Source organism: Pseudonaja textilis, chromosome 1 (genome assembly GCF_049901715.1).
Source record: "Pseudonaja textilis isolate UNSWEBS1 chromosome 1, rPseTex1.2, whole genome shotgun sequence".
Lineage (NCBI taxonomy): Eukaryota > Metazoa > Chordata > Lepidosauria > Squamata > Elapidae > Pseudonaja > Pseudonaja textilis.
This window is the reverse complement of record NC_141990.1, coordinates 54269008-54341096: the sequence shown is the minus strand read 5'-3', so window position 1 is coordinate 54341096 and position 72089 is coordinate 54269008.

The window sequence follows — 72089 nt, the reverse complement described above, 5'->3', positions numbered from 1 at the left end:
GAAACTAGCTTGACCCCTTCCTCCCTGTGGCAGCCCCTCAAATATTGGAAGACCACTATCATGTCTCCCCTGGTCCTTCTCTTCACTAGACTAACCATGCCCAGTTCCTGTAACTGTTCTTCATATATTTTAATCTCCAGTCCCCTAATCATCCTGGTTGCTCTTCGCTATACTTTTTCTAGTCTCAACATCTTTTTCATAGTGTGGTGACCAAAACTGGATGCAGTACTCTAGGCGTGGTCTTATTATATGAATGGAACTTTCTCAAAATCAGAGATAACAGATTGATTCCAAACCATTTCATGTTGATATGCAATGGTATTTTACTCATAAAAAATATTAGGCATATCTATTATCTATATTTAATGCAAATATACATATTCAAATATCCATATGTATATTTAAATAACTAAATCTGGAAAAGCGAGATACTTGGATTAGAATACAGAATTCTCAAAGGAAGTGTAATGGGAAATCTATGAATGTTTTTTCCATATTTGTGTTTAGATTACTGCTATGGTTAGAGTTACTTTTGTGCTGAGAGAAGAAAATGTTACTATAGCCTGACAATAGAAATAGTACTGATCTAATGGAATTGGTGCTCTTTCCTCTACCTTAAAGGTTGATAGAGGAAGCTTGAACTTCTTAAATGAGAATTAAAGTGAAATAATACAGATACTCATGTCAGCCTGCATTATATTTCATAATATGTATTGTTTCACACCTAAGTAAACATTAGTTTTGCTTTGCTCTAAAAACATGGAAGAAAAATAAGGGAAGATGAGACACCCTTATATCAGGATGGAGAGGTGGTCAGAAACTGTTGATGGATTTGCAGGGGGTACACAAAAAGCAACAAAAATACTCATCCTTAATTGTATTCTGAATCTTGAGATACATGCTATATGACAGGGAGATTTTTGCACTAGTTTTCTAGGATTGTTCTAGAGAGGAAAAGTACATTTCATTATCTAAAATATTTCACAAGTTTGTCAAATATGTAAATGAGTGAGCTAACTTTTTTGTTTTAAAATTTACAATGTAGTACAAAAATGGGACTGAGCCAAATACATTTTAATAGATTTCTTTATCCCATAATGGGATTCTATCATTAGCCAGAATAAAATATTAACATAGTTATTGGATTATATCACAACTCTCCCTATTTGATAAAGACTTCAACCTCTTACATCTTTTTTTCATGCAAGTTCTAAACACACATCTGCTTTCTTTGGTCAGATTACATTAACAGCTCCTGCAGTCTTGCTGGTCATAGCCTCCCATATTGACATGAGAATGAGATATAGCCAGAAGCTTGAAATGGTGGCTTAATAACCAACATAATGAATATTTTTTATACTTTCTATGAATGACTGAGATACCAAATATAGCCACCAAGATTTTACTTGGTTAAGGCAGGATGCCTGCAATGCTCTCTCTGACCTGTTTAATTTCTAGAAACTGAAAAAATTCAGCCTATTAAAACCAATAATACTGAATGCTCTGAAGCATTATGTTTGCCAATGGAAACAAATTATAATGGCTGTAGGATACTGTACTTGTATATTTTATGCCTTTTGTGTGTTTAATACCATTTATTAGTGGCATTAAACCTTAAGGCTAAGAAATATATGCAAAAAAGATAATGAACTCATAAGATGTTTCTTCTCACAAGATGCAAAAGGAATACAAGCTGTTTCCTTTCTGCAGAAAAGTTGTATTACTCCAAGAAAGAGGAAAAGGATGAGATTTCTATTTCTATCTAAAATCCAGCTGTTCTGGCAGCAACAATAAAATTGTGCAACAATAAAATTCTCTTGACTGGGAAATTTTCCAGCGTATTTAAATTGTCTATTTTCACTGCACTGTTTCTGATTTGCTTAAAGGATATCTTCTCTGACTCCAGCTGTGGGAAAGTTAAATACATAGAAGCATTTCTCCTGAAAGTGTTGTAAACGTTCCTGAAATGAATACCATAAATACCTAAATAACACAGAAAAAGCTCTTATCTTTACCTAGATAGCCACCTGCAAACTGGCTGCAAATAGAAATTATAGACATGAAAATTATGATACCTTGATATTTTGTTTACAGGCTGAAAAAGAGGTTAGAGGAAAGAGCTAGAAGGATCAGAAGCAGGGGTTGGCTTCAAAAAAATTAGCAACCAGTTCTCTGCCCAGCTGCTGGGTGGGTGTGGCCATGGTGTGCGTGGCCTACTCAGCCTGCTGCACCACCCTGGCCTGGGTGCTAAAATGGGCCGTGGTGGGCATTTTTGCCCTCCCCAGACTCTGGAGGCTATCCTCAAGCCTCTGGGAGAGGAAAAACAGCCTTCCTGGGCTCCGGAGGCTCTCCGGAGGCCAGAAATGGGCCCTTTTCGGCCTTCCAGAACTTCTGGAAGGTCAGTTTTTCACCCTCCCCAAGCCTCCACCTCACCTGGAATCCAAAATGGGCTGTGTGGGGACTCCTGAGGGGTGGGGTAGGTGGGGCCAGCCGGGGATGGAGTTTGTCGGTTTGCCATACTGGCCATAAAATTAGATACCAGTTCTCCTGGTTCGCCTGGTAAACTAGTAGCAGCCCACCCCTGATCAGAAGATATCTCTTAGATATACTGGAATTTCATCCATAACATACTTTTCCCCGGGTTTTGGTTGCATCCCACAAAAGAGAAAAGGTGGCCTTAGTTGGATATCCAATACTTTATTCATTTTTTTTCACATGACTAGACATGTCCCTTACTTTTTAGTGGTTGTCCTCTATTTTAAAGATGACGAGAGAATCATCATCCATTTAAAAGCATTCTCGGTTTGAATGACCTGCCAAAACTAACTTCAGGATAAAGAACAATTAAAAATAAGAAACTTAAAATTTCTTTAAATTTATAACACAGAGATGCTAACATATGCACAGACTACCCAGTCACAATACAGTAGTACTCAGTAAATGTTAATTTTTCTATTAAATATGCAACTACAGTTGTATAATGATGATGATGATACAACTATAAGTTATTCTTGTTCTTTTTTATATTAAATTATAAATGGCTACCTTTTCTTTCACCCATTGCACAGCTAAAGGTATTTTCAATGTTACCCTATAAAGATGTTGGCTTTATGGTATTCTGACAGGTAGAGGATTCTTTCTTACCAGCTACTATCTTTGGGAGGGGCATCTTACTGGCAAGATGTTAGGGGATACTCCTTTGAGCTCTTAAGATAATATTACCAAAATTTCAAGAGCCTTATTTTTTTAAAAAAAATCCCAACTCTATCACAAATTCAAGGCTATATATAAGGATAAGGCTTCTCTCTGTATTAAGTTGTTGTGCAGGTGGCAATGTGGAAGCTTATTCACATAAGTTATTCCCTCCACCCCACCATAATGATGATGATGATGCAACTATATGTTACACTTCTGAACCACATTTTTTTCAGAGCCTAAGCATATAGTTATAGGCAGCATTCAGTCAACCAGAAATCAAGAAATAACCTAATTTGTGGCAAAGGCCATTTTCTATACTTCCATTTTGTGATAATATTATTAAAAAATAGGGCTACAGAATGCTTTGAAAGGGTGTGTTGATTCAATGAAGCTTTAGCCAAATCACTCTACTGAAGCAGATTTATGTTGCTTATCTAGAGTAGTTGGCCAAAGTGTTTTTTCATCTCATTAAACTTTCTGCCTATCAGAGCTAATTTGGAGTGGTAAGGAACATTTGCTCTTCATTTACTATTCCAGTTATCATATTTTTTTAATATAAATTTTATTTGGGTTTTCACAAAAACATAATACAAATAAAACATCTTTTTTGAGAATAACATGATCCCGGGTTATCACTTCTTCATACAGACTCAGTTATCATATTTTAATGTATCCAGATATGAGACTCAACTGAACTTGCTTAACTTGCTTAATAAAATGAGATACCTATGTGTTAGCCTTGTCAACACAACTAGGCGAGCTCTTAGCACTCCCAATAGGACTCATACTTGAACAATCCACTACCACTTGGGTAAAACCTTAATTTGACATTCTGCATGAGAGTGGTGTATTTAAGTCTTCACAATGAATAAATGATTTAGTGTTTTTAAACTAAGGGTGAAACAAGGCTATGAAGCCACTTGTTCTTTCCTCTCCTACATAGCCAATCTGTCTTTGCAGCACCTATTTTCAACAAACCAGCCTGCTTCTGCTAATTAACTATTATAGAACAAGCCAAGGATTAATATCCTATAGAGTTTAGATTTTCATTCCATTATGATTTTATTGGGAGAAGGAGGAGGATGAAGATGAGAGCAGTTTAATGTTTCCTCAGTATAGCCTATGAATGATTTTTTTTTTTGAAATTGAGAATCAAAGCAGCTCAATGGAGTTTGCTCTCTCAAATCCAGTTTGCATTACACCATTTTTGAATCATACATCTTCAAATAAAATCTATCTTCATTGACAATCTATTAAACATATTAATTAGTTAATTAGTATGCTGTCATGGTTAACTCTTATAATATAGGGGAAAGTTAAAGACAGATCATAATCTGGCTTGTAGCCAGATGTCCAGTAAATGGCAGGCATAATAATTTCTATAGAGAATTTAGTATAATTGAGTGTAATACTCAGTTACTTATTTCTTCTGCTCAAAGTATACTGGAGCAATAACTGATAGAGTAGACAAAACTATCAGGGAATAGCTGGTATTAAAAGATACAATTAAAAACATGCATATTGTTTTTATAAGTTTCATAAATAACATTTGTAACCATTTTCACAACATATTATCCCCTCCATAATTATAAATATGTGCCATATTCACCTGAGTTGTAAGTCTTTAAAAGGAAGAAGTTTTAAATATAAACCATGTTTGCCTTCATGAAAATCCCTGTGAACTGAAAAGAGAAAATCCTATCCCAATTCCCACACCACAATATTTGTTTCTAATTTCCAAAGATTCTTGAGAATATTCTTTGTGAGTATTCAAAAACTTATCACCAACCCATTATGTAATTGTTAATAATTTACTATGCAACTGTCATCTCTTGCATACATCAATCTAGCTTAGAAAGATCTTACAGTGTGTAGCAAAGCCTTATGATCAACTTCTATGACATTGTTCTGGCAAGTGGTTACTCTCACTGCTCTTTAGACTATAATTATGCATCTTCTAGGCTTTCCCCCAGTTATCTATTTAACATTTATTCTGTCAATTCTAATTTGTATACTGCCATGAAATAAAATAATACAATTTGTTACATGGCATGATATTGGAATTGGAGGCCATTATATACCTGCTGAGGGGATAATTTGAATAATTTGAAAGATATAAAAACTCTAAACAAATTTATTTAAATATCTAAAACCTATACTTAAAATAAATGAATATAAAGTAATAAAGTTCTTTAAAGTTTTTGTAATTCACTTTGCTGCAAAAAAGAAAATGAAGCTTATTCCTCATAAGATATTTATTAAATGAAATATCATACCAAATATATAATGAGATATATTATAGTGAACTTTGTTTTCAGAAAGAAGCACAACGGAAATCTTTCAATAAAACGGGAAAATATAGAAAAAGTTTAGTGTCATGCTCAGATATAGTCTTTACAGGTGTTAATACTATGTAGTATGGCAGCATATGATGGAACAATTTTTCAATCAATTTCAGGAAGAAAAACTCATCAGTGAGGAGGAGGAGTATAATTTATAAACCGTGTGTGTTATCAGATTCACAAGGACTCTAGAAGCTCACAACAATCAAATAAAAATAAAATCAATACAACATAAAAGTGATGGCAACTGTAAGTGAGGAGATTCACTCTTCTTCACCAAACAAATACGTGTACACACACCCCAGGAAAAAAATTAAGACAGAATGGCTGTGTAAAAAGAAAACATTGGTGTGTAATGGTAATAGTACATAGTATAGCGGGAATAGTAATAATATAAGAGCAATAGTAATAAAGTATACAGGTAATTGTAAGATTCATAACATAAAGTTCATTGTAATTATCATAGTAACAGAACAGAAAATAGGAAAGAGGTAATAGGAAGCCCTCATATATATTTGTAAATGTTAACTCCTCATTTTCAGTCTGGGTCTACCTAATTAGGAATGCTTTTAAAAAAGTCTATAACAGACAGGTTGAACGCTACCCATTCTTCCTGATCCAGGCTCAAAACAGAGAAACACATAATTATTTCATCAGAACATAAGCCTTTCCTACCAAGCATCTATTCTTTATACATTTTCCTAGACATCTCATCATACATTCTAGTTTAACGCACACTTTTAACCATCATTTTAAAATTCCTTTTAAATTCAATTTGAAGTTCTTTCTGTTAGAAAATAAAGCATTTTCAAGGAAGATGCATTTCAGAAACGACAGCCTTTATTTTCAAACAATACAATAGTGGGCAAATCAGGAAAAAATGATTCATGAGAAAGAATAAAAATGTACCAATTTTTTTTCCTGGTTATGTAACCCCAGGATTAATATCTTCAATACTATAAACAGTACTGAGGGCTATTCCAATTTCTTCCTTTATCCTATCACGCGTGTGTGTTTGTGTGTGTGCAGGTGAGTGTTACTATCTCAGAAACACACCTGCTCTTGAAGGATATTTTGTTCAAAAATTCTGTTTGGCAGTCTTAAGAATAGACTTTGTTATCAGTTGCTAACCACTTGTTTTGAAAGTTAGATTAAATTAGAACTTAATCCCATAGTCATATTTGCTTTCCCATTTCTGTTTAATGCTTCTAATCTATGTGTGTTAGGCAAAGAATCATATTTCTCCTTCCCCATCTCATTCAAAAAATTAGATGACAACTAGTCTAATTCCAGAATACATCATTTTGAAATCAATGCATTTTGCTTGCTGATGTCTGAGAAAGCACATTATTGAATATTTTATAATAGCCATTTCCAGTCTGGTAACCTACACATATATCGAAACTATAATTCTCAGAATTCCCAGCAGCATAATCAATGGTTGGGAATTCTGAGACTTATAATCTAATACATTTGGAAACTTCTGCTCTGAGATTTAATTATTATGTCTTTATGTATTAATGAGAAAGGTATACAGAGGTTTTGAATAAAAATGAAATATAAGCATCTCTTTGGGGGGGGGAATCTTTTTTACAGAAAGATATACAAGGTGAACTTCAAGATACCTCAATAGATACAGAAACTCTTCATTTACAAGATAGCAATCAGTCAATGGAAAATTATTAGGGCACAACTAACATGTTAAGAAGATGATCTTACTGTACTCCCTCCCAATCTATAATTCTATTTCTAAACCTTTTCCTTCCCTGCTTTCAGATCTCCTCCTGAAACCCATACTTCTATAAGGCAATAAAGAAATCACTCAATCATCTTTTAAAGAATAATGACTGAATAGCTCTCCACAAAACAACAACAAGATTTAGTGCATGCAGAAAACTAGTTTAACAGCAAGACAGGTTTAGTGCAGCCCTCTTCTCAATCAAAATGAATAAAATGTATGTAGAATGTCAATGAGTACATAAAATATGTTTGCACATCTGTGGTCTGAAGGGCACAGTCCACAGCCCCCCATACATTTTCACAGAAAAAAAAACTGGCTAAGAGAAACTGCAGCAGTATAGTGTTTATCCATTTAAAGTGTATCATTTGGGAAGACACAATGTAGGCATCATTCTTGTTTGACATAAATAAAGGAAATAGAGTCTTGAAAAGAGGGCTCTGAAAATTTTGATCTGAACATGTATTGACCTAAGTCATTTTGCTTAATAACAGTTATTAAGTATATTAAAAATAACTGGTTTCACCCAGCCCATTTAACCATAAACCATATAATCTCCAAACAGCAATGGCTGGGTACAATACTGTACCTAAGCTAAAAAAGGCAAATCACATTTGACTTAGTAGCATATACAAACATAGGAACTTTTGGTCTGGTCAGACAGAAAGTCAAAGCTTATGTATTCAGAATTTTGCTTTCCCGCTCAATACTGTATTTGTAATAAAATTAAGTCTAATACTATCAAAAATATTATTCTTAAAATGTGTACCTTATGAATGGTCATACAGTTGTGGTCATCATAGTTGTGTCCACATTTCATGCCAAAATCATGAAGAAATAACTCTGGAGAATAAAATATTTCTAAATGTTCCAAATTAATCTGACAGGTTTGGGGAACCTTGTTCTAATTTGAAGTAAAACTTTCACACTTCACAAACTTCAGACCACCTGAAGAAGATGGAAAAATCAGGGCTATCAAACATCTTCACTCCTAACTCTAAGCTAATTGTGCCCTGTTTAAACAACAATCTCAATTTATAAACCATAACTAACTAAACCCTTGCCTTGATGTTATGTCTGAATCTAGACTCCAGGGTTATCTTAAACTTGTTTTCATGTGTTTCCCAAGCTGCCTGCCAGCAAATGAAGATGGAATGAGAAAGCATATAGAAAATGAAACACAGCTAAATTGTTTTCACCAGCACATTTCCTGAACTAGTTTTCCAGGCTCAATCCACCTGACCACAGGAGGCAGAGACAGAATGTCTGTCTTTACACTGCTGCTATAGCAGAAGTAGAATTAAAGGGACTACAACAGATGTAATATCATCTCAGCATGTCTGTACATTCAAAGCACTATTTTATCTCTGTAGGGTACCCTGACTTTTGCACACTCAGAGCCACCAATAAATGTTTACATTAATCTTTCCACTCAGAGGAGAAAATCATCTTGAAAATGTTTTAGAAAGTCCACAGTTTTCTGCTGATTTACTGCAGAAAATGGCTGCCAAGCAGTGTGATTCATCACTGTCAGATCCACATCCAAGGACGACACAGAAAAATCCAACTGAGTTCAAGTCTTCTACCTAGTAGACAGAATCTTGACAAACTAAATCCACTAGCTATATCCTGAGAGACTAGAGTGTGGCTACTTTGAACCTCACCCATCCAGCTCTGGATTGCACAGACAACTCTGTTGCCAAGACTCCTCTCCACTGCTTCCCTATGTGCATCATAAACATAGCTAATAGGGGAGAAGGGGGTAAAAAGAACACGTATATGAAAGCTACAGCTTATGAACTTATAACTGATGTCATGATAAATAATAATAGCATTTGACTGATGATATCACTGCATTTTCTTGCCTGCCAGCTTTCTACTGTTGAGTCAGCATTAAGCCCCGGACAAGTTCCTGCAGATTTCTTTGCAAGATTTCAGAAGTGGTTTGCCATTGCCTCCTTCCTAGGTTTAGAGTGACTGGCCCAAGGTCACTGGGCTAGCTTTGTGCCTAAGGTAAGAATAGAAACTCTCCCTGATTCTAGCCCAGTGCCTTCCAAACTCTCTTCTATCCTTCCTTTCTCTATAAGATGAGTCAATTCTGCAATTGCACTAGTAAAGAAAAGTCCCTGGGATATTTTCCTTTATGATTTCCATATTGGCTACTCATCTAATACTGAAAGCATTTTGGTTTTTTTAAAAAAATAATGCTTATAAACCAGCTGGTTATACTGTTAATTCGTTTTCAAACTAGTTGGACAAGACTGAATATAGTTCCCTCATAAGCACTGCAGGAAAGGGATTCTGGAACTGCTCTATTTTTGACAAGTAGTTAATATGATAAATAGGAAGTAAATCTGGGAAACATATTTCTTCTGCAGTCTACCAACAACTGATACATTGACTGCATTACTAGCCAGTTTTTAGTTAAATATTAATTGGAAGATAAAATTATAAGGGGGGCTTTATTAGTGGCTAAATTTCTGTCAATGCTTATTAAAATGAAGAACAAACTTCTTGACAGAAAAATGGTTTCACAGCATGGGTTGTATTGTATTTATGTCTATATTATTAGTTCTTGAGGCCATACAATATATTTACTTTGCTCTTAGCTCTGATCTATTGATTATAATAAAATCTGCAGCATGTATGAACAGATTTCAAATAAGACAATAATGGTACGTAATGCAAAATTAACAAGCCTTGTAGGAGAATGCTTGGGTGTGTGAGAGGGTTGCCTTCTGGGATGGAGCTTTGTATATAATTCCCAGAATTTCTAGTGAGAACAGAATCAGGATTAGATTGGTTGTGTAGATGGGAAAGGTGAGAATAGGTAACTGTAGAGATGGGTGATGGTGATAGTCGTGGGTCTTTCCTGACCTAGAGATGGTGTGAGCTTAGAGGAGGAGAGGGTAATGTGATTGTTGGCAATGGGTGGTATGGTGAGTAGCCAAGAATAAACCCCACTCAGGGAAGGGGGAAATCAGTGTCTCTGGCTAATTCCTCTTTGCAGACCACAAATTTCTTCCCCATGTCCAGGGTTCTAGATTCTTGCAGTTAGTTTCCCATCATAAGGCTACTATCTTGATTTTTCTTGGCAGAGCATAATAAATCAGAGAAACAACCTTTTTCTCTGACATTCTCTAAAATGCATCCCAAGGAAACTTGATCCTAAACTTTTGTACTAAAAACATTGAGTGAAGGCAAAACATTCCCACTCTGAGTAACTTTCCAGAAAAACTGGTTGTGGAATTTTCAGGAAATCTTTTAAGAGATTGTAGTGATGCTTGACAGATGAGAGGAAAGGAGAAAAAGTACACTTAGCAATAGCACTTAGAATTATATACAACTTTACAGCACTCCCTGAACAGTTTACAAATGTCAGCATATTGCCCCCAATGATCTGGGTCCTCATTTTACCAACCTCAGAAGGATGGAAGGCTGAGTCAACCTTGAGTCAGTCAAGATCAAACTCCTGGCTATGGGCAGTTAGTCAGCAATATGGCATTCTAACCACTGCATCACCATGGCTCCCTTCCATAAGTGTGCCTTCAAATTTTGGTGTTGTTTTTAATCTATTCACAGCATATGTGGAGCTTTTCTGGTACTGTCTTGTCATCCAATTCATTGTTGACTTTTTGGCTGACAGTTGGACTTCCACATCAACGATGGGGCATAGTTGTTGAATCAAAACCTCCAAATATTTATTTATCCCATGACATCATTCCAATTGCAGAGAATTTACCTATTCTTCTTGCATCAAGACAAGAGTAGCAAAATACTTCCTACATCAATAAATATCAGAGCAGACTGAACAGGGAAACAAAATCATTATGTGCAACAAGTGCCATGAAGCTACTACACCATAAGGATTCCACCTTCCTGATTATGTTAAACCAATCAATCATAATACCCAAAATTACTGTTAGAGCAACTAGAAGGAACCAACCATAAGTCACTCTAATGAATAAAAGGCTTAATGGTTTGGCAAAATTTCAGAAAAATACTTTGCTCAATAAATAAATAAAACTTTCAATAATTTAAATCATATTTCTGCCAATATAATATCAGTGGCTGGGTTCCAGGCAATATTGATGAAATGTATTAAAAATCATATTACATAGTTATATTCCAATACTTTCATCTCCTAACTGATTCACAAAAGGATAGCTCCTATATTCTGTATTGACTTTCAAACAGGTTCTGGTTAGATCTAGTAAAGTTAAACAAAATTAACAACAGTAAGAAAAAAAAATCAGATTTTTATATTCCTTAAACCTCTCCATCTTTTAAAAATTCACTTACTGAAAATTCAGAACTGTTCCTTAACTTCCTTCTCACAAAGAAAAGCAGGTATTACTGTACGTCTCAAAAATGTCACCTACTTTCTGCTTAAAATAGGACTACAGTATCCAAGGGGTTGTGTTACATTCCTCTGGTCATCTCAGCAGACTGCTTTTCTCACAGTTGCAGAACAAAAAGATGTAGTATAACAAGTACAGGAAGAGTTGCATCCTTTTAAATATAATGGGCAAAGGAAGAGAAATGTTGGAGAAAATCATGGGCCAGCAGAGTTCTAGCCTTTTCTTGGGCACAAAGTCAGAATTATCCTAGGAGAGAGGCAATGGCAAAAAAAAAAAAAACACCTTCAAAAAATCTTGTCAAGAAAACTGCAAAGACTACTCTGAGACACTGCCAAGAATCCAGATTGACTCAAATGTGTCATGCACACGCACATGCAATGCAGTATCACTGCACAAGATCAGTTGTCTTCCATGAGAGTAGATGTAGGAAGTTCATTTGGGGATGAAATAGGGTTTATTCTTTGACTTATTATTAGACATTCTTTTGCTCTACAGCACGCCAGTATAATACAAACCAGACTCTGCACTGCTAGTAGTGACTTCTTAAAATTCTCTCAAGTACTGCAGCATTAACAAATTGTTCAGCTGGCGGACTGCTTCTAACATGGCTGCTGCTAGGTGTTTCTTTTGACACTCTTACCTTTACTTTTGATTAAGTCTCTGCATTAGCATTATCCAATAAGCAGTGCAGCCAAACAGTAGTTAGGCAGCTGTAAATTAAATATGCTTAATGCACAGGTATAAATAAAATGCCAGTAGCTCCAGGAAACCACATTATACCGAATTTAATTTTTAGTCAAAGTCAGTGTTCTGTTTTCTAAGGGCTCAACTGGGAATCTGGCATCCCGCACGTTTGCCACTTATATTCACTCATATTAGCTTAGGGAGTATTACTAATAAAGATGATTGCTCTGCTAGCAATAGCCTAAGAATTCATAGTCTTGTCATTATACTACTGAGTCTGTCATCATTTAACAACAAGAGGATAATGCTAGTTCAACACAGAGTAATCTCACAACTGTGATTTTCAAATCATCTTCAGAACGTTAGGTGTTTTTTTAAAAAAATGAAGTGGGAAGGTACAGCATAGTAAGAACAGTAACATTAATAATATAAATAGCAATAGCACTTAGACTTAAATACTGCTTCACAATGCTTTACAGCCCTCTCTGAGCAGCCTACAAAGTCAGCATATTACCTCCAACAATCTGGGTTCTCATTTTACCAACCTTGGAAAGATGGAAGATTGAGTCAATCCTGAACTGGTAAGAATCAAACTGCCAAATTGCTGGCAATTAGCAATCAGCAGAATTTGCCTGCAGTACTGCATTCTAACCACTGTGCCACCACAGCTCTTTGGGATATTATAGGCATTCCTGTAATACCTTAAATAGGAAATGTATGCAAAAACATTAATAATCTACAGCACAAATTTCACATTCAGTTTTACATTATACAGTATACTTTACATTATAGTATAAAAAACATTTTCAGTACAATATTATTTACACTTCAAGTTAGTTTCTCTCAGGTTTCTTTGGGGATTCTGGCAGTATTCCAAATTCTAAGAGTGGTAATAATAGGCAGTAGAATCAGAGATGAATTGGGTCGGTGGTGGGATTCAAAAAAATTTACTACCAGTTCTAGGGTGTGGTTTGGTGGGTGTGGGAAAGGGGAAGGATACTGTAAAATCTCCAGGCAGAGGTGGTTTTTGCCAGTTCTCCAAAATACTCAAAATTTCCGCTACCGGTTCTCCAGAACTGGTCAGAACCTGCTGAATACCACCTCTGAATTGAATTCTTTCTATTGAACTTTCATTTCTTCACTTTATCTGCTGAGAGGAACATAAGCAGAATTGCAATATTTAATGGTATAGGGTTTCCTGCTTGAAACATGGTTAAATATCCTTCTCTAGCCTTGGAAACATCTGGTTCCCTCTATCTAGTCTCATCACTTCCAACTTTGGCAGGATCACTTGTCTGAGTCCAATCCTCTTTCTGTGATTTCTGGATTCCTTGCTTGGAAATCAAGATCTATTTTTTTATTTTATTCCCTTTTTATCATCTCCCCTTACCTATTCTGCAGTGCATACTGTTGTCTATAGTTCACCCCCTCAATCTGCACAGGCAAAACAACTAAACTGAAATATTTATCCCGATTCAAAATAAGGGCAGTTTTGATGCAAATTAAGCTGGCATTCTGGAAGCATACATTGTTGGGGAAGAAAAGGCAAACTACAAAAAGTGAGTAAGCCTCGATTCCCACAGGCATTTGATCATGTAATATTTATTTGTAAGTAAATGATGTTCAGAATTGTAATTACAATAACTACAAAACCAATAACTACAAAAACTTTACATTGTTTTTCTTAAAAGTTGTCCAAGTTTCCAATTGTTTCGTACTAGCAGGCTTGAAGACCTGCATTCCTATTGGTCCGGAAAAGCCGGGCCATGAATGGTCGTTATGGGACACTCTCATTGGCTCATATAGAGCTTGCCGCGATTGGCTAACACCAAGCGCAGCAAGTTCAAAAACCTGTCATTGGCTGCCTAGCCGCGGCCAGCTCTATAAAAAGAGCAGCCGCGGCTAGGGTTTTGGTCTCAGTATCTGGTTGCTTAATAAAAAGCTGTTGTTCACTACTACGAGTCTCATCTTTCCTTGGGACCCACCGCCCAGACTTAACACCAATGGCTTTCTATATCACTTAACAGTCTACCCTACATTATTTCTATATCTATCAATAAAGCAAGCTGTTCTTTCTAAATGAACATTTCATGATTTTATATTGGCTTGAAAGTTTTCAGATTAGCTTGGAGGAATACAATACAGTGTGTTCATTTTTCAGGACAAGCAACTGAGATAGTTCATAAGAGAGCTTCCTTAATAAAAGAATTGGCTGGGCTCATTTTCTTTTCTTTCAAACCAAATTGAGAAAAACCTCAAGACTATTTCTCCAACTGGAGCTTAATTTTAAACAATAATGAGTAAATAGCTTTCATTTGATCTAGGCTGCAGTGCCAGGAGCTTATATCTCTACACAGATCTTGGCAGAGACCTTTGTTTGACTTATTGACTGTGAGGAAAAGACCCCTTTTAGCATTTACAAAGGCTGCTACAGCAGATTAAGTTTAGATCAATGATGTTCTTGATTATCTAGTTTCATTCTGCTTGTCCCTTTTTAGGTTTTCTGACTGCTAACCAGAAAATTAAGATAATTTACAATGTGTCAACTGTACTCCTTACATGTTCTTGAGTCTCAACTTTGAGTATCCCTTATTGAACTGTTACCTTTCCCTTCTTTAAAATTTCTCTCTACCCTAGAGACACCTAGAGAGATGCCTAGATACAAGAACTCAGAACCTTTCACTGACACCACCCCACATATTCTATGATAATTGTTTATGAAGACATGAAAAATCAATATCTCATGCTTCTCGTTAGCTCCAGGGATTATAGAATCTAGCAACCATTGGCATTCAGCTGGCCCCGCAGTTTTCTTCTGGGTACAATTCAAAATGCTGGTTATCACTTTTAAAATGCTACATGACATGGGCCTTAGCTATTTCCAGGATCACCTCTCCATAAAAATATCTCTCCATAGGATCTGGCAGGCACTTTCTTTCCCTGAAATCCTGTCACCCAGAGGCACTTCAGAAACATGCCTTTTCCGTGGATGGCCTTACATTGTAAAACACCTTCCCCAGCCATTCAGTTTTCTGGAAGGCAGATGATCAGAGTTGGAAGGGATCTAATAGGTCATCTAGTCCAACTCCCCACCCAAGCGGGAGACCCTACACCATTTCTGACAAATGGCAGTCCAATCTCTTCTTGAAGGTCTCCAGTGATGAAAAAATTAAGACCTGGCTTTTTTTTTTAATCAATGAATTGGAATAGGATTTCCTATATTGATAGGATACTATTGAATGAATGCAACTGGAGCCCACTGTGGGGCATCTTAAGGGGACAGTTAAGGTGCAGGTGCATTGTTTTACCATTTTTATGATTGTTTGATAGCCACTGGTTTCACGGTTGTTATGTGCTTCCCAGAATTGCTTAAGAGGGGCAGCCATATAACTTTCAAACAAACAAACAAATAAATATGCTTGAGAATGCTGCAGATCATGGACATTTAAAACTCCTGAATCCAAGGCCATTCATTAATATAACAAAGTTACAACCCCAAGACATACAGTATATGTTATAGAGGAGGGGTCGCCAACCTTTTGGACCTCAGGGACCACTAAACTCATAATTTTAGATCCCAGGGACCATTAACCTGTTCTCTGGGCATGGCCTAACTTGTGGGTGTGGCTTGGTGGTCATGTGACTGGCTGGGCATGGCTTGTATGTAAATATTATAAATATTTATATAAATATTAATTTTTTTATAAAAAAGAACAACTTTTACCCCAAATCAGGCAAAGCAGGCAGATTGAGTTGCTCACAGAATCACAGATTCATTCAGAGATCTATCTATTTGCCATTGGCTAGCTCAGTCTGTCACATAAAATTTGCTAGCAAGCAAGCTCACAAAATTAACTCACAACACACCATGCGTGTAAATATTGAATTTTTTATTTAGAAAAAGAGCAACTTTTACCCAAAATCAGGCAAAGCAGGCAGATTGAGTTGCTCACAGAATCATTTAGTGATCTATCTATGTGCCATCGGCTAGCTCAGTCTCTCAAATTTGCTTGCAAGCCGACCTTCAGTGGAGGTTCGGCTGTGCTGAGCCAAAGATCTAAAGACCAGCTAGAAAGCAAGAAATCCAACCATTTCCTGCTTCCTAGGTAATCTAAATCTCCCGGCACAGCAGAACAGATAACGGTTGGAAAAAGGAAAAACAGCAGTTTAGCCGGCAAATTTATCAGGTAAGGAGTGAGTGGGTGGGGAGGGTTCCTGCGGGCCATGTGGGCCGTGCAGCCTTGTGTTTCTGCACAGCCTGGATTAATTGCTTTGTGGGGGTGCTCTGGGGGTGAGATTTCTCTGCAGCACACCAAAAAATTTTCACAGCCCACCAGTGGGCCGCAGCCCACCAGTTGGCATCCGCTGTTATACAGTAGGCCTTATGTGGCCACTGACATTTTTTAAAAAGTTAACAAATATAGTACCGAAAATTCACTACTAAGAAGGATTTATTGTCTAGCTTTTCACAATGATGCCTCAAAAGAAATTCTGCCAAGCATCTTCAACACTTCCTGCTCTCACCTCCACATCCATTGCTGCCACCACAATGCCCCACTAGCCACTAAACAGCTGATTGATACTGCTGCTATTCTTTTATGGCCTGTAATTATGGCCTGTAATTTTAATGATTCTACTAATGTGGTCCTTTCCCCTCCATCAATTGTGTAGGATGTAAAAAGGAAGGTGGTTTAATGATTGGCTACTGTGGCTAAATTCATTCACTTTCATATGAGAATATGAAACAGACAAACAAAGGCAAAAATATTCAAGGGCCATCAGTTTGCTAGTATAAGTATGTAAGATGCATACAGAACAACTAAAATCTGCTTCTCAAAATGATAGGCTTAATGGTTCAAAGTTATTCTGGAAATCTACACTGAAAATTGGTTTTAAAGAACATGTCACAGCTTCCATCCATCATTTTATGTGATTTCTTTTTAAAGAAAAAACTTTCATCCGTAGGTGTGATTTTTTTTTTCCTGAATAAGGCATAGACCATGCAATGTCCAACTGGTTTTCCATACTAAGACACCTAGTAATCCAACATGCATTTTAGATATGTCACTGTTCACTGAAAATTTCAATCTTTACCACATATAATTAACATACGACTTCACATACTTCATGTCAGTAACTATAATGGGGCAAATGTGAGTTAATAAGTTAATAATATGAGTAGTATCCTTTTTCCAAAGAAGGAATTATTTATGTTTTGTTGAAAGGTAGAATTATCTGATTTAACTTATTTGACAAAGTCAATTTTATTTGCACATAGTACTATCCTCATATATAACTAAATTACTATTTGTTAATGCGTGACTCATGGTGTTCTTGATTACCTAACAGAAACCCCATTTGATTTTCTTTCAAATTACTAATAAGATACTGCTAGAAAAATTATTTTAAGCCAAGCTCTCTTCTCTCTCCTTTGCTTTTAATGTTTCAATCTGCAGTAAAGTTTGGAGCTCTATAAAAAGAACATTGAAAGACATGATGTACAGTTCTACATACAGTATTTGAACAACTCTACAAATGAATATAATCTTTTATTGCCTTGTTAGTGTTACCTTCATTAATCTTCTATTATGGACTGCACATCTGTTGCTCTTGTATATTTACAAAAAAACCTTCAATTTTGTATTGGGAAATTTCCAATATGGGCTCTTGTTTCTGCTACAAACTCATTAGTAACCTCATGCAAGTTATTTCAGTGTTGGAATACTGCATTTCCCAGTTATTACAACTTCACAACTTCCAAGAGGTTTGTGTATTTGTGAGGACCTTGTATCTGCAATGGGGTGTTCCATCTTCTCCATACAGATGCTGTTAGTGGGAGAAAAATGGTATGGAGCTCAATGTATGGTTCCATATTCTTTAATTTGGTCCTGACATTCCGTTATTATACTTTTCCCCTCTTGTACACTGTCTGATGGATTGTGCAGTCAACATGTGGAATTATCTTTTTATTACTGCTCTGTTACCAAGATACAGCATGTATTCAACCAGTCAACAGTACCATTGCAATAATCATTGCATTTATGCTTAGATGATCTCCTGCTATCTCCCTCTGCACAAATCAGCACTAATAATATCAGCTGTGATAACAATATGAAAACTGGATAGTTTTTACCTCCCTCTGCTGACAGATGCATTATTTATGAGTGTTCCTCCAATGTATTCTCTAGTCTTAAAAGTAGTTTTAGAAACATCTATCAAATGCATTATTCTATTTTTATTATTCCTCACCAGGAAAGATAGTCCTTGTGAACATTTTTCACCTTGTAAAATCAACTTATTTTAATACACAGTTTTCTTATATATTTCTTAAACTTACAGCAAAAGCAAATAAAATTACAAAACAAAAGGATAAGTAATTTTCCCTAACATACTAATCCCACTATCAAAATTTGCAGAAGTGGCTTATTAATACATGAAGTATATAGATATCATGCAGATACAGAAGTCCTCTGCAGGAAGTCTAAAATTAGCATTTCTGTATATGCTGATACACATTGTGAGCGAGTTGAATTGCAAGCAAGTTGAAATCTACGTAATTGATAAAATATTCAGGCTATATTCCAGATTGTACACAGCTTTTTTCTTTGCTAGAATAGACCTAAATTTGTTGCTTTTCTGTGTGACTGTTATAGAAAATACAGTATATGACTATTTCTGTGCAGCTTCAGTTTTCAGTAGGCCTGGTGCAGGAAATCTTTCTATACTGAGGGAAGGGAACAATCAAGTTGACTATGCTAGAAACGAAGGTTTATTTTGATGGTGATTATTTAAATGTAGAAATAGTCAACAGAAATGTGTAATAGTAGCAAGTGTAATGATAATGGATACTTTTTTTATATATTATTTAAAAAATAAGGGAGAAAGTGAATGCATTTGTCAGCTGGTGCTCCATTCAAAATCCAAGAAAGAAATACTTAGACTCCATTAATCAGAGAAAAGATATCTTTTACTGGAAATCAAGTGGTAGCAACAAAAGAATTCTGAATCTGAGAAAATGGGTGCGTAAATCACATATACAAAGTAATGACAACGTTCCCACCCCCAATAGTTCAATTGTCTCATCCAATTAAAAGTTGTGTATCATCATGTGGGCATCTCCAAGTGGTGATGAGGCTTCTGTCAGTTGACCTTGACATAGTTTGATAAAGGGTTGCAGCTGTGCATAGCATAGGATAGAAACCTAAGCAAGAATGTACCCCCCCCCCCCAGTTTATACAGTTCTGGTTTGTAATACCTCCAGCTCACTTCCCATAACCATTCCCCCCTCCTCCCCCCGTTACTTATGACAGCCGAAAGATGCAAAGCAAAGGGAGAAAATCTTGAAGGCTGACAGCATTTTTCTTTTACCATCAATAGTCAGGTTTTACCTTTCTATGCAGTTAAGCATTTCCACTCAAGCTAGTTCAGTAGGCATCACACAGTGAAACTAGATTGATTAGCTACATAATTCAAAGCCAATGAAGCATAAGAAGTTCAAAAATAGCCTAAACAATGCTAAGAAAATGAGATGTGGGTGTAATTATATAAAATGGGCATTATAGGTATTTTTCCAGCTGGAAATTATGGAAATTTTAAGATGCTTTCATATTCAGGAGAAATGGAGAATTTCTTAGTGTCTAAGAAACCTTTATTGTTCTCTGTTATTCCACATGAATCTATCAGATTTATTTACTGTGTCTTATATGTTTTTGCACATTGATACTTGTCTTCCTTTCTTGTAAATAAAATGATTTCAAAAATAAACCAAAACTTATTAATATTCTAAACACAAAACAGTTTGTATCTCCTTTTAGTAGATTTTGTTTGCTTATAAAGTAAAGCTTTGCCTACACTTTCACATATGGTAAAAAATAACTCAAATGAATAATTAGTAAAATGCATGCATCAAATATCTAGAAGAGAAATTACTAGATTAGTATTAACCAGGAGGAAGAACAAACAGGCTTCAGGACAGGATGTCCTCCCTTGGCTATTATGCCACAACACTCAGCTGAGAAAGATATTGTCAAATCCTGCTGTTCATGATTAACTATTTATCTTATGATGACCTGTGTTTGGCTCATTTTCACCTGAAAAGCTGTGGAATAAGCTTAAAAACCAGGGGTGGAATTCAAATTTCTTAACAACCAGCTCTGTGGGTGTAGCCTAATTTGTGGCTTGGTGGTCATGTGACTGGGTGGGCGTGGCTTGGGTGTAAATATTATAAATATTTATGTAAATATTGAATTTTTTTATTTTAAAAAGAGCAACTTTTACCCAAAATCAGGCAAAGCAGGCAGGCAGATTGAGTTGCTCATAGAATCACAGATTCACTTAGAGATCTATGATTCTTCAATATGCTACCTGAGTCTGCACAGAAAAATAGAAGCTTCAGTCCTAAAAGACTCAGCTCTGCTTTTAGATTAGCTAGAAAGCAAGAAATCCTGCTTTCTAGCTAATCTAAATATCCCTGCACAGCAGAACAGCTCATGGTCATGGGTAAAAAAGGAAAAATAGAAAGTTACCAAATGCAGACAAGTTTGATGGTACACATGCCAGGTAAGGAGTGAGTGGGCAGGGAGGGGAGGGGTGGGGCGGGGCCAGCCAGTGGCATGATTTGTCGGTTGTCCAAACTGGGCAGAATCATAACAACCGGTTCTGTAGAACTGGTCAGACCAGGTAGAATCCCAGCCCTGCTAAAAACCCTTCTACTGACAATCTATTATTATTTCTCCTTAGACACTGTGAAGACTCACAGGCAAAAGTGTTATAGGTCACCTCACAAAAGAAATCAAAGGGCAGTACTCAGGGCAATGTATACTGGTATGGATCCTTCCACTTTTCAATTATTATATACATTCATTGATTCCATACCTAAGCAAGACTGCTCACCACCAGTCCTTCAACAAGGCTTGCAAACAGACATTTGTCAGTGTTACACTATGCTCATGACATAACATTATTGACCCTGATACTAGTGGGTAGGAGAAGAGCTTTATGTTCTTTTGCTTATAGTGTAAAGAAAAGATCTTGAAGATGAACTAACATATGAACAAGATCCTTAAATTCTCCAAATGATCTAACATGATGTATGAGTGGCCATAAAACTGAACACTTAAACATTTTACAACAGCTAGATATGGTTTTCCAGATGACACAGAAATTGAATGCCCACCTGAATTATATATCTAAATCATTTTACTTGATTTCAAAATGTATTTCAAATATTAATAAAATGGTCAAATCCATTTATCAAATACTTCAGATTACTACTCAGATACTATTTATTTTACATGGCCATTCTTCCTGTGAGTGTCACTCTGGGCAGATGTCATGTTAAATATATATATATATATATATTAAGAAATGATAAAAACCTACAGTGATCCCTGCGGGTAAACCCAGCAAAACAAACAACAAAACCTCTCAAGAATTTGCCAAGGAAATTTAAATTTCAAATAAAAATTGGGAATGTACATAAGGGATGATTTGATTTTCAAATTGCAACTGATTTTAAACCACTTTAACCATTAAACATTGGTTAAACTAAACTTATCTTTAACTTTCTTTAACATCCATAATCTAATATTTATCCATAGTAAATAGAGAATCTGAAGATCCCTTAGGGAACTGCAGCTTGAAGATTCTCTGAGGGAAACCATGCTTGTGAAATGTACAGATCCAGATTAACTGAGTTGGAAGGGACCTTGTCCCTCATGTGGTCCAACCCCCACCCAAGCAGACCCTACCCCATTTCTAACAGATGGTAGTCCAGTCTCTTCTTGAAATCACTGGTTTTATCCAGTGATAAAACCAATATAGAGGTGATTTGTAAAATTGACAACCTCCTCATTTTCCAATAAATTGAAATGATGTTAAGTAGCTATGCCTTAACAGACCCAAGGTAGAAACATAACTATTCTGGATATGAATTAGCAAACCAATATTCTATCTTGCATTATTTTAATTTATTCTTTAATGATATAGCTAAAGATTCAATTGTTTACAAACAGAATACATAATCAAATAATAATGTACAAATATTAATTATGACAATAAACACTGATTGTTTCTTCATGTGCCTATCCATTTACATAGACTTCTGTAAAGCCTTTGATTCAGTGGTACACAACAAACTACTCCTAAAACTAAAATCTTATGGCATCTCCAGACACCTGCATAACTGGATAGATGCATTCCTGTCAAACAGGCAACAAATGGTCAAAATTGGGAACACACTATCAAATCCTGTACCTGTCAACAGTGGTGTCCCCCAAGGCAGCATTCTAGGACCAACTCTATACTTTACATAAATGACCTCTGTGATCATATTAAGAGCAACTGTGTTCTTTTCTTTTTCTTTTTATTCTAGAAAAAAACATTTATTTGACATACATTTAAAACAGACAAATCAACACACACACACACACACACACACACACACACATATATATACATTTTACAGCGTATATTGAGCAATGGTTAATTTTTTTTTCTTTATCTTTCTCATCGACGTGATCTGCTTTGTTATAATAACTCCTTTGTTCTTTTAATGTTTTAATTTCTCTATATAGTTTATAATTAAAAGTCTTCTGTCATTTCCACAACTTATCCAAATATCAGATATTACCTTTTCTTTAACCAATCATACCAAATGTTCCATATTTCATAATAAGCACTATCTTTATTTTTTAACAATTTGGTTAGGCTATCCATCTCAGCACATTCATGTATTTTTTTAATTACCATATCTTCTGAAGGAATGAAAGATTAATACTGATATTTTTTCTCCATGTTTAAATCTATCATATTGAGCAGAAAGGTTTCGGGTTCAAGTTTTAAATTTTGTTATATTTAAAATCCAATTTCTAATATTTCTCAAAACTTCTGAGCACATGGGCAAGTCCACCACATGTGAAAATATGTTCCTTGTACGTAGTTACATTTCCAACAGTTGGGTGGTAGGTTGGGGAACATCTTAGCCAGTCTCGCGGGAGGTAGGTGCCAGCAATGAACCATTTTATATAAGTTTTCTTTATACGAGACTGACATGGTTAATTTGTAATTTGTTTGCCAGATGTGTTCCCACTTTTCCCATTTTTCGTCCTCTAATCTCTTGATTTTGCCTAATTTGTACTAAGAGAGTCTCTTCTACCAATATATACAATAGAGGAGCTAGGAGCAGCCTTGTCTTACTCCCTTATTTATCTTTATGGTATCTGTATTTTCCCCATTTTTAAATATTTTTTTTGTTTGCATGTTATAAATTGTCTTAATAAATCCTATAAAATTTTCACCAAATTTCATACCTATCAATTGTTTAATAAGGAAGTTCCAATTCAGGTTGTCAAAAGCCTTCTGGGCGTCTAAAAATATCAATGCCATTGCCTTGGTTGAAATATTACTTCATAATATCCTAATATATCAATAATGGTTCTTGTATTTGTTTTTATTTGCCTATGGGGGAGGAAGCCATTCTGATCAGTGTGGATAATTCTACTTAATACTCTTTAATCTTTCCGCCAATATTGTAGCCATTATTTTGTAATCTACATTTAAAAGTGATATTGGTCTATAGTTTTGAATTTTTTGTGGGTCTGATTGTTCTTTATAAATAAGGATAATATATGCTTCCAACCACGATTTAGGCGTGTTAGCATTCTCCAGGGCTTCATCGTACAAGTCCACCAATATCTCCTCTATTGTTTCTTGGAATTCCTTATAGAATTCCGAAGGAATTCCATCTGGGCCACGGGTCTTATTTGCTTTTTGTGTTCCAATTGCCTTCCTAATTTCTTCTATAGATATTTTATTATTCAAATTTTGTTTCTCTTCATCAATAATTTTGGGCAAGTTCTTTTCATTCAAATATTGATCAATAGATTCTTCTGGTATTTCTTCCTGTTTATACAATTTCATAAAAAACTCCTTAGCAATTTCTTTCTTTTCTTGGGTCTGCATGCATAATTTCCCTTCCTGATCTTGGAGAGCTACGATTGTTCTCTTTTCTTGTTCGTTTTTAATTTTATGGGCTAACCACCACCCCGGCTTATTTGCATTTTCAAAATAATTTTGTTTTGCTAATTTAATTTTTTGGGCCAAATATTCCTGTACATTTAAATTTATCTTATGTTTTACCAGATCAATTTCTTTCTTAATGTTTGAATTGTTTGGGTCCTTTGTCTACTTGTTTCCAAATCTTTCAGTTTCTCCTTCCATATGTTTTGTTGCTGTCTTTTTTCTTTATTCTTTTTAATACTATAAGCAATAGTTAGACCTCTCACATCGGCTTTGGCCATATCCCAAAGATTCTGTAGAGAGGTGTGTTCTCTTTTGTTTATTTCAAAAAATATGTTCAATTCTTTCTTTATCATTTCAATATATTCTTTATCTCTTGATATGGTATTGTTAAATGTCCATCTTCCAATTTTTCTCTTTCATTTCATTTTAATTTGAATAGGATTATGGTCAGCCCATAGATTTGGCAAAATCTTGATCCTTTCAATATTCTCCATTAACCCAGGGTCCATCCATATCTATCTATTCTGGACCAAGAGTGGTGGGGGTTCGAAAAAAAAGTATATTGTTTTTTTATTTGGATTTAATTCTCTCCACACATCTTTCAAGTTAAGTTCTCTTACCATATTATTAAAAAATGAAGGGAGTATTCTCCTTTCCTTTTGGGGGGGTGGGGGAGTTCTATAATCTTGATCTTTGTCTGGGACTGCAGTATAGTCTCCTACAATGCATATATTAGCATACTCAAATTCTATTATCTTATGGTGAAGCCTATTATAAAAGTCTTTTTGGTTTGTATTCAGGGCATATATTGTGACTAATAATATCTTTTTCTGATTTACATTTATTTCTATAAAGAGCATTCTCCCTTCTTGATCTTTATATATTTGTTTATGTGGCAACCAATCCTTTACATATACTACAACACCCCCTTTTTTTTGTTTGCAAGTGCCGAGTACATTTTACCCAAATTTATATTCTTTTAGAGGTCTGCTTGATTGTCTGGAATATGCACTTCTTGGATACAAGTTATGTTAGTGTTTTGTTTTTTGAGTTTCTCAAATATCTGTTTTCTTTTTGATGATAAATTAAACCATTGATATTGACTGAAAATAAAGTGATTTTTCTTTCAGTGTCACTGACTATGTGAGGCATTTCTCATTTCATTTCTTGTTCTAGGCTCTCTTTTTCTTAGTCTGTTGCCTTCCCCCTCTTCTCTAAGATTTTGGGGTTCAGAGTGTGAATCAGATTCTTTTTCTCCGGAGAGTTGTTCCTCTTGGCTTCTTGTATTTAGGTCGTCTCTACTTTCTTGTTTTTCCTCGGGTCCTAGGTGTCATTCATGAAATTCCTGTGCTTTTTCAATTGTATCGATTCTCTTGTAATCTCTGGGATCGCGGCACCTCCCTGAGATCTCCAGGTCTTCCCCTTTCATCTGTCTACCCCTCCGAGGTCCAACACGTTCCTGGAAGCCACCAAACAGTGAAAATCAGATCCTTTCAGAGCAGCAATCTGCTCCTCAGCTCCGCATCAAAGCAGTGCCCAGCTGGAAATCACAACTTCGTTCTTTTTGCTGATGATGTAAAGCTATTCAACACCACTGACAATACTGCTACCCTTCAAAATGACCTCAACTATATGTCAGAATGGTCAAACAAATGGCAACTTCAAATTTCAACAAATGAATGCTCTGTCTTACATATCGGCAAAAAAAAATCAGAAAATAAAATATAAACTGAATAATCAAGAACTTGTTGATGAGCACAACTATGTCAAGGACCTTGGAGTATTCATCTCTAATGATCTAAGTGCTAGAGCCCACTGTAACTACATAGCCAAAAAGGCATTATGAATTGTTAACCTAATCCTGCATAGCTTTTTCTCCGGTAATATCACACTACTAACTAGAGCATACAAAACATTTGCTAGACCAATACTTGAATACAGCTCATCAGTCCGGAATCTGCATTACATATCGGATATTAATATAATTGAGAAAGTCCAGAAATATTTCACTAGAAGAGTTCTCCATTCCTCTACTCATTGTAGAATACCTTATGCCACCAGACTTGAAATTTTAGATCTAGACAACCTAGAACCTTGCCACCTTCAGTCCGATCTAAGTATAGTACATAAAATTATCTACTGCAATGTCCTACCTGTCAAAGAATACTTCAGCTTAAACCACAACAATACAAGAGCACACAATAGATACAAACTCAAGGTAAACCGCACCACACTTGATTGCAGGAAATATGACTTTAGCAACAGAGTGGTCAATGTCTGGAATACTCTACCTGACTATGTGGTTTCTTCCCCAAACCCTAAAAACCTTAACCTCAGACTGTCTACTATTGACCTCACCCGCTTCCTAAGAGGTCTGTAGGGGGTGTGCATAAGTGCACCAACATGCCTACCGTCCCTGTCCTATTGTTTCTTTTTTATTTGTATCCATTTCATGTATTCATAACCATGCTTATATACTTAGACCTGTTATCTAATACTTGCTTGACAAATAAATAAATAAATAAATAAATAAAGATATATTATGAAAGTTATTTGCTATTTCCCTCTTCCAAGATATTCTTCCCAGATTTCTAATATTTGAACTGGAAGACTGTTTTTCCGAATATATACTTTTCTTAATTTTGCAGTATAGTTCTCCCCTGAAAAAACTGTAAAGGTATATTTTGACCTATTTGTTTTAAACATTTCAAGTTGATGTTATGTAATGTTATGTTTTTATGTCATCATCTCAATTTCAAACCAATTTTCTTCTCTTTTTTGGTGTGTTTAATGGTGAGGGTGGGCATGGGACCATGGTAACAAATCCCTTTTTAAAACTGAAGAAAAATGAGTCAAAACCATGTTATTCTGCCACTTAATTTTGGAAATATTAATTCTGTAGTATAGAATGCATATGAGTATCTTTTCATTCATCCTTATATTAAACCCTGTTCTATAATACCATAAAATATAAGTAATAGAATAAAAGGTTCATCCTTAACTCTACTTCCTCAGATACTAACTTGGCAATACTGAATGCACTGACTTTTTATGTAACTTTATTTATAAATGAAAGACCTCTTTATTCTTGAATTTTTATCTGCATCTTTTAATAACACGGTAGCCATTTAGTTGCTTTGATCAATGGGGAACAGAGATGCGATGATCGATGACAGTGTACCATTGTAAATCTAATGCATTGTTTTTTGTCTAGATATAAGGTCAGAAATCTTTCCTACCAGTATTGATTTTTCTGGTGAAGATAGAGCAGTATGGAAAATGCAGGGTGTGTTTCAGATAGATTTCTCATTTGAAGCATTTTTAGACATTCTGCTCAGCAAAAGCTCCCAATGAATACTTGGAATCCTCTGTATTTCTAAGGTTTACTGGAACAGAATATAAAATTGGTTTTCTGAAAGCACAGTGTCTGTAAAATGACCACTGAAGCAACTTTGCAAAGTTAGTAATATTTACTCAACCCATCTCTTTATATCAAAATTATGCTTGAGTATATTAATTCAAAATCACATCAGATATTCAACATCAATTGACAGTGACAATAATTGTTAATGGGATAAAGCCATATTACTATCAAACTTGCACTTAGGAATATTTCTCCACAATTTTATACTTCAGATATCTCAAGGGAAAAATAACTCAGAAAGTCCTGCTAGCGGAAAACAAAATATCACTTTCTGCAGCTGCATCTTCTTCCTTCTACCTACTGGCAATGTTGAATAATTCCAAGAAGTTGAAGATATTGTTGTTCTATTATTAGCAGTAATGTTCCCTTGGGAACATGCTATTCTCAGCAATAATTGACCTTAGCTTTGCTCATCTGTTTGGCAGTCAATTATCCACTGATCATTCTTCAAGAGGGCTCCATTGCTGAAATTTCTACCCCATCAATAAGCAGGTAAATTTAACAGCATTATACAAGACATTTCTTCTCTGCTTAGAAAATACACATAGGGTAAAAAAATAAATCAAAGAAATTGCATGACACATTAGCAAATGTTATTAGCTGAACAATAACAGAGTTGGAAGGGTTAGGGTTAGGGTTAGGGAGGTCTTCTAATTTAATCTCCTGCTCAAGCAGGATACCTATATCATTTCAGAAAAATGAGTGTCCAATCTTCTTAAAAGCCTCAAGTGATGAAGCATCCACAACTTCTGAAGACAACCAATCCCACTGGTTAATTGTTCTAACTGTTAGGAAATGCCTCCTCAGTTTCATGTTGCTCCTCCTCTCGATTAGCTTCTATCCATTGCTTCTTGCCTTGCTTTCTAGTGGTTTGGAAAATAGATTGATCCTTCTTCTTCTTTGTAGCAGCCCCTTAAATATTAGGGGACTGGAGACTAAAACATATGAAGAATGGTTACAGGAACTGGGCATGGCTAGGCTAGAGAAGAGAAGGATCAGGGGAGACATGGTAGCAGTGTTCCAATATTTGAGGGGCTGCCACAGAGAGGAAGGGGTCAAGCTATTTTCTAAAGTGCCTGTAGGCCAGACAAGGAATAATGGATGGAAACTGAACAAGGAGAGATTCAACCTGGAAATAAGGAGAAACTTTCTGTCAATGAGAGCAATCAACCAATGGAACAGCTTGCCCTCGGAAGTTGTGGGAGCACCATCACTTGAGACTTTCAAGAAGAGATTGGACTGCCATTTGTCAGAAATGGTGTAGGATCTCCCGCTTGGGTGGGGGTTGGATTAGATGACCTATAAGGTCCCTTCCAACTCTGATTATCTGTTATCTGTTATTGGAACCATGTTATCCTTCTTTTCACTAGATTAGACATACCCAATTCCTGCAACCACATTTCATGTTTTAATCTCCAGCCCCCTAATCATCTTTGTTGCTCTTCTCTGCAACTCTTTCCAGAGTTTCAACATCTTTTTATATTGTGGTGACCAAAACTGAATGCAGTACTTCAAATGTGGCCTTACCAAGGCATTATAAAGCGGTACTAACACTTTATGTGATCTTGATTCTATCCCTCTTTTGATGCAGCCTAAGATTGCATTGCTTTTTTTTAGCAGCTGCAACACACTACTGGCTCATGTTTAATTGATTGTCCACTAGGATCACTCTGCCCAGATTTGCCCTCTGTAAGAACGGTGACAATATAAATTTGACAAATAAATAAAGTTGCCTATATTCTTTCACAATGAATCTTGCCATTGATTTATTATCCAGATTTTCTAAGCAATATAAACAGTTTCTATCATTGGCTATTAGATTAATTATCACAAAATTCTGGAAAACTAAATATATTTTCATTGAATCAGTGATATTTCGAAATGCCAAAAATTGTTTTGACTGGGGAAAAAAAGACACCAAAAGGTTGAAAACCCTACAGTGAAAACCTATTATACTCTAGTCATCATTTATTAATAATAACAATGTTTTCCTAGTTATGTTTGCAAGTTCAAATGTTACTCTTCATATAAATATTGAATACAACTAATTAAAAAGTTGTATTTCTCTTTAAGATTGCACATCTATTCATCTATATGTGTGTATACTCCTGAAGTTTGTTGGGTTTTATCTTGTCTTTTTTCCTTTCCATTTAAAAGCAAAAATGTTCATTTTATTTATTTTTATTTTCTTTATAATTTTTCAGCTCCTAATAAATGAGTTTTAAGATAATTTTCTTTTTAAAAAAAAAAAGTTTTTATTTTTTAAGACAAACATATACAAACAAAACATAAAAACATAAAACCATCATCCATTTTATATACATACAGCGTGTCAGTTGGTTACAAATCTTTTGTGCTATCTTTTCATAGACATTACTCACGGTTTATATAAATTTTCACATTGTCAAACTAACATATGTTTATATATTTATCAGTTATTAATCATCCATGACTAAACTATTTATTCCATCATTTTATACAAGATAGTCCAAATTTTATTTTGAAATTTATATTGTACTTTCATCCATTGGTTATATATATCTGTATTATATTTTATATCAATTAAACTTTTATTACAAAATTACCTAGTCTATTACATTACCACGTCTTTTTGTCCAACCATTGATGGAACAAATCCCATATCATATAAAATTGATTATCTTCTTGTTCTCTAATTTCAAATGTCAATTTACTCATTTCAACACAGTCCATAATTTTCTTAATAACTTCCTCCTGCATAGGTATTTTTTCATTTTTCCAATTCTTTGCAAATACAATTCTAGCTACTGCTAAAACATTTACAATCAAAATTTTCAGTTCTTTATTGTATATTTCCGGTATAATACCCAATAAAAATATCTCTTTAAAGTCTATGTGTTGTTTTATCATTTTTTTCCAACCACGTGTGGATTTTAATCCAATATCTTTTTGCATCCAAGCATGTCCACCACATATGGTAACGTGAACCAAGTATCTGATGACATTTCCAACATTTATCCAATTTGTTCTTAAACATTCTCACAATTCTCGTCGGGGATAGATGCCACCTGTAAAACATCTTATACAAATTTTCTTTATATGCAGTTGACATTGTCATTTTATAATTTTGAGACCACAATTGTTGCCATTTCTCTAAATCAATCCCATATCCAAAATTTTTCCCCCAAGCAATCATTGTTTCTTTAATTTGTTCTTCCTCCAATTTAAATTCTAATAAATGTCCATAAAGTTTTTTAATTACCTTTTCATCAGTACTCATCAAAATTTTATCTAAATCAGTCAACTTATCATAGATACCTTCTGTTTAAAATCTTTATCAAATCTAGATTGTATTTGCAAATATGAAAACCAATTCATTTTTACACCTTGTGCTTCCAATGCTTGCATAGATTTAAGTTCACCCTTTTCATTCAATATCTCACCATATCTAACTGTTCGTTCCTTTTTATATATTATTGGATAAGAAAAAGCTTCAATAGTAGATATCCATAATGGAATTTTTAAGTAGTATTATCTTTTTATCTTCTCCCAATTTAAAAATAATGCCTCTCGAATGTAAAGTCTTCTAAAATACCCCTGTGTTTTAGTTCCCTTATACCAGAGGAAAGCATGCCATCCCAGCAGCAAGTCATGCCCTTCTAAAGTCAATAGTCTACTGTCCCTTAATATTATCCATTCTTTTACCCATATCAGATTTGTCGCCTGGTAATATAATTCCCAGTTGGGCAAGGCAAACCCTCCTCTTATTCTTGCTTCTTGTAACAGTTTTATTCTCGCTTTCTTACCCTGCCAAATGTATTTCAGCACAATTTTATTTAAGTCTTCAAAAACTTCTTTCCCTAATCGAATTGGAATTATCTGGAATAGATATAAAATTTGAGGCAATACATTCATCTTAATTGTAGATATTCTCCCAAGCAATGATAGTTGTAAGTTTTCCCATTTTGTCAAATCTGTTGCAGTCTGCTGTTTGAGTTTAAGACAGTTATTCTCCTTCAATGTGCTACATCTTGAGGTAATATATATCCCTAAATATTTGTGACCTGTATTTCTAAGACTTCTTCTAACTCTTTCTTTTGTCTTGCTAACATATTCTTTGTTAATATCTTTGTTATATCTTTATTTATTTTCAAACCTGCCACTTTTCCATATTCTTCTATCTTTTCAATTAATTTAGGTGCTGTTTCCAATAATTTTCAAATAATTCACTTTTGTTGGTTTTGCAATATTAGGAGAAGTTAAGAAGCATTTCAGATCCCCATCTATGTCCAGATCAGTGGTGGGATTCAAATATTGTTGCCATTGGTTCTATGGGCAAGGCTTGTGGGCATGCTTTGCACATGTGCACACACTTTGCATGCACGCACGCGCCAAATGCGCACTTTGTACAGGTGCAGAGCCATTTGCACAGTCACAGAGGCATTCTAACTTGCCTCCTGCAAGCCTGCATGATCCTGGTTGCTTCAGCAGCTGCCGTGCGGCACTCTTCTGTGCCACGCAAAGCAGCTGCACTTCAAATTCAGTAGATAAAGGTAAGTATGGGAGTCCGAGTGGATGGGTGGGCCCAACAACAGAGCCAGCAGAGCAGTGGAGAGAACCAGTTTGGTCCCCACTGCTCATCACTCATCACTCCTACCGGCTCTCCAGAACCGGGCAGAACCAGTCGAATACCACCACTGATCCAGATGAGAAAAGTTAAATAAAACAAAGAAAAGCAAACAGTCTAATCCCCAGAACCTTCATAGCTCCTTGAGTAACAAAAATCTCTGCCCTTAATTCACACAGAAGAAAAAGAGAAGAAATTGCTGGTGCTTTCCCCCCATTTCTTCAGTACACTATGTGCATTTACCCAGATGTCTTCCTAAAAGGAATTTAAAAAGCAGTTGTCATAGGAAACTCCTTGCAGCAGTGAAGGAAAATTTCCTCCAGTTTCTAACAGAAATCTTTCCAGCTAAGCACTTTTCACAATAACCAATCAAGTATGAAAAAGCCGTGGCTTGAGCACAGAGGCAGGATGGATGAAGCGAGAGTAGTCCCCTCATCAGGTATTGTGAAACTAACTAGAAACTGATTAGGAGGATTATAGTAACCTTGTAATCCGTAAAATTACAGCAATCCTAAACTTATATTAAGATTCTAAGATTCACCATTTTCTTTTATCCAGCACAGTTACATTGTAGCAAATGCTAAGCAAGGATTTGTTTGCACTTAGGTGATCAGAATAAATCACAAATAAAAATAGTTTGTAAAGTCTGAGCACTGCAAATTTATGTCAGGTTTTCTTTCAATTTTAGATAAAGTGAAATGGAGGAAGAAACATGCTGAGTTGGTCCCCAAAACAGTCAATGATGGCCATGAGCAAACATGAAATCTCTTACTCTGTGAGATTTTAGTTTATATTAGACTTTTTAAGTAAAAGGTTTATGAATTTTACAATGCATTTAAATATGATGTTGACTGTCTTAAATATTATTCATGATTTGTAGCAACTATTGTTGCTTTTATTTGCATGTTTCAGAATTTTTTTCATTGTAAGGTCACTATTTCAGAGCAATATTGCAGAACTAATATTGCTATGCTATTAAATTCATGCAGAAGTAAGAGAAATCGAGCAAAATGAAGAGCTTCTATCAAAGGTTTCTATGCAAGATGCTTTGAAATGCTTTTGTTTTGAAATAATGGCCTATACATTGGAGTAGTCTTTCTCATCTGTGAAATTTGTCAAGAGGCTGCCCTTATGGGTTTCAGAGATGTATAGACTTTTTTTTAAACCTTTCCAGTAGGAAACTGCTGCATTATAATTAATTCAGGCAATTTGCTTTACTCCATAAAAATGAATGTTGACAGTACAGTTCCACTTTTTCTATTGATTTCCTTCCCAAATGTTGGGCCTGCCATGCGCTTTTGCCAATATCAGAGTGAATGAAAAAGAGAGTAGGCTAATATCTGCTCCATTTTAGTAATGGTCTTAGTTAATTTTTTCTACCATTGTGCCCAGAAAAGAAAAATATGTCCTCCAAATGGCTTTCAAAATGTTACCAACAAATCAAAAGGAAGTTCATTAAATGTCAGCTTATCTTGCTATTAAAGCAATACTTATATACCTGTGTTAATTTGTTTCAATGGCCACTTTAAATTATTCAGAATAGGTTTTTTCCCTCCACAGGAAAAAACAGGAGGTGTCTAAGTCATAACTGATCACAAGGTTCTTATCCAGGGATTGGTGCAATTGGCATAAAATAAGATGGATTTGTGTAAAGGTTCTCCTTTGAGCAGAAGTGAGAAGGACTCCAAATTCTGTATCAATTTTATCTGGAGGAATTAATCCACAACTAATATTGGATTTCTTCAAGATCCAAGGGCCTCTAAACCCTATAGGAGCTTTGTCTTTCTAGTATTGAGCCTGAGCCTTTTCTTAGTTTTTCAGGTCCCCACAGCCTCCAGATACTAAGGAAAAACCTCACAGCATCACATGCTATCACTTCACCAGAAACACATAACAGGGTGTTGTCAGAATACTTCAGGATTCACATGTTGTTCAGCATAACTTCATGGTTCACAAAGCTGTCCAGTTGTATGTATGTGAACATATGAAATTGCCTTAGACAGGATTCTCTAACCTGGGCTATTTGTGCCTGTATCATGTGCTAGGTTTTCTAAATGGCCTCAGTCAGAGATATACTTCCTGTTGTACCATTTATTATTTCTAAGAAGCAGGTAATGAAATACATAATCTTCTGAATGTAATTATGTGCTTAACAATTGAGTTGCAACATTTCCTTCTAAATAGCCTATTCCAAAATGCTCAAAATATTCTGAAATTATGAAAGTTAATTGCACAAAATGGTTGAAAAATATTATTAACATAAATTATTTACATAACTATCCATAACAAAATAATATCTCTGTGCTTTCCTTAAGTCTGTGAGATCCTAATAGACGAGACTATTAAGTACCAAGGACAGTGGCTTTTGCCTTCTGTATTAAAAAAATATCCAACAGGTTTTACAATAGCAGTTTTTAAAAAGGTTTTGAAAACTAGTTTCAAATGGATTTTGATTAGAGCTGTATTTGCATATTGAAAACACCACATCTTCTAATGTCTGGTAACTTCTCCCAACAACATCATATAGATGTTTAAAAAGCCCTGGAGACAAACTGTCACCCACAGTGCCTTATATCAGGGGTCTCCAACTTTGGCCACTTTAAGCCTGGAGGACTACAACTGGGGAATTCTGGGAGTTGAAGTCCTCCAGGCTTAAAGTGGCCAAGGTTGGAGACCCCTGCCTTAGATCATCTCACAAGATATCTATCAGAGTATAGAAATACAGTCCCCCAACTCTCTGACACTGCAGATAGGAATGAAATCTCATGCATCTCCCTCAACCCATCTTTTGGAGATAATCCTTAAGACTATCAATGGAACTCACATTATCTTAGTTTCTGGGCTGGAAAGCCAAGTGTGAATCTAGACAGAAAAATTATGAGATGAAAAGAATTAGCAGCCTTCTCAAGAACATGTGCAAACTATAGAAATACCACTCTTTCAAGCACCACACCTGTCCCTAAAAAGGATATTTGCAAATGGTGATAGAAAATATAATTATCTAGTACTAGTAAGAAAAGTTTTAGAGGTGGGAGAACCACTGCCTCCTTGAAAGAGAATGGCAGTATTCCAGTTGCATCTATTATGGTCCTGTGAGCTTTCTTTAACAGGACACAGGAGGAAAGCTTTTCTACTGTGGTATCTGCCCTTTGGAATATCATTCCCTACAAAGTTAAAGTGCCCCAACCCTGCTGGCCTTCTGGAAGGCTCTTAAAACTTGCTTTTGATATCTGGTCTAAGAATTTCATGAAAATGTGGAGTCCATAAAATGGTTCATAAGGGGTGGAATTCAAATTTTTTTAACAACTGGTTCTGTGGGCATGGCTTAGTTGGTGGGCATGGCTTGGTGGTCATGTGACTGGCTGGGTGTGGCCAACTCAATATCACTCACTTCGAGGCATGCATCTCTTCGCCTGGCCTCTCATGACTGTGGGGGTGCTGCAACAGTTGTAAGTGTGAAAAATGGTCATAAGTCACTTTTTTCAGTGCCATTGTAACTTTGAATGGTCACTCCACACAAGCAAAGTACCAGCAAAGGAGGAAAAAAAAAACTCCAGAGAAGTTCTTGAGACAGGAAGTCCAGTCCTACCAAGAATGTAATAAGGGTTAACGGAGAGGCAGGTTCTGTAAGCAACACCAGAATGTTTCCTCCCTGCCTTCCTTACAGGATAAGGCCAGTAATTTCTTCTAACAACCGGTTCTCCGAACTGCTTAGAATGTTAACAACTGGTTCTAGCGAATAGATGCGAACCTGTAGAATCCCACCCCTGCTTCCAATGTGCTGAAATTTAGAATGCCCTCTCCCATGCTTTTAAGTTTTTTAACTGTTTGAATTGAATTTTTAATACCTTTGTTATTTTTTTTTTGAATATTTTTTTTTACTGTGTATTCTACCCAGAATCAGTTTGAGATGGGAAGCTGTAAAACAGAATATTGACATCACATCAAAATGGCTTTATTAATTCCCTTGCCACTGTGGGAAGTACACCCCAAAAGGACAGTGCCAGGAACCACTAAAACAGTACCAAAAGACTTAAAACAGTCCTTCCCTTTTAAGGAATTCAAACTTCAGGCAAAAACACCAGCTGAAAGGAACACTTAAGTAGAGCAATAGATTAGTAGTATCAGGCTAAAAATAACCCACTAAGACCAAGACACACCAGAACTCCATTTTCCTGCCTCCTTGACAGGATTAACTGCTAGGACAGGAAAAACAAAAGATCCTGGACCAAGATTAACCCAGGAAAACAGAAAAACAAAACCCGGGGCAATCAGAAACACATCAAAACTTATCAAGCTGCAGGAGCTTCAAAGGAGAATTAAGCATAAAAGGCTCAGAGAGTCACACTCCCAATTTTGCTTGCTAGCCAGAAATGCTTGAGCTGTGTCACTACTTCTTGCCTTCCTGAATTAAAGGATTCCACTTTCTGGCAGCTTGCTTCTGAGTCTATTTCTTCTCAGTGTCTTGACTGTGTCCCAGCTAAGGAATGAACCAAGGAGATTTTTTCCAACACCACCTTTATGCTTTTGATTCTGTATCTTTCTCTAGGCTTGGTTAATTTCCTGGGGTTCTCCCCACATGAAAACAAACATTCTCCTAGACTAGACTAACACATTTTGGGATGATTAGGCTAACCACCTGTTCTGTTCTTTATCACTTGGAGTTCCAAAGAAAAATTCCCTTTTCACATACCCAGCCAGACATATATGTCTCTTTCCCAAACATCTTACCAAGAAAGTAGCAGCAAGTAGAACAAGAATGAAGGAAGCATAATTTCAGATCACCTTTCTGCCATCGATGGTCATGCTTGAATGATAAATTACATCAGAGAAGTAACAGTAACTCCTGAAAATAGTGGAGATTTTGCCCCCCAAAACAATTAGCATTGAAATAGTTTTTCCATTGCTTCCTTTAAAGGGGAGAATACTTCCTTCCCTGCTGCAGTTTCAGAGATTTTCCTTATTTCTTTCCCTTCAAATTCCATCACAGTATTGCCACTACCAATAATTAAGGTCAGTATATTTGATTGGAAATGAGAGTTTGTCAATATTAGAGAGTTAGAGAGGGCTTGGAGGAGACAATCTGTGTTTAAAGTCTGTCAGAAAAAAAAGCCAATGATTTCTCAGTGTTTGAAAACTAGCCACATTATTTTTGAGCTAATCCAAAGGTGGCAGAAAGAAATCCCACACCTGCATTTTTAAGCAAATGTTCCACTCAACAACTGCTCTGTTTAAAAATCAGTTGATGTCTGCAAAGTGAAAGCATTATTACTGTTCCCCAATGAATATGGTATAGAATGAATTCCTTATTTGCAGTATTCAGTAGAATTAACGCATTTCTTCACAAATAAAATCCCTGATTCAGTTTGTTAGGGGGGAAAATATGTAGTCAACACCAAAGTTATATAGCAGTTAAATCTTCAAAATCAGCTTTGGAACATAAGGTAGTAATCCTAGCACCTGTTTGCAATACCTTAAAGTATCTGCATCTTTTTTTGAGCTCATATAGTAATTCGGTCAAGTAGTTATGCGATCTTTAGAAAAAGCTCATTGCTTTTGTATGTATACCAAAAGGCATTCAATTCTTCTGAAGCTGCACATTGCAGGGGAAGAGTAGCCTAGAGTGTCCAAGAAAGTTTTTCATACATCAGCAACTCTGTCGCTGATTGGTTCATACATCATATTAAAACAGAATGTGGCTTGCTAGGTTTTGGGGGGATTTGTGTGTGTGTGTGTGTGTGTGTGTGTGTGTGTGTGCCTTCATGTCAGTGTTGGCTGCTGACAACAGCCTGGACAAGCCTCTGTGGTTTTCTTGGCAAGTTTTTTCCCCCCAAGAAATGGTTTACCATTGTCTCCTTTCTAGGGCTGAGAGAGAGTGACTGACCCAAGGTTACCCAGCTGGCTTTGGGCCTAAGGTGACACTAGAACTCATGATCTCTCACTTTCTAGCTTAATGCTTTAACCACTGCTCCAAAGTGACTGTTAAGCACAGCTTAAATTCAGCTGTTGTGATCTATAATCTATTGATTATAACATCACATAATGTACGATTCCAGATAATTGTAGTTGTTTAATAAATCAGATTACAACAAGCTACTGAAGAAAACTAAATAAATTTCCTATGAACCTTAGAGATTTCTGTCGCTATGTAGCACAGCATAAATTTTGCATGCAAAATTTAAATGGTCATCTCTAACATCTTCAGTTAAGGTTCATGGCAATTCCTGTTTTGACTGGTCAGTCAGTTTAGATAAGTTTCATGGATTGATGTTTCAATATTAGCCAGTTGCCTGTGCAAGCAAGTTAAAAACCATTTGAGAAATTTTCTTTGCTGCTACTTCTGAGCTCAGTCCAAACAGAGGGAATGAGATCAGTTTAATAAGCAGCAAAAAGTAGTATTAAATACAAAGAGAAGTACTATGTGTAGGTGAGAGCAATAACATTATTTATTGTGTTTGGGCTTTCTTGAATAATTTAATTTTAATGAAAGAAATGTAAATAAGCTTTTAAAAGATTATTTTTCAATAATGTAGACTGTAAATTGCTATGTATATATTATCTTAATTTCGACAGGAGTTCCATTAATGGAAGAGAAAAATCGCACAAGGGAGAAAAAAAGAAAAAAAAACCTTGGTGAAATTAGTCTGAATTAAATAGAAATAATAGTAAATACATAGGTGCACATCTAAGTGTATAATAGAGCAAAAACAGTAAAAAAAATACTAATGTAAGTAGCTCATACTTCAAGAGAAAAGGAGTTACAGAACATGAGAGAATATTATAGATGCATTCAAATTACTACCACAAGGAACAACCTTGCTACAAAGCATTGAGTCCAAATGACGGGAGGGAGGGAGGGAGAGAGAGGGGGGAAGAGAAGAGAGAGAGAGGAGAGAGATAGGAGAGGGAGAGAGAGAGGCACCACTGCACCAAAATTCCCCCATTATTCAGTACTACTCTGACTGGCATCCTGGGATACTTCCAACCCACTATCCAAATACCAGGGTCTTTTTTTAATAGAAGAGAATAACTCTAGTTTCCAGAAGATCTGTGAAGTCTGGACTTTCTGAGCTTGATTGTTTGCAGACAGTTCCCAATGCCATTGATGATGTTACCTAGATGGGTAATGAAATGTCTTCAAGCAAACGTCTAAGCTCAGAAAGCACTAAGAATCTACCCTTTGTTCTGGTCACATTGAGCTGAAATGCTGAGCAGCATCAACATATCTTATTCTAGGAGGGAGGGAGGAGAGAGATGACACTTTATTCAAATAATATTTAATAAATTCAATTATTTAAAATGCATTGTTTATTATTATACAATGCCCACTCTTCAATTAAAAGCGAGCCAGGTGACTTTGGACCCATTACTCTCAGTACAGCTCAGCCCACTGGTTTGTTGTGAGAAAAAATAAGAGAAGGAAGGAGTATTAAATATGTTCACCGCCTTGAATTATTTATTAAAACTATAATGGTGAGATTAAAATTCATAAATAAACAAGATTATTGAGATAGTGATAACATGAAGAGCACCTTAAATTTTTAATAAATCATGTTGTAAAAATAGACAATAGTCAACACAAAAATCATACTGAAGCAATCAAGAAAACCAGTTTGATTTCAGTGCAAAGGCTTAGGGAAAAAAAAGAAAACTCCATTGCTGAGTACTTGAAAGATATCAGCGAAGCCCCAGACTATCTTATCAAGGAAAATTGCAAAGTCAGAAAGCCATTATTGAAAATTCCATCTCTTTACCACTCACATTCTATCTCAGAAGCTGGCACCTCTCTGAGAAAAGCATCACAGATGAAAGACCATCATAGTTATAGCCCAGAAATCCTTTCTAGTATAATGCTATGAAGGCTTTTTTTTTTTAAGTAAAAATCAGTAGGGGTCTGATGTTTGAGTTGGGCCTTAAAACATTTAACTTAAATGGGCATTTAAATGCAAGGGCTGGAGATCCCCCCAAAACAAACACACAAGTCCTGAGGTTTAATAGAGAAACAAGATGGAATGAATCCATGGATAAACATGCAAAAGGGCTAACAGCCTAGAAAGAGATGGAGACCCAGGAAAATCAAAAGTAAGAATTGTGAGCATTAAAGAATAAATGACCCCCCTTTGGCAAAGCGTTCCCACTGCCTTCATTTTCTTTAATACATAAGACCATCTCTGAATCATAATTAAAACACTGTACTGCCAGTTTCTTTCCCATAATAGGATATTCAGTCTTCTCTGCCTAGCAGTCTCCAGAGATATTAAAGCCACATCACTCCACATCCAAAACCATCCACTTCCTATTTCTGTTTTTATGATTACTTATTAATAATTTGTCCGTGTGCAGGTATATTGATTATAACATAATACTACCTGTTTATAAGATTAAATAAATAGGATTCATCTAGTGTATTAATTTAAGAAAGAAAGAAACATCTTCCACCCCAATCTCATTATATATCGTATGACAGAGGAAGGAACTTGGTTATCCTCCAGAAATTTTACACTGTATTTCTCATAAATCCCAGCTGCCATGCTCAATGATTTGGAATTATGGAAGCTATATCCAAAAATCTGACCATCACTAGGTTGCCCCTTTCTGATATATAACTCTTATTTGATGTTCAACTAGTTCAGGAAATAATGCCAGCTGCAATCTGACCTTTCAGATTCTTCCTCTTAGTTTATAAAATAAAATCACACAACTGAAGACACATTGGAGATCATTTAGGGAAGGCCAAAATATGTGCTTATTCTTCTGAAGAACATTAACAAAAACAAGAAGCAAATAAGAAATATGAAAAAAATAATGGTCCAGAAGGGAAAAGAGGTAAGAATCCATGTTGTACCTATATTTGTTCTATAGTATTCACCTTATAAGAAAAACAGGAATAGATGAACAATTAATATAAAAATTGGAGGCCAAAATACTATCAATTAAAGATGTGTTAACACCACATTTTTAACTCAAAGGAAAGAAAATTTGGAGGTGTGGGGTAGTGTCTTTGAGTCCTAGCAACTTTTGGGATTAGTCTCCACAGTTTTCTTAGCAAGATTTTCAAAGAAATTTGTCATTGCTTTCTTCCTGGCCCAAGGTCATCCAGCTGGCTTTGTGTCTTAAGACATGACTAGAACTCATAGTCTCCCAGTTTCTATCCTGTTACCTTAATCACTATACCAAACTGTCTCTCAGAAGGTAAAAATTATTAAGCTAAAAATAAAAAGAGAAACTGATCATGAAAGATAAGAATATTTCAGTAACAGAGATCAGAATATTTAAAGCAATGTTTTTTTTTTCTTGTGGATGGCATTGAAAGCTAACTCCAGAGAAACAAATTTGAAATACAGATTTGGAAATGATTACTAGGTGGATTATGGACAGCAAAAAGGAAATAATCAATCCTGGATCAAACAAAGATAGTTTTGCCTTTTCCTCAATAGATAAATGAGGAATCAAGTTAGAATGGATGGCTGAATTCTATGGTCTGCAGTACAAGAAAGCATTTCTAGCTGTTATAAAGTACTATACTCTCTTTCTTAGGCATATACTCATTTTTGTGGTTCTTTCAAATCTCATTATTCTATAATTAGACCTTGATGTCTACCATATTTGTGATTCTAATACAATGCTTTGTTCTCTAAAATCCTTTCATGTACAAGGTGAAATTAAAGTTTGAGCATCAGAAGCTAATAAGTTGGATGGGTGTTTTAAACTCAACATTTCCAAAGTAAAGTAATTTCTTCATAATAATTTTAGGTTTTGCTTGTTTGATAAAATCAAGCAGTAATTAAAGTTCATTTTCAAAGGATTTTCTTTCTTAAAATAGAATGTAGTAGGTTTAGCACACTATGTACATGAATGAAGTTTGCTAACTCCACAGTATTTGCATTATCTGCTTAACAATGAATAGAATTTTCTATAATTATGGAACTATGGCAATATCCAAATATTCATTGAAACTGGATAATTTGACATTCAGTTGCCCTTTCTTTATCATAACAATCTTCCAAATGGTGAATGTAAACTGGGATTTCTTCTCCTTATTCACTTCAATCTTCATAATTTGATATCAATATCTCATCTGAGGGGATGTGAGTGTCCAAAAATGTTGATCTCTGATTTAGTGCTGAAATAATATTGAGCATAATATTGAGCATACCACCACCCATACTGGAATCAGGAATGAAAATATTAATAAAACATTATCTGAATTATCTGAATTGATTTGAACCTTGTTGAGATTAAAACTGAAAGAAGTCAGTGTAGAATTAACCTTCTGAAGTAAATCCAGTGGTAAGACCCTACTGATATTTGTTTTCTTCCCACGTTTCTATAAACTGCACTAATTTGCCTTACAGAATTAATTTGTGAACCAGAAACTAATTCTCACAAAATATGTACAACAGATGTTTGTGATTTATGAATCCCAAACCAGATTGTACTGCTTCATAGCTACTTTAGGTATATCCAGATCAAATGAAGTGTTAGCTCGGAGAGGTAGTTGGATAAGAAAGTTTTCACTAGCCAAATCTTATAAAACTGAAAGTATTTTTCTCTCCTTTTTTTAGTCTTTAGAAAACTGGGGAGCATACCTTTTGAAACATTTCCCATCCCATCTGACCTTCTTTGAGCTGAGACATCATTTACATCTTGTCCTGTAGCAGCTTTCCTTTTTATCTCCAGTGGGCATTTTCACATACAATTAAAGGAGGTTCTGCTGGAACAATTTTAATAATATAAGCAATCCTCAAACTTCATTAATAACCCAGAAGAGGCATCCAAAATATACACAAAACTGATATATATTTTTCTAAACTGGAAAATTCCAGGATGAGAGAAGGGAGGCCAGTAGTATTTTTAAGGTGAGTGAATGACTTCCGTGTTCCTTATCAGAGGGCTGAGTTCTAAAGATGATGTTATAGTATGAAACTGTACCAGTGTTAAATGCCATTTAGTCATCTGATCCTGGAAAAGGAAAGATTTAAAATTGAAACAATTTTGAAAGAGTTTATAAGACCAGAAAAGAAATTGGTCTGGTTGTTTGTTTAGAAAACACTGGGTGTTCAGGTCTCTGCCTGATGATTTCCCTAAATTGAATGAAAAATGTGGCAAGATCTCTCGTGATCTGTTATGGACAAGTTGCATAGATAGGAGCTAAATGGTTTTTAGATTTATTGGATTTGCAGTTGGCTGAGATGGAATTGGAACTGCTGAAAGGACTGTGGTGTACACAGGAGCTAGGTAGTATAGTATCCCTTCCCCTCTGTTGAGAGAGGGCTGTCCAATTTTTAACATAGATGGCCAGTGGTCATCTCTGTACAGAATGTGGACTTTGCTCTCTTCCAAAGAATGACCTTTGTCTTTCAAATGCAGATGGACTGCTGAATCTTGTCCATGTGGATTTATTCTCCCATGGTGTGCCATGTGTTTGTGAAGGGACTGTTTTGTTTCTCCGATGTACAGATCTAGATCTGCTCATGTCTGACTGCATTATATTGCATATATCACATTCCTCAGTTTGTGTCTGGGTATTTTATCCTCGGAGTGGACAAGCTTCTGCCTTAGCCTATTCCTGGGTTTAAAATGTGCATGCATGTTGCATTGGTTGAAAATCCTCCTGACCTTTTCAGATATTTTTGCAATGTATGTATGGAATAACAATGCTACTTCATTTGTTGCTCTCTCTTTTTGTCTCTTATGGAGCAGTTCCAGATGGAACCATTTATTTATTTATTTATTTATTGGTTGGTTGGTTGGTTTATTTATTTATCTATCTTCCATTTTGTGCTTCAGTGAGTGGTAAGAATCGAAATGTACACAGCTGTTAGATAATAAAGTAATTTATTGCTTTGTAGGCTGATACAGGAGGAAAAAGAGAAGTATAGATTCATTTGCATGAATTTACTTAAAATCTGCTTGTTTAGTTATCAGACTGGAAACATTAATCTTTCAGAAAACAAATGCTTTTTTACCTTTCTTATGCTAAGCATAGGAAAAAAATTAGAACAGTTCGTGTGAAAAACCTACTATATTTGGACTGATCAATTCTAAAAACTTACAACAATCTTCCTAAAATACAACAAACTGAGAAAAAAATTGGTTGAAGTTTGTGTGAAATTTAGTATATATTATCCCATAATGTATTATTTCTATTTAAAAAAATCACTCAATTATATCAGAAAGAATAATAGCCTCTAATAATTAATGAAAATAATTGAGATATTTGGATTTCACATCTAGATTGTCAAAACTGAGGTTAAGATTTTAAATCAGTCTAAGTTATTTTCTAAATCATTGAATCAAAGTTTGAATTGTATTGTAGAAAATAATAATAATGTTCATAATCTCAGAGTATGCAAGTCCCAGAAGCATATCAAAGTAGACCCTCACACATCAGAAGAGCCAGATGAAGTGGGACTCTCCCATAAAAAATAGGTTGAGATGTAATTTACAGAAACCCACATACTGAACTGTTCATTGCTGTGGTTAGCAAAAAGCTGGAGTTCCTGGACATCTGGTGACAAATGGGCTATAGAATTCAGGATTCTTTACTGAGCAACCAGGGCCAGCAAACAGAAAGAATTTTTTTTTACCCATCACAAATACATGTAGACCAAAAACAAAGAAATGATGATCTCTTATGCTAAATCGGTTCCAACAAGAAATAGGTAAGAACTATGGTGAAAGTAAAGATAGTAACAAATGTAATAGGTGCCTTGAGTGAAATTCTGAAATATCTGGAGCATCACTTGAACACCATTGGCAATGACAAAATCACCATCAGTCAATGGCAAAAAGCCTCTTTACATGGAGCAGTTTGCCTCATTTAACAGTAACAATACTTTTAATAACATCAAACAACACCTGCCTATTCCTGATTGTTGGAAAAGAGCTGATAAGTGGACAACAATTCCAAAATGTCTGGCTGTGTGACCAACCATAAAGTTATATCCATATAGAAAGAGGCTGAATCAATGGATTTTGGATCTTTACAAAGGCCCTTTTTAAGTAGAAGTATTGCACTGCAATATTCCCGTTAGTTTTATCATCAATGGGTAAGCTCTTCATTTGGATAGAGAGAGTATTTTATGGACAAAAAGTATAACTTATTTTTCTTAACTTGAGGTATGAAAAAATAGACATTTGTCAGGTCAAAGATTTTTTTTTTTTTAAGCAATTTTTATTAAGAATTTTAAATGAAAAGAACAAAAGCTAATATAGATTACGGATAATACATACAAAAATACAAAAGAAAAACTGATAGAATTAGCAAAAATGGCTAAATTAACTGCTCAAAAAACATCCAGCTTTGTTTCTGCTTGGAAACTTCTTTTGGATTTTAAGCCTGAGATGGGAAAAATGAGCCTATTTGTTTTTCTGATTAGGTAAGATTGCTGTTAAAGAAATGGCTAGTGCATATTAACCATGTAAAAGTAAAAAGTTGGGTCTGTAATAATGTTATCTTATTCTACTGTACTAAAAGGAATTGTAAGTCAATGCTTTTCTTATTCTTTTTCTGTTTACCCTATACTTTTTTCTTTCCCCTTTTCCCTACCTCATTTTGCCACTAGTTTTATGTTCATTTGTATTTTATACTTTCAAAAGTTTAATAAAATTCTAATTAAAAAAAGAAAAATACAAAAGAAAAAAGTGTGAAAAAGGAAAAAATGAGAAAAAGAAAAAAAAAGTAACTTCCCCCTTCATCCCAACAGGTAAAGACAATTTTAGTAGCTTATCACCAAAATAATAATTCTCCATAGCTCATCTCTTAAATAAAAACAATAAACCCAAAACCAAATGCTTTTAACAAATCATTTTAGTATTGTACACGCTTATAACTGAATAAGAGCAAGGACTTGAAATAATAAATCTGATCGAATGCTTCAAATAAAATACACAGTGATAGTTTTCAGTTTTAAGTGTGTTATCAAGAATAACACTAATAATAAAAACTAATTTTTATTTAATAACCGTAGTTTAAATAAAAACTAAATTTAATCTAAAAATCTTGTTCTTCTTTTTCTTAAGTAATATGTGAAAAAGTTATAAAGGGGAGGAAAGTGGTGAGGTACAATGTGGATGCTGTTTTCATTTCTCTTTGTTGTCTTCATCCCCTAATTAGCATTGTGATCAGAAAGCCTAGATATTCATATGCTCAACAATTGGAAGTATTGTTTAACAATGTCTTTGTCTTCATAAGATTTATAGTTGCATTGCATATTGCCTCTACATTTGCCTTGCAAGGCAAAAAGTGCTCATAAAAATGCATTTAAATTTTAAGAAAAAACTGTGATTCATACCTCTTTTCTATTTGTTCAATAGCGGAAAAAAAACCTTGCTGAAACAGTAAATTTTAAATACTTTTGGTTTAGGCACTTGGACTGAGAATTCTTTACATTTACAGTGATTCAAAGATTTAATGCCCTTCATTCTGTTAACAGACAGATATCATATATTCCTTATCAAGCTTGCTTCATCCATATGGAAATGCAACAAGAAGTGTATATACTTAGCAGTAGCAGATTTGAATAGGACCAAAGAAGAGAAGAAGCTATTACGGGGAAGCAGAGCAAAGGAAGTATTGGGCATACAAGAGAACATCTGAAACCCAGTCATTTCAAACTGGTTCATAACATAGGGAGAATTTATTTCAGTCCTGGTATCTTCATGTCCCTACTTTTACAATAATAAAGCTGCAGTCAAGTATTTTTTAAGTATTCCTTATAAATCTATGCTTGGATTTGTTTCTCCTAGTTTACATGGTGTTCATTAATATGTGCAGTTGAGGGCTAATGTATTCAACAAAGTATTTTGATTGTTCCATCTTTTGTATCACCCTTGCCCTACAATCACCCTACACATCCCAATGTCAAAGGACTTAGTTGGGTTCAGAGCAATCAGTCATTAAGTGGCCATCCTTACTTTTTCAATCACATATCCACCAATACATAATTTAGAACTTCCAATTTAGCATCATATCTCACCATTTTCGGTTTTTGTAATAGATAATGTACTTCAAAGGGTAACAATGCTGGATTTATTTACTTATTTATTTGGTTTTAAGATTCCAGTCTAGCAGTCTAGCAGTAAATACACAATCTGTGTTTTCTGTGATAGAGGAAGAGTTGGGAAGGCCCAACTCAAGAGCTGAAAGGCCACAGAAAGGTATCAATGGTCCACTCCAAATTCTACTGGGATTCTGCCACAGATGACAGATACAATCTGCTATCATTAATAACTAGTTCAAAAACTCCACAGTAATAGTCCTTAAAAATATACAGATTTATTTTTATTAGCATTTGTTCTTTTCAGTGAGAGAATGAGATCAGTGTTTCATTTTTTAAGTAAACTTTGCTGGAACTTTTTTCTAGCAGTTACATGCTCCATATCTTTTTTCTAATTTTATCTGCTTGGCATACTACCAAATGTGGTTTGCTAATGACTATGGAAAAGCCATCATGGGATCAGAAACACATGTTTTATCACTCTGTAAGTGCATACATCAAATTCTCAGGCAAACATAACAAGCTAGGGTATTTACCACTTAAACATGACAATGATGATAAATGTGAAAGACAGCTCTTTTTTTTTTACAATATGTAGGTGTTTGAAAATCCTGTTTGAATATGTTAAATAGTTGATAGCGTTGTCTAAATGTTGATTCAGATCTTTCTAGAATTATGTTCTATAAGATCTTAAATAATTAATATATATTTACACATGGAAGGCTGTACTATTTATTAAAACAAATTATAAAACAAAAAGTCACACAGTGCCAGCTGACATATATACTGTAAACTGACCCATGAAGGAAGTTGAGAACTGAGAAAATTCATAAAATACCCAGTAATGCTAAATTTACCAGCCAAAAAAAAAAAACCCCTCTGATATGCACAGCTTTTAATGATGTGATAAAGGCCAGCTGCTCACATCCATCTCAGAGAGCTTATCACAGTGCTCAACTCCCTGCACCAGCATTGTCCATGTATGGAACTAAATTTGCATTATATATTGTCTGTAAAAAAAAATCCCCGAACAACCAAAAAGCCATTGAATCTCTGAAGCGCTTCAGAGCCACCTGATTCAATCCATTACTTCAAAGCAAGTCTCTGCTTCACTTTGCAAACCTGCTTTAATGGGGTAATTTGATTGAAGCTTCATCAAGTCAACTTACTCAATTCAAAGCTTCACACAGCCCTATTAAAAAAGAATTTCAACATCATTAGGAGATTTGCTACTTAAATAAAAAATTGAATTAAGTCAGTCTCTACAGGTTAACATTTCACCTCTATCATAGATAGATGGTTATTGTGGGAGGAAAATATTTTCCACATTAACTGTTTGAGCTTTTCTCTATCCATTTTTTTTCTCTTCCTTTCAATTCTTTCATGGGTGGAGCATGCATCCATTGTGACCACAATCATTTTTTTCTTCCTATTCCGTAGATTATAGCATTAGAAGAGAGCAGGAAGGAGTACATAATATATTAAGCAACTGAATAGCTAAATGTTTGTTTATTTATTTTGTTTGTCAATCGTATATGCGAAAACAAGTATAAGTATGAAATAACATATAAACATATACGTATAAACAGGTATATAAGTATATACATAATAAATGAGTATGAATAAATGGATAAATGGGAACAGTAGGACAGGGACGGTACTAGGCACGCTTGTGCGCTTATGCACGCCTCCTTACAGACCTCTTAGGAATGGAGTGAGGTTCACAGTAGACAGTTTAAGATTAAAATTTGGGGGTTTGAGGATGTAACAACAGAGTCAGGTAGTGAGTTCCAGGCACTGATCACTCTGTTGCTGAAGTCATATTTTCTACAATCGAGTTTGGAGCAGTTTACTTGAGTTTATACCTATTGTTTGCCCGAGTATTATTGCAGTTGAAGCTGAAGTAGTCATTGATAGGTAGGATGTTGTAGCAAACAATTTTGTGTACTAAGCTTAGATCAGATCATAGGTGGAGTAGTTCTAGGTTGTCCAGGTACAAAATTTCAAGCCTGGTAGCGTAAGGTATTCTATTGCGAGCAGAGGAGTGGAGTACTCTTCTTGTGAAATGTCTATGGAGATTATCAGTTATCCAGGTCATGGTTATCCCAAAGGCGCATTTTCAAGAGGCAACTGGACTTTCTGTATTTTCTTTGAAGACATTTCACTTCTCATGCAAGAAGCTTCTTCAGTTCTGAGCTGAAGAAGTTTCTTGGATGAGAAGTGAAACGTCTTCAAAGAAAATACAGAAAGTCCAGTTGCCTCTTGAAAATGCACCTTTGGGATAGGCAACCGAACGTTCCTTTCCTATCTTTTAGCTTTGATCTTTGTGTCATCCCTAAGCTAGATCAACAACTGAGACAACACTCCTTTTCTTGCTTCCAAGGCAATGAACACAAAGTGATTGTTTTTCCTTTAAGACCCTCAGAAGACTTTTAAAAAAAGATAAATTGGGATTTATGTGGTAGTGTCTGTAAATTCACAGGAAGTGATCCAACACAAAACACACGCAAAGCTCAGCCTTTGAATTTTTCCCTTTCATTTCAACATAAACAAAATGAGAAGTACTTCTTTTGGTAATGCAGATTTTTAAGGTCAAATGGCAATACATGAGGCATTTGTCTCTGCTAAAATATCCTTTCTCGCACCTTCCTGTAATGATTCTCATAAGCAGCAGCAAAACTTAATTTATGCATGCCTGATCAAATAGTACCATGTAAACTATTCCTTTACTGACAAAATAAAACTTCTAATTAAATTTACCCTTCTATGTGTGTAGCTATATTTATAACCATTCTACTTAGATTTAACTAACAGTATTAATTATGCCAGATGACAATCTCTCTCAGGTTGACAGGACATGGCAGGATCCACTTCAAGGCTCAGGTAATATACATTTGATGTGCCTTTATATATTCTAGATAATTCTTCTGATGTCATAAACCAATGGTACATCATTTTATAAAGATTCTCTTTAAGAGTATAGTGTAAATTTAAATCCTTTCAACCACATATTTCCTCATTGTTCCATCTGTATATTATACAAAAATTTAGCTCACTTTATCATACATTCTTTTACTTCTTTCAAATTTTAATAAAGGTTTATACATTTTAGCCTACTACACCAACATGATTCTTCCTTTCCTTAAAATCTAACCCTGATCACATTCCTGTGTGCTATTAGGCACATGATAGACAAGCTACTGTTGTGGCTGCAATTACTTTACCTCTCTTCTTCTCCCATGTTTCATATTTTTGTTTTCCATTATTATAGCTACACAGCCTGTCTACAACTGATGAAATTGTCTTGCTCCACATGACCTTTCTGAACCAAGTGTTAAAAGCATCATTATTTCACATTATTCTGTGGTTGAAGTACAATGCTCTTTCCCTGAACCATCTTTAATCAATAATACAAAATAATACAAGACCATTTCTGATGTGTTCAAATCATTCCCTCATATCCTTCTGCAAAAGCATATTAAAAAGTGAGTCTTTTGTGATGATGTAAAAAGAATAATTCTGTTATTACTTTTAGCGGGTGAATTTGGCTGAAAGGCTTATGCAATTTTTCAATATATGTGGCCTTTTTCTGCTTAGAATCAAAGCATTAATCAAAGTACTCTGCTGTGATAACTATGGTATGAATCCTTCAAATAATTAACCTCCATCCCCAAAGTTAATCACTGTTCCTCCATTCAGAGTCATGTGATATATTGTCCATACATTTTACTAGAATTTACTATTGTTCATGTATTTTACTATAATTTACTATTGTCATCTATTTTATTAGAAAACATTATCCAAAAGGTTTTATCCCATATTATTACTGGACTGTGAATAACCATAAATCATATTTAATTATGAGGGGCATGAAAAATTAGTTGATCCATGAAAGATCATTCTGAATAACTCCTACGTGGTCTGTTTTGTCCTGACTATGCCAATCCTCCTTCACATTATTTCATTCCATGTCAAGTTAAACTCAAGAATGGCATGGTACAGTAGAGCCAGAATTCAGTTCTTTATTTGTTTACACATGACAGACATAATCTTGCCAGACTTACTTCCCACAGCCTAATAAATATACCCTGGGAGATTCTAGAGAGTTGCCATCTGAATTTCTTTCTCTGTCTTCTACCCATCTGTACACTACCATTTTTTCCCCTCCCCCCCCCCAAAAAAAGGTGTTCCTTCCTTCTTGGGAAAATGCTATTTCACTGTAGTTCTTCTCATCTGCTCTCCCTTTGATGGAAATCATCTCTCACATTTAAGGGAATGATCTGGCAATTTTTGGAAAGTGTGTCCTCAAAATGGGAAATGTTTCACACATAACGTTCTGGACAAAACAGGTCTATTTCAGAGCAGGTCTATCTCACAACACCATACATCACATGTTTCAAAGAAATCATTTTTCTGAATAATTGATTCAGTGACACAGTGATACAGAATGTTCTGGAGTTCTTAGGAACAATTCATTCCCAGATCAAATAATTCTGAAGATTAGATTAATTATAATTGCATTTTCCTTTTGCATTTCATTTCTCTTTAACCTCTCTGTCTTTTTATCTCCACTGGTTATGCAATAGATTTGATGGAATAGATTACAGTCCCCCCTAAAGCTTATGTTATAATAACTTAGTAAGTCTTCAAGGTGGCACAAAGTACTCTGACAATATATCAACTATGAATTTTTAACTTGTATTTTTTACTACCAGTCTGTTGTTGTTCCAGTGCAATTTAAAGTTGGGATGTTGGGAAGGATGGTACAGACCTCAGACAAAAGGAAAAAAAATATCTCTCTTCAAAATGTATTGAGCAAAAATAAAGTTGTATTTCACTTATTCTTTGGAATTATACTTTATCCTTATCCTTAATAACTTTTTCTTATTTCTATAACATTTCTAACTATGCTCAAATCTCTATTTCTCAATTATTCCATCATTACCTACTCTACTTTTCTCCTACTTTATATTTCTATACTTATTATTAGTGATTAAAACTGTTTCCGTTTGTTTGTGTTAAAGTCCCAGATGTCTTTTACTGGATTTTATCAGATTAAAAAGTTAAGATGGCAACTGAGATGGCAATTGAACCAACCACTGGAACTGTTCTTATTGCTCTTCCCTTCTCCTTGGATTTGGAATACTTTCTCCCCCCACCCCCTACTTTTTAGCTTTTTTCTTCTTCTTTAGATACAATCCTGCCACCAAGATGATCATTGAATGTCTTTTCCTGATACAATCACGTCCCCACTCCTCTTTTAAGGGCTTGCTCATCTGCCACAAATGCCTATCTTCAGCTTCATCCAGAACCTTTTAAAAGGATCTGAATGTGACATAGATGTAAGAGAGAAAGGTCTAGGTGGTTCTGCCTCCATAGCCATCATCTCACATAAGGAGATAGTAAGTAATGTATTACTATACAATGAACAATATAAAATTAATCACAATATTCTTTCTGATTTCTTGCACAAGTTATTAGTTTCCTGTCTCTCCCACTCTATCTTGTATCTTGTATTTATATATCTGCTTTTATATCTCTCCACAGAACAAAACTGCCACTTATGTGTCATACAGATCTCAATATTTCATTACAGAGGGAAGATTACTTCATATTTTCTCCTTATTAAGATCAAATATATGCATATTCATACTAAAGCAGATACAAAGCTTGAACATATGAAATTATTTAGGACTCAAAAGAAATGATTATAATTGTATGGCAGCACAAATTTAGGCTTACATGCCAAAGGGAAAGGATGGATGAAATAATGGACTGTAGACAATGAGAGAGAAAGCTGAAATATTTCACAGATAAGAAAAACAGAGAGGTTAATCCTGACTTTTTATTTGTGCTCCACAAACCATATACTTTGCCTAAAATAAATTCAATTTTAACATAAATTAGGCCGCCCCATCTCACAATCCCTAAAAAAAGTTATTTTACTCACAGAAATCTGCCTCTCCAATCCTGTTGACTTCCTTTATGGCAAATATCTATGCCAGTATTTCTCAACCTTAACAACTTTAAAATACATGGATTTCAGTTATCAGAATTTCCCAGTCAACATGAGACTTGAGTGCCATACATTGTTAAGTTGCTGAAGTTGAGAAACACTGATCTAGGTAATAAGATATTCTTTTGTTAAAGTACAGACTTTAATTACTTTGTACCAGATTCATGATATTTAGCTCAATGACTAATTTGAGAAATTAGTTATTGTTGTTTTGTTTTTCTCTCATCTCTGCCACTACTAAAATATAGCAACAAGGCAAGTAGATGGATAAAACTTATTAGTTTCTATTAAAATCCAATATCTAGAGATGTGATTATGACATCACTAGAAGGGTCATCATAACAGATTCCCCCCCCCAAAAAAAAAATTGCTATAGGACGTGATGGAGGAGCAATACTGAGGCCAAATCTACTGAATTTTAATTTAGAAAAAGAAACAGAGAAACATTTTTGGGAATAAATAAGTAGAGGGTTAAGCAGTTACTTCCCTCCATTCCTGCTCTGCTCAAAACTCTGGTTTCTGACAGCTGTTTCTGGTTGCTTAAAATGAAGAGGAAATATGTACTATGCAGTTGTATGTCATATATAGTTTGAGATTAATATTTCCTGGATTTATTAGCTGTTCATATATATTCAATAAACTTCTTCAGAATAGCTTCTTCACAGAATAGAGTATAATATAAAAAACACCAGCCATAGCATGTGCTCCTATTCTTCATGTAGCTATGTATATAGATACCTCATCACTTTGGTCACAATTTAACCTTTGGTAGTTTATTTTTAATAGCTAGTATTTGTCAACCCCCAAAGCTACTTAATCTTAGATGCACCTCTATAATTCATAGCCAAAGCTAATAGTTTTAGCAAATTGGATCCAGTCCATCAAAACAGTGACTCACATCAATAATGAAAGCCTGAATATAAAATGTCTGTGCCAAACAGTTTTCATAAAACAGTGACAAAAAGGATCTTGTGCTGAAAACTGTACCAAAAGGTATGATAACCAAACAATTTCTGTTCTTTCTGTTGCCAAAAGTCGGCTCAGTTTGGTAGGTAATATGGCTAACAGCAAACATGCATGCATATATGCATGTACATGTGAACACACACACACACACACACACACACACATGCACTCACACACACACACACACACACACACACACTGCAGCTGCTCAGCACTGCATCTCCTACAAACTTTGTTTGCAGAAAACCTGTATGCTTCTCCTCTATTTCAGGGGTCGCCAACCTTTTGGACCTCAGACACCCCCAAACTCATAATTTTAGATCCCAGGGACCACGAACCGATTCTGTGGGCATGGCCTAATTTGTGGGTGTGGCTTGGTGGTCATGTGACTGGCTGGGCATGGCTTGTATATAAATATTATAAATATTGATACAAATTTTGAATTTTTTATAAAAAAAAGAGCAACTTTTACCCAAAAACAGACAAAGCAGGCAGATTGAGTTGCTCACAGAATCATTCAGTGATCTATCTATCTGCCATCAGCTATCTCAGTCTCTTAAATTTGCTTGCTGTGAGTCTGCACTGAATTTGCTTGCAAGCAAACCTTCAGTCCTAAGGGAGGTTCGGCTGTGCTGAGCCAAAGATCTAAAGACTAGCTGGAAAGCAAGAAATCCAACCATTTCCTGCTTCCTAGCTAATCTAAATCTCCCAGCACAGCAGAAAAGATGATGGTCGGAAAAAGGAAAAGTAGCAATTTAGCAGGCATGTTTACTGGGTAAGGAGTGAGTGGGTGGGAAGGGTTCCCAGGGTCCATGTGGGCAGTGCAGCCTTGTGTTTCTGTGCAGCCTGGATTAATTGCTTTGTGGGGGTTCTCTGGGGGTGAGATTTCTCTGTGGCCTACCAAAATTTTCTCCCGGCCCACCAGTGGGCCACAGCCCACTGGTTGGTGACCGCTGCTTTATTTAGCCTTCCACAGGAAAGAGAAATGAAATACCTTAATAAGCATTCAGCAAGGAAAAATTGCCTTCAACTTTCCTTACTTTTTGGTTAGAAATGTAACATGATATTACCAACATCTAATCTGAAGTTTAGGAACACAACTTTATATGTACCAGACTTGGTAGAGTATTACAAATGTACTTCAATAACTACCATTAAATCTCTACCATCACCCCACTCCCCAGTCAAAGATCTTCTATTCAAAAGAAGTGCCAAACTCCTCTCATGAATTAAAAGAGATATATTGGAAAGGAGAGAGGAAGAGAGATACACTCAATGGAAATAAACAGTGTAAAAAAACCACATACATCAAGCAAATTTGTTTCCATTATTCTTCCCCTGTACTCAAAATGATGCAAAGTAGTTTATTCTTATTTTCATATTACTTTGAAAAGGATACTGAAACATTAGTTTATCTGTCATGGCTCCAATTCTATTGCTAAATGAACTGGTGTGAATTATAGAAAAAGCACATTTGGAATTTTTAAAAGATCCCTATTATTTATTAAAGCACTTTAGCAAGCTTTGTTCTAACAGTCTGATCCATTTTTAATTTGTGTCAGGGTTGAGCATTCTTTATCAAATCTTTTCAGAAATTGCAAGTCTATTGGATAGGAAACATTCCTACATGAAGCTTCTACCAGAGACATTTGCATTGAAGTAAGGGAAGATTGCAGCTATATTTAATTGTATTCCATTTGTAGCCTTCATAAGACCATGCCTGGAATACTGCATCCAGTTTTGGTCAAAAGATTACACAAAAGATGTTGAGACTCTGAAAATAGTGCAGAGACAAGAAACTAAGATGATTAAAGAGACTAAAACACATGAAGAACAGTTGCAGGATTTGGGTTTGGCTAGTCTAGCGAAAACAAGGACAGGGTGTGTATGTGTGAGACACAAGAGCAGTATTCCAGTATTTGAGAGGCTGCCACAAAGAGGAAGGAGGTCTATTTATTTTTTGAAGCACCAGAGGGCAGGACAAGAAACAATGGATGGAAACTAATCAAGGAAAGAAGCAACCTGGAATTATGGAGATACTTCCTAACAGTGGGAACAATTAACCAGTGGAACAGATTGCCATCAGAAGTTGTGGGAGCTTTGTTACTGGAAGTTTTTAAGAAGAGACTGGACAGTCACTTGTTTGAAATGGTACAGGGTCTCCTGCTTAAGCAAGAATTGGGATAGACAATCTCTGAGGTCCCTTTCAGCTCTATTCTGAATTATTGATTGTAGGTATGTCATTCAATGCATGTACAAAGAATTGGGCTTTGATTATAAGGCCATCATCTTGCTGTTTTGACCTCCCCGCTCCCAGAGTTTTAGTGCTGCAATTATATCTGCAATTCTATACTAATATTATACCATAATTCTACACTGTACTAATTCAGTTGTACAGATCATTGCTTTAGCATCTAGCCACTTTTAGACCAGATAATATATGTAGATGCTGCTCAGTGTGTCTTTCTCAAATTGTTACTAGGGTACCATCACATTTTAGTCTGGTAGTTTGAAGAACCCAGCAACAGGGTCTCTGGTCCAAGTTATTTGAATTTCAACTAACAAGCAAGAATTATATGGACAGAAATGTGGGAGGCTTTGTTGAAAGAGAGGGCAACGAGAGAGATAAGCAGCCAGTATTATAATATTATAATTATAATATTTTGTTTGAATCAAGATTTAGAGCATAGTTTGTTTTAAAGATAGGTCTGATCTGCAAAAATCTGGACTATCTCTAGATGGCAGCATGCAAGATGCAGAAAGCCCTGACTCTTTGTTGTCCCCAACGGATGTCCAAATATTTATAAAACTGTTATTTCCCTTTCCCTTTCATGCCTGTAACTTCTTTTCAGAAGAAGGAGGAGAAGGAGAAGGAAAAGGAAGAGAAGGGAAAGAAGAAGGAGAAGACTGAGAATTATGTTGAAAAATCAGAAAACCATTTAATTCACCAGCAATGAACTTGATTGAATGGGATTTCACCTTTACCTGATTGGGAGAGAGATTCTTCTCTTTTAACTTTTTTTGCAATGTAAACTTTGTTGGCTTCAATGTCTTGTTTTAACTCAGATTAATTGAATCTTATTCCTATCAGTGAAATTGTATAAGTAATTTAAAATTTTATTTCATATACATCAGCACTTCAAACTTTATTAGATTAGTGGTAAGTCTTCAGTTTTATAAATTTACATGTTCCATTTATCTCTTAAGTAAAGTGTTTAATGCATTTCACTTTTTTTCTGGGGAGCTATTTGTGTCACTATATGGCATGATTATCCATCATTGTGCAAAAAATTCAATTGCAAAAATCATAACTGATAATTTAGCAAGTGGACTATACTTTCATCATTCCCCAGACCAGTAATATTATTACAGGAATGTATTATTAGGAGCCATAGTGGTGCAGTGGTTAGAAAGCAGCATGGCAGCTTTCTGCCCACAGCCAGGATTTTGATCCTGGCCAGCTAAATATGGACTCAGACTTCTATCCTTCTGAGGTCGGTAAAATGAGAACCCAGGTTGTTTCAGGCAATATGCTGAGATGTGTTAATTGCCCAGAGAGTGCTGTAAAGCAGTGGTTGCCAACTGGTGGGCCATGAGAAAAAGCACCCCCACAAAGCAATTAATCCAGGCTGTGCAGAAAGAAAAGGCTGCGCCACCCACATGGCCTCCGGGAACCCTTCCCGCCCACTCATTCCTTACCCAGTAAACTTGCCTGCTAAATTGCTACTTTTCCTTTTTCCGACCATCATCTGTTCTGCTGTGCCAGGGGATTTAGATTAGCTAGGAAGCAGGAAATGGTTGGATTTCTTGCTTTCTAGATAGTCTTTAGATCTTCAGCTCAGCACAGCCGAACCTCCCTTAGAACTGAAGGTTTGCTTGCAAGCAAATTTAGTGCAGACTCACGGCAAGAAAATTTGAGAGACTGAGCTAGCCGATGGCAGAGAGATAGATCACTGAATGATTCTGTGAGCAACTCAATCTGCCTGCTTTGTCTGCCTTTGGGTAAAAGTTGCTCCTTTTTAAAATAAAAAATTCAATATTTACATGCATGGTGTGTTGTGAGTTAATTTTGTGAGTTTGCTTGCTAGAAAATTTTATGTGACAGACTGAGCTAGCCAATGATGATAGATAGATCTCTGAATGAATCTGTGATTCTGTGAGCAACTCAATCTGCCTGCTTTGCCTGCTTTTGGGTAAAAGTTGCTCTTTTTTAAAAAAAATCAATATTTATATAAATATTTATAATATTTACATACAAGCCATGCCCAGCCAGTCACATGACCACAAAGCCACACCCACAAATTAGGCCATGCCCACAGAACCGGTTAGTGGTCCCTGGGATCTAAAATTATAAGTTTAGTGGTCTCTGAGGTCCAAAAGGTTGGTGACTCCTGCTGTAAAGCACTATGTATATAAGTGCTATTGCTATTGCAAATATTAAGTTCCACAACAACTTAAATATAGCATGTGCTGGTTAGACAGTATATAGTTAGTTTAGGAATTAAGAACACCTTAAGGGATTGCCTTCTGGGAAATGTAGTCTTAGATCACGCACATCTGGGTTTCTGTTTGGTCAATGAGTCAGACTTCTGATTGGCTGGAGGGCTAAATTCAGAGGCGGTATTCAGCAGGTTCTGACCAGTTCTGAAGAACTGGTAGCAGAAATTTTGAGTAGTTCGGAGAACCGGCAAATACTACCTCTGACTGGAGAGTTTACAGTATCCTTTCCCTGCCACGCCCACAGATTTTTTGAATCCCATCACTGGCTAAATTGCTTGCGTGCTAGGCACCAAGGCTAGTTTGAATCACAGCCATGCTTAGGGCAATATGCTTACCTCGACACGGGGGTAGAAATCCACTTTGTTTCATATTACGGAATGGGATCAGATTGTGTCTCTCGGAAGAATCTCTTCATTGACTGTGAGTTTTTGATATGAGACTATCTGATGATCAATAAATTAATTTTGCAGGAAAGCCCTTCTGTAGAGTTTATCTGCCAGTCTTGAGCGAGCAAAAGCAAAAGACAGGAAATACAGCAAAACGAGAAAACTCACTCAAGACCCAATTTAAAAAGTAATTATAAAATTGCAGAAGAGATATGATAAAATAAATAAAATATACCCAAAATATAATGTGAAATATAAATGTTTAACTGATCTGAAGTCATTACATATCTAAATAGGAAAGAAAAAAATCACATCTGATTTTTAAAAAAGAAATTGCTACCAAAGAGGTAGAAGACTGGTTAAAAACGATCTTGAAACGAAATGTTGCAACTCAAAAGAAAACCTGAATTAATTATCTGAATTATTTCACCTCAGAAGATAAGCATGCTTGAAATTGGATAATTTAATGAAGAGAGACTGCAAAATTGAGGCACAGGGTGACATGAGGTTAAGTCCTGTAAAAAAAGTAACAGATCACTATAATGTCCTTTCAAAAAAAAAAGTGGTGTCAACAGGAATTACTAATTGGTTAGTCTTCTGTCTGTGCTTTGCAACTTGATAGAACATGTTATTGAGGATAAAACTGAAAAGAATATGGGGGGAGGGGGAAATCTGCATGCCAAACAACCCGGTCTGCCAAACCATTCTTGGCACATTGTTTTTCAATAAGAATATCAATGAGTATCTAGCTAAAGGTGGTTTGATAACATTTAAAACAGTGCTCTAAATGTACTGGATTTTCTTGGCAAGGCAGTTTTTTTTTTTTTAATAAGCTTGATCACTTCACATGATTTGATCAAAAAATGTTCTATTCTAGCAATAAGAACTTTCCTAATACCATGTCAGCATATTGCTCTTTCTTGTAGCAGTTCTCTAGAGCTGCAAATGGGAGACTTTGCTATCCCTGTAGGGAAAGCTGAAAAGAAATCTAAGACTTCTGCATGTAAAGCAGAGTTCTTCCCTTAATTCTGGAAAGATTACTAAATATTTTCTAACTGGTAAGAATAGAATCTTTAGGGAAAGGCTTTTGCTCTGTAGATAAAGAAGACAGAACTCATCTTGCTGGGTTTTGAAGTTCATTTTGCTTTCACATTGTTGATTGCCATTTTTATATCAGCTACTCTAATAAAAAGTTTATATTACTTAAATTTTATACTACTGTATATTAGTAGTACTATATCTTGGAACTGCACAGTTCTGCTTGGAATTTCAGATGTTGTATTTAATTCAACATAAAACAACAACAACATGAAGGATCTGGCAGTTCTAGTAACTGAGCAGCTTAAGCATCAAATAAAGTAAGTATAGGTGAAGAAGGATCCAGATACATTTTGCAATATGGATAGTAGTCTGTTATTGTTTTCTTAGGCAGACAATGATGGAAATATAATAAGCAGGAGCTCCCTAACAATGTGAAACTTTGTATCTCTCAATATAAAGATTCAAATAAAGGATTTTCTCTTTGATTACTTATTTTTTTTATCACATTCCCAAACAACTCTGGGCATTTCACAATCTAAATCACAGTAAGGTATAGAACAAAATGCAACAAAACATAAAAGATAACCAACATATGGAGGGAAACCTTCCATAAACATAACATACCTCCACAATACCCATCATTAACAGGGGACTCACCCAAACTACTTAGCCCCAGATCTGTGGACACAAGCAATTTTTCAAAGATAGACTGAAGGTAGGCAAGGTGAAGGCCATGGAGATGTCTAAGAGACGCTGTTCTAAGGAGGAGGTACAATGTTCAAACTCTCACTATTTGCTTTAACAATTTAGATAACAGTATGCCTGATAAAATTCGGAATAAGTTTTCTCTCTGTAATCCCAAGCAAGAGCTCTATACCAGTTAATGGAGAGGAAGTAGAGGTGGTATTCAGCAGGTTCTGATCAGTTCTGGAGAACCAGTAGTGGAAATTTTGATTAATTCAGAGAACCAGCAAATGCCACCTCTGACTGGCCCCACCCCCATCTATTCTCTGCCTCCCGAGTCCCAGCGGATTGGCTGGGTCTTCTTTTGTTGCCCTGCACAGGAGAACGGAGCTGGAAGCAGGTTAGTGGAGTAGGGTGGGAATGGGATTTTGCAGTAACCTTCCCCCAGGAGTGGGGAGGGAATGGAGATTTTATAGTATCCTTCCCCTGCCACGCCCACCAAGCCATGTTATGCCCACCAAGCCATGCTATGCCCACCAAGCCATACCCACAGAATCAGTATGCCCACCAAGCCATGCCTACTGACTGAGGAAGGGTAAACTTATACAGGTGTCCTGAACATAGAGGAAAGGTCATTAATTACCTCCCTACCCCTCTACCCCTTCCTAACTACTTCCTTCCCTTCCTACCTCCCTAACATACTTAGAGGTATGTTAACCCATGCTGTATCACTATCCCAAGAAGAAGAAATAACAAGTCTTGAATTAATGCTGAAATTTCAAGAATTTCCAACAGATGGATTGTAGATTTACAAGCCTGGAAAGTGGTATATCTGCGATTCATGGAAACCTTAAAATGAGCAAAACTAAAGATTTAAATTTGCTAAAGTTTGGAGGGATTGAAAAGAATTATTACTTGTTGTAAAATCAGAATTAAGTCCTTAAAAATAAAACAATAACTTCATACAAATCTACAAAGTAAACTATTTATTCTCTTGGAAAGGAGATATTAAGAAGTATCTTGTCTGCTGCTAGATTCTAGTATACTTTGCACTCTTCAGCAGAGTTGCAACCTTCTCTTTCTGTCATTGCTACTATATGAGTACAGAAAGTTGTTTTTTTTAATGTCTTAATTCCTAGAATCAGAGAAGAGCTATACATATACATTTACATAATATTATATGGGTATTTATATGTATGTGGGTATTTATATGTATGCTATTCAGCTTTGGGTATTTTCCCATGTCATTATAGTTGTGCTTTTAAAGTTGTAGCAAAGTTTCAGCAGAATCTCATCTGCCATTATCAGGCTTCTGTATTGTGTTCATCTGTGAGTCAGACTTTCACAGCCATTTCTGGTTTAAATTTGGTGCTAGCCTACGCTGTGGCAGTTTTTTCTTCATCCTGATTGGCTGGGAGTCTTGGTCTGTGTTTATTGGTCTTGGAGTTTGCTGTGTTCTGCTTGATTGGTGTTTCTAATATCGTCTGTCTGTTTTGTAGCTTTTTTTGTCTTCATTGGCTGGCAACATTGTGTTCCTGTATTGGAGGCTTTTAGTGCAGCTTTGCTCCGAGTAAACAGACAGCTATCATTTATTAGGAAGCTAGGTTTCATTTGGGTGCCTGGTTGGGGTGTGTTTGAGCTGGAGGTATCAGGGGGAGTCTGTTTGTCCCCAGGTGTTTGCCTGGCTTGTGGTGTGGAGATTTTTTTGTTTGAGAGTGCAGGCTTCCAGATAATTTATTCATTTATGAGTGGGATTGAAGTGTTATTTCTCTTTTTATCATATGTTTGTATTATGTTTAATTTCTTTTAATTTCTTTTAAACTTACATCCATATTCATTATTTTAAAGTTTTCTCTCTATGTATCTGTACTATGTGAAACTTACTACAGTGTGAGAGGGCGGTAACGCTTGGAAATTGCCCTAGAGAAATATTTTATCTATATGAAGGCATTGCTCTAAAAATAATTAGCTGGAATATAAATGAACTAAGAAAAAAATGGGAATCTTTTTTAATAACCTGGAAAATTTTAAGCAGATATAATTATGTTGCAAAAACACATATTCTAGTTAATTAAAGACTTTTCTGGATGCCTACGAACTTGGACAAACTCATATTAGGGGATGCTCAAATAAAGCATGTGGGGCAGTATTATGTTTAACAGCAATTTTAAAGCATGAAAATTAAGACATTGAAGGATATTTTATTTTATTGATAGTAATATTAGCTAATGTCATGACTAGTTTTTGCTCTGATAAGATCTTATAGCCCTACAAAGAATATTCCTGAAATACTTCGTGTTTCCTTCAACTGTGTAAAGCACACTTTCAAAATGTAATTTATGCTGTGGATTTTAACTTCATTAAAGGATCTCAGCTAGATGGAAATATTACTTGTATTTCATCTGGCTCTGAAGGACTCTGGGTGGTTCACAGCAATCAAACAAAAAAATTACAATAAAATCAATAAAAGAAAAGACCAAAAGGTGGTAGGTGTAATAAAAGGAAAGGGTCTCAGTCTCCCTTGCCAAAGTCCTGGATGAAGATCCAGGTCTTCACAGTTCTTCTAAACAACAGTAGGATGGGTTCATGCATCACAATGTGTGTATATTATATATATATATATATATATATATATATATATATATATATATATATATATATATATATATATGTGTGTGTGTGTGTGTGTGTGTGTGTGTGTGTGTGTGTGTGTGTGTATCTTTGGTTGTTCGGGTTTTCTCCCGCGTAAGATTCGAAGTATCTAGGCAACATTTCGATGAAGTCTCATTCATCATCTTCAGGCTTCTGTCTCCGGCTCTGTGTTTCTCAGAGTAATGTGAGATTGCAGCTGCTTCCTCCTTTTAACTGCCAGTGTGGGTGGGACTTGATTGGGTGGGGGCTTGGCTGTGTTCTGATTGGGTGGGGGTGTGTTCTCATTGGTAGGGGTTTGGCTGTGTTCTGATTGGTTGGGGGTTGGCCGTGTTCTGATTGGTTGGAGGCGTGTTTTGTTCAGGTGGGGGCTTGGTTGTGCTCAGGTTAGTCTTAGTTGCTGGGGATTTGAGTTGGTGAGCTGTGATCTTGCTGTTTGGCTTGAGTTCGTGGTCGTGCTGCATCTTCATAGTGGGTGTTGGTTTGCTTCATGTATGGCTCGGAGGGTTTGAAGTGGGTAGTGATGCAGCTGCAGTGCAGCTTCTGGTCCATGGTCGTGTCTCATCTTCTGAGTGGGTGTGAGTCTGTTTTCTACATGGAAGTGTGGTGGTGGCATCTTGTGTGGTTCTCATGGGTGTGGGTCTGGTGTCCTTCTTCATGTTAGGTACTCGTCTGTTCATGAGGGCGGGTTTCCAAATGGCTGGAAGGCGGGAGGTGTCATCTCGTTTGTTCATGCTGTGTGGGCGTTTTTCTATCTCTATGGCTTCTCTGATTATTCTGCTGTTGAAGTGTTCGGTTTTGGCAATGGTTCTGATGTTTTTAAAATCAATTTCATGTCCTGTGGCTTTGAGGTGTTGGACCAGGGAAGAGGTCGTTTCTTCTTTTTTGATTGAGTTCTTATGTTCTTCAATGCGTGCACTTATTCTTCTGTTAGTTTGTCCAATGTATGTGGTAGGGCAGGCAGTGCAGGGGATTTCATATACTCCTTGGTTTTCTAATTCGATTTTGTCTTTGGGGTTTCTTAGGATGGTGGATATTTTTCTGTTTGTGCAGAATGCTGTTTTGATGTTGTGTTTTTGGAGGATCTTGCTAATTTTGTCTGTAGTGCCTTTTATATATGGGAGGAGGGCTTTGCCGTTTTCTTGTTCTCTGTCTTGGATTTTGGTTGGGGTTTCTTTTTGGATTAGGTGGGTAATCTTCTTTCTTTGGAATCCATTGGCTGTAAGTACGTTGGTGAGAGTGTGTAGTTCGGTTTTTTGGTGTTGTTCATCAGGCTAAGCATTTTGTTCTGGAGATGAGTGTCTTGGCTACTGGAATTGATCTGTGCTGGGTGGTGGTGTGAGAGTGCATGTAGATAGCGGTTAGTATGTGTTTTCTTCTGGTAGATGGTGTGTCCTAGGGAGCCATTGGGTCTTTTGTATACCAAGACATCTAGGAAAGGAAGTTGATTGTTGGCTTCTGTTTCCATGGTGAATTGTATTTTGGGGTGTAGGCTGTTGAGGTGTGTGAGGAAGTTGTTCAGTTTTTCTTTCCCGTGTGGCCAGATTATGAAGGTGTCATCTACGTATCTGAGCCAGAGTTTGGGTTTGTGGTCGTATTTTCTAGAGCTTGTGTTTCAAAGTGTTCCATGTAGAGGTTTGCGATGACAGGTGAGAGGGTGATCCCATAGGTGCTCCTTCTATTTGTTTGTATTTTTGTCCATTGTAGGTGAAGTATGTATTGGATAGGCAGTGGTTGGTCAGATCTAGGATGTGCTTGGGGGGAAAATATATATATTTTCTGAGGTTCTCGCGGGTATTTGTATGTGGATCTTTGGTTGTTCAGGTTTTCTCCCGTGTAAGATTCGAAGTATCTAGGCAATGTTTCGATGAAGTCTCATTCATCATCTTCAGGCTTCTGTCTTCGGCTCTTGCTTCTCAGAGTGATGTGAGATTGCAGCTGCTTCTTCCTTTTAACTGCTAGTGGGGTGGGACTTGATTGGGTGGGGGCTTGGCTGTGTTCTGATTGGGTGGGGGTGTTCTCATTGGTGGGGGTTTGGCCGTGTTCTGATTGGTTGGAGGCGTGTTTTGTTCAGGTGGGGGCTTGGTTGTGCTCAGGTTAGTCTTAGTTGCTGGGGGATTTGAGTTGGTGAGCTGTGATCTTGCTGTTTGGCTTCGAGTTCGTGGTCGTTCTGCATCTTCATAGTGGGTGTCGGTTTGCTTCATGTATGGCTCGGAGGGGTTTGAAGTGGGTAGTGATGCAGCTGCAGTGCAGCTTCTGGTCCATGGTCGTGTCTCATCTTCTGAGTGGGTGTGAGTCTGTTTTCTACATGGAAGTGTGGTGGTGGCATCTTGTGTGGCTCTCATGGGTGTGGGTCTGGTGTCCTTCTTCATGTTAGGTACTCGTCTGTTCATGAGGGCGGGTTTCCAAATGGCTGGAAGGCGGGAGGTGTCATCTCGTTTGTTCATGCTGTGTGGGCGTTTTAGCAGAATAATCAGAGAAGCCATAGAGATAGAAAAATGCCCACACAGCATGAACAAATGAGATGACACCTCCCGCTTTCCAGCCAACCCCCCAACCAATCAGAACACAGCCAAACCCCCCACCAATGAGAACACCCCCACCCAATCAGAACACAGCCAAGCCCCCACCCAATCAAGTCCCACCCCACTAGCAGTTAAAAGGAAGAAGCAGCTGCAATCTCACATCACTCTGAGAAGCAAGAGCCGAAGACAAGCCTGAAGATGATGAATGAGACTTAATCGAAGCGTTGCCTAGATACTTGAATCTTACGCGGGAGAAAAGCCGAACAACCAAAGATCCTCATATATATATATATATATATATATATATATATATATATATATATATATATATATATATATGCATGTATATAAATACGTCGTATGTATACGTATATGCAATTTCAAAAGATATAATTTGAATGCAAAAATTTCCATTTACTTTCAGGAGTAAGATTTTTGTAATTAAAATAATATTTCATCAAGATTGGTATTCTTCAGAGATGAAATTGTTGAAATAAAACAAATCATTCAATTTTATAAGAAAACAAACAAAAAACAGAATGAAAGATGACATTGATTACTGAACTGTAGAATGAAGAAAAATAGTTCTTCAGAAAATATTATTTCATGTATATTGGATGCCACAGAAAATGTTTTAAAACAGTTGGGCATCAGCTTTTCTTATTTGTATGTATACTAGCAATATACCAAATTACAAGATTATTTAATTTACAGGATCTGACCTTGTCTAGCATAGTTTTTTTTTTGTTTTGGATCATAATATATGTTAATAATTCTGTGGAGATAAATATAATAGATAAATAGCAATAAGCAATGGCACTTGGAGGTATATACATGATTTTAAACTATATTCCTACAATTCAGAAATTATTATTTTGTGAAGAACTTTGGCTCCACTGAGCCTAGAGATTGTTAGAATGAATCATATCATGTAAATGGAACTTATTCTCCTGATACCAAGGAATGGAAATAGGACATGAGTCTGTTATCTATTTTTGAAATGTTTCTGTGTTCAAAACATGAGAAGATGAAGCAATATATTTGCATAAGATTTCATGACAAGACAAATAAATAAATTAATTCTATATTGATGCTAAATGGATATTACTTGGTCTTTTTACTTTAATTTTTTTTTCTTATCGCATCTAATCTATTTTATCACAATGTATGTAGATTCTTTTTTCACTGTATAAACACCACTGTATTTTTTTCCTCTTGATATTGTAGTTGTTTATGTTCCACTGTTAAGAATAATTTAAAAATTAATAAAATTAGTTCAGTGCAGGATTTATACACTTAGCATATAACTGATTCCTATCTGTTATGTATGTGTACATGTTTAGGGAAGGAGAGATGATGCAAATATAGGAAATGGCACAAAAATAAAACACAGATGAAAATTAATGGTATGTAAAAGGTTTTGGTCACTGAAGAAGAACCAATCATTTGATGAAGAGGCATAAAACAGAACCTGGGAAAATAGCAAAAGAAAAAAACTTTAAGAATGAATGAAATACCAATAGGACTATTTAAAATCTTACAAGATAAAGTGTTCCTTGCGATTTGTGAGGGAGTATGAAAAATATAATACAGACCAGGAGAACGGGAAACCATACTACAAAGCACTCTAGAAAGTGTGCAGAAAAGAGCAAGAAAAATGATAAGGGAGGCTAAAGCACATAAAGAATGGTTGCACGAATTGGATTTGTGGATAATCTAGTGAAAAGAAGGATGAGGGGTGACATGGTAGCAATGTTCTAACCAGAGGTGGTATTCAGCAAGTTCTGACCAGTTCTGGAGAACCAGTAACGAAAATTTTGAGTAGTTTGGAGAACCAGCAAATACCACCTCTGACTGGAGATTTTACAGTAACCTTCCCCTGCCACGCCCACCAAGCCACGCTCACAGAACTGGTAGTAAAAAAATTTGAATCCCACCACTGGTTCGAATATTTGAGAGGCTGCCATCAAGAAGAGGGGATCAACTATTTTCCAAAGCACCGGAAGACAAGACAAGTAGCAATGGTTGGAAACTAATCAAGGAGAGAAGCAACCTAGAACTAAAACAATTAACCAGGGGATTGGCTTACCTTCAGAAGTTGTGGGTGCTCCATCAACGGAGGCTTTTAAGAAGAGATGGGATAGCCACTTGTCTGAAAAGGTATAGGGGGTTGGGCTAGAAGACCTCTAAGGTCCCTTCCACTTCTGTTATTCTGACTAAAAAGGAACCGTGCTAGAGAGTGATCAAACTGAGCTTAGTTCACATGCAAGTGAAATAAGCAATCTATATGTCAACATTGCTGTACACAGAATGTAGGACCAGAAAAGATCTCATTGCTAACCTGTAATGGATAATGGAAAAGGCAGGGCAGTTCAAAAAATACATCGGTTTTTATTTTATATGACATGACAGCTTTTGACTACATAGACCACAACACAGGGTATATGATGCTGTCCGTTGAAGCATTTGTATAATGCCGGTAGTCCTCAACTTACAACAGTTCATTTAGTAACTGTTCAAAGCTACAATGGCACTGAAAAAAAGTGACCTATGACTGTTTTTCACAATTATGACCTTTGCAACATCCCCATGATCATGTGATAAAAATTCAGATGCTTGGTAGTTGCTTCATATTTATAACTGTTGCTAGTACTAAGTTCATGTGTTCACTTTTTACAGCCTTCTGACAAGCAAAGTAATGGGGAAGCCAGATTCACTTAACAACTGACTTATCGAGTGCATTGATTCACTTAACAACTGTGGCAAGAAAGGTTATAAAATGTGGCAAAACTCATTCTTAACAACATAAATTTTGGAGGTCAATTGTGGTTGTAAGTCAAGGACTACTTGTAATTAGGAAATAGCAGTTAGAAGAGGATATGGAACAATTATGTAGTTCCAAAATGGGAAAAGATTACTTCAGTGTTGTATGCTCACATTTTAAAAAAATAAAAAGAAAAGCTAAGTTTCCCTTAATTTACTCATGGCCACCTTGAGATTCAGTAAAGGACAACCCAACATCAATATTTTGTATTCCTTCTTGAACTTTCATCCCTGCTCTTCCACTGTTGTTCCAAGGCACCCTCAACTTAACTGGATTCTCCCCTGGTGCTAGAGAAATTGAGTTTCTTAGATGTAATTCAACTAAGGTTCATCCTTATCTGACCACAAGCATACGTTGTTTGAAATTCTTCCTGCTCATGTTTCTCAAGGCTTTTGTTAAGTGCCTAAGGAAACCTTGTGTTTAGCACTATTCTTAATGATGAAATCACTCCTTTATATATTTCTTTTCTTTTTCATTACATATTTTTAAATATTTTACATATTTTTATTACATATTCTTACTTTTCGTTCTTTCAATTTTTTTCCTTTTTTTGGCTTTTTTTCACCTTCTAATCTTCTTTTTCTTTTTTTCTGTTATTAAAAATTTTATTGTTATAATTATAATCTTCAATAAAACCTACTCCCCAAAAAAGGAAATTGGAAGCCTTGTACTTGAAAGGCCAAATATTATATCTACCAAGTCTCAAGCAAAATTTGAACAGAAATTGACTGCAATGCTCCATGAGACAGGTTCCAGGATCCCGTGATATTATAAGTGTGCATCACCTTGAAATCCTGTTAAATTAATTGCTTTCACTAGAAGCAACTAAATACATTCAAAGAAGAAACAAACATAGCCTTCCAATTCTATGAGCCAAAACAGAAAGATGTAAGCCAATTATTCAGAATAATTATGCCCCGTGATATCAAAAATCAATTAATCCGAAAGGCAAATTGGCCAGAGGCAAATCTTGACACAGATGGCATGGTTGAATTTAGAAATTCTATCTTAAATCAGATTTTGATATTCTATCCCCTTAATACAGATTGGCACGGAAATCAGAAATGGAGGTAGGAAAAAGGAGAAGACCCAGCTGACCTTATGAATTATTTAAAATCCATGATAAGACAGCATTCTCGACTTTGTGATATAAACCAATTTGTCCCTGTGTTAGTTCTGCTTCCTACAGAGCAGGGGTCCCAACTCCTGGGCCACTGACTGGTACCAGTCTGTGGATTGTTAGGAACTGGGCTACATAGATGGAGGTGAGGGATGGGCAAGCAAGTGAGGCTTCACTTGTATTTGCAGCCACTCCCTAGTGCTAGAGTCACTCAGCTTCACCTCAGATCTTCAGGCATTAGAATCTGATAGGAGTGGAATCTTACTGTAAATTGCACATGCAACAGATTTATTTATTTATTTGATTTGATTTGATTTGTCAATTGCTTACAAGATAATAGGTATAAGTATATACATAGTTATGAATACATGAAATGGGTTCATATAAGAAAAATAAAAGAAACAATAGGACAGGGACAGTAGGCACGTTGGTGCGCTTATGCATGCCCCCTACAGACCTCTTAGGAAAGGGGTGAGATCACTAGCAGACAGTTTAAGGTTAAAGTTTTTGGGGTTTGGGGAAGAAACTACTGAGTCAGGTAGAGTATTCCAGACATTGACCACTCTGTTGCTGAAGTCGTATTTCCTGCAATCAAGTTTGGTGCGGTTAACCTTGAGTTTGTATCTATTGTGTGCTCTTGTGTTGTTATGGTTGAAGCTGAAGTATTCATTGACAGGTAGGACATTGCAATGTATGATTTTATATATCATACTTAGATCAGACCGAAGACGGCGTAATTCAAGGTTTTCTAGGTCTAGAATTTTAAGTCTGGTGGCATTAGGTATTCTACAACGAGTAGAGGAGTGGAGAACTCTTCTTGTGAAATATTTCTGGACTTTCTCAACTGTGCTAATACCAGATACGTAATGTGGGTTCCAGACCGATGAGCTGTATTTGAGTATTGGTCTAGCAAATGTTTTGTATGCTCTAGTTAGTAGTGTAATAGTACCAGAGAAAAAGCTACGTAGGATTAGGTTAACAACTCTTAATGCCTTTTTGGCTATGTAATTACAGTGGGCTCGAGCACTTAGATCATTAGAGATGAGTATTCCAAGGTCCTTTACAGAGCTTGGGTCATCAACAAGATCTTGACTATTCAGATTGTATTTTATTTTCTGGGTTTTTTTTTTGCCAATATGTAAGAGCATTTATTTGTTGAGAGTTGAAGTTGCCATTTGTTTGACCATTCTGATACATAGTCAAGATCTTTTTGAAGGGTAGCAGTATTGTCTGTGGTATTGAACAGCTTTACATCATCAGCGAAAAGAATTCAGTTGCTCTTAATATGATCACAGAGGTCATTTATGTAGAGTATGAAGAGAGTTGGTCCTAGAACACTGCGTTGGGGGACACCACTATTGACAGGTGCATATTTGATAGGACACTCCCAATTTTGACCATTTGTTGTCTGTTTGACAGGAATGCTTCTATCCAGTTATGCAGTTGTCCAGAGATACCATAAGATTTTAGTTTTAGGAGTCGTTTGTCGTGTACCACTGAATCAAAGGCTTTACAGAAGTCTATGTAGATTGCATCTATTGCTTTGTCCTGATCAAGTTGTGTAGTCCATATGTTTTTGCATATGTAAGAGTTGCAGATTACAGGATAGTTTTTTCCTGAAACCAAATTGTTTATTGGAGAGCAGGTTGTTTGTCTCTAAGTGGAGGATAATGGATTGGTTAATATTTGATTCCATGACTTTACAGGTGACACAGCATAAGGAGATTGGTCTGTAATTTTCAACTAGGCTGGGGTCTCCCTTTTTGAAGATGGGGGTGACTGTGGCTTGTGACCATAGGTTAGGCAAGGAGCTGGTCCTGAAAGATTTTTCAAAGCTTATGCTTAAAGGTTTGGCTATGGCAGTGGATAGCTTTTTTAAGAAGTAGGCACATATTCCATCTGGTCCAATAGATAGAGATGGTTTTAGATTGCGTAGTGCTTTTTCAACATTGTCTTCTGTAAAATCAATATGTATTAGATCATTGTAGTTGTCTGTGATTCT